Below are 72,089 nucleotides of genomic sequence, written 5' to 3'. Positions count from 1 at the left end.
AAGTGCACACGGATCTGAATGTAGCAGACCCGCTGACTAAACCTCTTCCACTGTCAAAGCATGATCAACACCAGAACTGTATGGGTGTTAGATTTATTACAATGTAATTCACATGATGATGTGAGGGCTGGATTATTGACTCTAGTGCAAGTGGGAGACTGTTGGAATTATGCCCTAGAGGCAATAATAAATATAGTTATTATTATAATTCCTGTGTCAAGATAATCGTTTATTATCCATGCTATAATTGTATTGAATGAAGACTCATTTACATGTGTGGATACATAGACAAAACACCGTCCCTAGCAAGCCTCTAGTTGGCTAGCCAGTTGATCAAAGATAGTCAGTGTCTTCTGATTATGAACAAGGTGTTGTTGCTTGATAACTGGATCACGTCATTAGGAGAATCATGTGATGGACTAGACCCAAACTAATAGACGTAGCATGTTGATCGTGTCATTTTGTAGCTACTGTTTTCTGCGTGTCAAGTATTTATTCCTATGACCATGAGATCATATAACTCACTGACACCGGAGGAATGCTTTGTGTGTATCAAACGTCGCAACGTAACTGGGTGACTATAAAGATGCTCTACAGGTATCTCCGAAGGTGTTAGTTGAGTTAGTATGGATCGAGACTGGGATTTGTCACTCCGTGTGACGGAGAGGTATCTCGGGGCCCACTCGGTAATACAACATCACACACAAGCCTTGCAAGCAATGTAACTTAGTGTAAGTTGCGGGATCTTGTATTACGGAACGAGTAAAGAGACTTACCGGTAAACGAGATTGAAATAGGTATACGGATACTGACGATCGAATCTCGGGCAAGTAACATACCGAAGGACAAAGGGAATGACATACGGGATTATATGAATCCTTGGCACTGAGGTTCAAACGATAAGATCTTCGTAGAATATGTAGGATCCAATATGGGCATCCAGGTCCCGCTATTGGATATTGATCGAGGAGTCTCTCGGGTCATGTCTACATAGTTCTCGAACCCGCAGGGTCTGCACACTTAAGGTTCGACGTTGTTTTATGCGTATTTGAGTTATATGGTTGGTTACCGAATGTTGTTCGGAGTCCCGGATGAGATCACGGACATCACGAGGGTTTCCGGAATGGTCCGGAAACGAAGATTGATATATAGGATGACCTCATTTGATTACTGGAAGGTTTTCGGAGTTACCGGGAATGTACCGGGAATGACGAATGGGTTCCGGGAGTTCACCGGGGGGGCAACCCACCCCGGTGAAGCCCATAGGCCTTGAGGGTGGCACACCAGCCCTTAGTGGGCTGGTGGGACAGTCCAAAAGGGCCCTATGCGCCAAGAAGAAAAAATCAAGAGAAAAGAAAAAAAAGAGGAGGTGGGAAGGAAGGGAAGGACTCCCTCCCACCAAACCAAGTCCAACTCGGTTTGGGGTGGGAGTCCTCCCCCCTTGGACTCGGCCGACCCCCTTGGGGCTCCTTGAGCCCCAAGGCAAGGTCCCCTCCCTCCCACCTATATATACGGAGGTTTTAGGGCTGATTTGAGACGACTTTTCCACGGCAGCCCGACCACATACCTCCACGGTTTTTCCTCTAGATCGCGTTTCTGCGGAGCTCGGGCGGAGCCCTGCTGAGACAAGGTCATCACCAACCTCCGGAGCGCCGTCACGCTGCCGGAGAACTCTTCTACCTCTCCGTCTCTCTTGCTGGATCAAGAAGGCCGAGATCATCGTCGAGCTGTACGTGTGCTGAACGCGGAGGTGCCGTCCGTTCGGTACTAGATCGTGGGACTGATCGCGGGATTGTTCGCGGGGCGGATCGAGGGACGTGAGGACGTTCCACTACATCAACCGCGTTCACTAACGCTTCTGCTGTACGATCTACAAGGGTACGTAGATCACTCATCCCCTCTCGTAGATGGACATCACCATGATAGGTCTTCGTGCGCGTAGGAAAATTTTTGTTTCCCATGCGACGTTCTCCAACACAAAGATGGTCAAGGTTTCCTGGCCATAGGCAAGTGTTGTCACTTGATAACGGGATCACATCATTAGGAGTATCATGTGATGGACAAGACCCAAATTATAAACATAGCATGTGATCGTGTTATTTTGTTGCTATTGTTTTCTGCGTGTCAAGTATTTATTCCTATGACCATGAGATCATATAACTCACTGTCACTGGAGGAATACCTTGTGTGTATCAAACGTTGCAACATAATTGGGTGACTATAAAGGTGCTCTACAGGTATCTCCAAAGGTGTCCGTTGAATTAGTATGGATCAAGACTGGGATTTGTAACTCCGTGTGACGGAGAGGTATCTCGGGGCCCACTCGGTAATACAACATGACAAACAAGCCTTGCAAGCAATGTGACTAAGTGTAAGTCACGGGATCTTGTATTACAGAACAAAGTAAAGAGACTTGCCGGTAATGAGATTGAAATAGGTATGCGGATACCAACGATCGAATCTCGGGCAAGTAACATACCGAAGGACAAAGGGAATGGCATACGGTATTATATGAATCCTTGGCACAGAGGTTCAACCGATAAGATCTTCGTAGAATATGTCGGATCCAATATGGGCATCCAGGTCCCGCTATTGGATATTGACCGAGAAGTCTCTCGGGTCATGTCTACATAGTTCTCGAACCCGCAGGGTCTGCACACTTAAGGTTCGATGATGTTTTAGTATAGTTGAGTTATATGTGTTGGTGACCGAAGGTAGTTCGGAGTCCCGGATGAGATTACGGAGATCACGAGGGTTTCCGGAATGGTCCGGAAACGAAGATTGATATATAGGAAGTTGGTGTTTGGATTCCGGAAAGTTTTCGGGCATTGCCGACAGTGTACGAGGAGTGACGAATGGGTTCAGGGGGGCACTGGGTGGGCCCACCATGCCCCAAGGGGTCCACATGGGTTTATTGGATGCACAATAAGTTATAATGGGCTGACAAAGTCATCCCAGGAAGCCCATGAGTGAAAGTGGAAAATCCAAAAGAGGTGGGAAAATAAGGAAGGAGTCCTAATCCAAGTGGGATTGGAGTAGGACCCCTCCCTCCCACTTCGGCCGACCCAAGGAAGGCCTCCTTTGGCCAGCGCCCTAGGGCTTTGCCCCACCCCTTGGCTCCTCCTATATATACTAGAGGTTTAGGGCTGTTTGAGACACAACTTTGCCACGTGCAACTCAAACCTACACCTCGTAGTTCTTCCTCTAGATTAGATTTCTGAGGAGCTCGGGAGGAGCCCTACAGGAATAGATCATCACCAACACCGGCGCACTGTCACGCTGCCGGAGAACTCATCTACTTCTCCGTCTCTCTTGCTGGATCAAGAAGGCCGAGATCGTCATCGAGTTGTACGTGTGCTGAACACGGAGGTGTCGTCCGTTCGGCGCTAGATCAGAACGGATCGTGGGACGACGGTTATTTGAATCACGAAGTTGTACCACTACATTAACCGCGTTTCTTAACGCTTCCCGCTGAGCGATCTACAAGGGTATGTGGATCAAATCTCCCTCTCATAGATGAATATCACCATGATAGGTCTTCGTGTGCGTAGGAATTTTTTTGTTTCCCATGCAACGTTCCCCAACACGAGACGCCTCTCCGATCAATAACCAATAGCGGGACCTGGATGCCCATATTGGTTCTCACATATTCCATGAAGATCTTTATCAGTCTAACCACGCTGCCAAAGATTCAATCAATCCCTAATGCAGTTCCCTTTGTCCAGCGGTATGTTACTTGCCCGAGATTCGATCGTCGGTATCTCCATACCTAGTTCAATCTCGTTACCGGCATGCCTCTTTACTCGTTTCATAATACAAGATCTCGTGACTAACTCCTTAGTCACATTTCTTGGAAGTTTCTTGTGATGTTGTATTACCTAGAGGTCCCAGGGATACCTATTCGTCAAACGAGTGACAAATCCCAGTCTCGATCCATGCCAACCCAATAGACACGCTTAGAGATACTTGTAGAGTACCTTTATGATCACCCAGTAACGAACAAGGCATTCCTCCGGTGTCAGGGAGTTGCATGATCTCATGGTCTTAGGAACAGATACTTGACATGAAGAAAGCAGTAGCAATAAACTAAGTGATACTATCGAATGTTATGGTTATGGTTGGGTCTTGTACATCACATCATTCTCCTAATGATGTGACCCAGTTATCAAATGACAACTCATGTCTATGGTTAGGAAACCTTAAGCATCATTGATCAATGAGCTAATCTAGTAGAGGCTCACTAGGGACATGGTCTATGTATCCACACATGTATCTGAGTTTCTGATCAATACAATTCTAGCATGGATAATAGACGTTTGCCATGATAAGGGAAATATGATAATAACCAATTTAGTATTGCCTCTAGGGCATATTTACAAGAGTCTCCCACTTGTAGTAGTGTCAATAATCTAGTTCACATCGCCATGTGGTTCACACCCAATGAGTTCTGGGGTTTGATCATGTTTTGCTTGTGAGAGATGTCTTTGTCAACGGGTCTGCAACATTCAGATCCATGTGTTGCAAATATATATGTCATATTGTAGATGTTGCTACCATGCTCCACTTGAAGCTATTCCAAATGACTACTCCACTATACGTAGCTGGTTTGCGACTCGGAGTCATACAGATCGGTGTCAAAGCTTGCATCGGCATAACCCTTTAAGACGAACTCTTTATCACCTCCTAATCGAGAAATATTTCATTAATCCTCTTTAGGTACATAAGGATAATTTTGACTATTGTCTAGTGATACACTCCTAGATCACTCTTGTACCCCCTTGCCAGACATGTGGCAAGGCACACAGCAGGTGCGGTACATAGCATGGCCCACAGTATAGAGCCTATGAGTAAGGCATAGTGCACGACCTTCGTCCTTTCTATTTCTTCTGCCGTGGTCAAGCTTTGAGTCTTACTGAACTTCATGCCTTACAAATTAGGCAAGAACTCCTTCTTTGATTGATCCATATTGATCTCCTTCAAAATCTTCTCAAAGTATGTGGTCTGTGAAAGTCTTACCATGCGTCTTGATATATCTCTATAGATCTTGATGCCCAATATTTAAGCAGCTTTATCTTGGTCTTCCTGTGAAAAACTACTTTCAAACAACCCTTTATGCTTTCCTGAAATTCTGCATCATTTCCGATCAACAATATGTCATCCACATATACTTATCGGAAATTCCATAGTGCTCACGCTCACTTTCTTGTAAATACAAGTTTCTTCATAAACTTTGTATAAACCCAAAAGTTGTGATCACTTCATCAAAGCATATATTCCAACTCCGAGATGCTCGCACAAGTCTTAGAAGGATCGCTGGAGTTTGCATACCTTTTAGCATCCTTAGGATCGGCAAAACCTTTCGGCTGTATCACATACAACCTTTCCTCACGGAAACCGTTAAAGAAATGTTGTTTTGACATCCATCTGCCATATTTCAGAATCGAAAAATGCAACAACTGCTAACATAATCCCAACAGACTTTAGCATCACTACGGGTGAGAAAGTCTCAGCGTAGTCAACTCCTTGAACTTGTCTAAAACCCCTTTTGCAACAAGTCGAGCTTTATAGATAGTGACATTACTACCAACGTCTGTCTTTGTAAAGATCCCTTTATCCTCAATGGCCTAGCGCTCACCGGACGAGTCTACCAAAGTCCATTCTTGGTTATCATCCATGGATCCTATCTCGGATTACATGGCCTCTAGCCATTTGTTGAAATCTGGGCCCATCATGGCTTCCTCATAGTTCGTAGGCTCATCGTTGTCTAACAACATGACTTCCAAGACAGGATCACCGTACCACTCGGGGCAGTATGTGCTCTTATCAACCTATGATGTTTTTTAGTAAGTTGATCCGAAGTTTCATGATCATCATCATTAGCTTCTTCTTTAATTGGTGTACGCATTACACGAACACCTTTCTGCATTGCACTACTTTCCAATTCAAGTGAAGGTTTGATAACCTTATCAAGTTCTACCTTCCTCCCACTCACTTCTTTCAAGAGAACCTCCTTCTCTCGAAATGGTCCATTCTTGGCAACAAACATCTTGCCTTCGGATCTGAGATAGAAGGTGTACCCAATTGTTGCCTTAGGGTATCATATGAAGATGCACTTCTCTTCATTGGGTTCAAGCTTATCACGCAGAAGACTTTTCACATAAGTGTCGTAGCCCCAAACCTTAAGAAACGACAACTTAGGTTTCTTGCCAAACCATAATTCATACAGTCTCGTCTCAATGAATTTAGATGGTGTAGTATTTAAAGTGAATGAAGCTGTCTCTAATGCATAACCCCAAAAAAAGTGGTAGATCAGTAAGAGAGATAATAGATCACACCATATCTAATAGAGTTCGATTACAATGCTCGGACACACCATTATGATGTGGTGTTTCAGGTGGCGTGAGCTATGAAACAATTCCACGCTGTCTCAAATGCATGCCAAACTCATAATTTAGATATTCTTCATCGTGGTCGTATCGTAGACTTTTTATTTTATTGTCACGATGATCTTCAACTTCACTCTGAAATTGTTCGAACTTCTCAAACATTTCAGACTTGTGTTTCATTGAGAAAATATCCCAATATCCACTCAAGTCATTCCTGGAGGTAAGAAAATAACGATATCCACCGCACGCTTCAACACTCATTGGACAACATACATCAGCATGTATTACGTCCAATAAGTCATTTGCCCACTCCATCGTACCAGAAAATGGGGTCTTAGTCATCTTGCCCATGAGGGATGGTCCGCATGTCTCAAGCAATTCAAAATCGAGTGAGTCCAAAGATCCATAAGCATGGAGTTTCTTCACGTGCTTTACACTAATATGACCTTAGCGGTAGTGCCACAAGTATGTGGTACTTTCATTATTAACTTTGCATCTTTTGGCATTAATATTATGAAAATGTGTACCACTACGGTCGAGGTCAAATAAACCATTCACATTAGTGCATGACCAAGGATGGTATTATTCATGTAAACAGAATAATCATTATTATCTTACTTAAATGAATAACCATATCATAGTAAAAAAGATCAATATAATGTTTATTCTCAAAGCAAGCACCAAATAACATTTATTTAGGTTCAACACTAATCTCAAAGGTAGAGGGAGCGTGCGATGCTGATAACATCAACCTTGGAAACACTTCCAACACACATCATCACCTTGCCCTTAGCTAGTTTTCGTTTATTCCACATCTTTTGTTTCGAGTTACCAATATTAGCAACTGAACCGGTATCTAATACCTAGGCGCTACTACGAGTACTAGTAAGGTACACATCAATAACATGTACGTATATCAAATATACTTTTGTTGATGTTGCGAGCCTTCTTATCTACTAAGTACTTGGGACACTTCTGCTTCGAGTGACCGTTTCCCTCATAATAGAAGCACTTAGTCTCGGATTTGGGTCCAACCTTGGGTTTCTTCACTGGAGCGACAACTGGCTTGCCATTCTTGAATTTCCCCTTCTTGCCTTGCCCTTCTTGAAACTAGTGGTTTTAGTAACCATAAACACTTGAGGCTCCTTCTTGTTTTCTACCTTTGTGGCGTAAAACATCACGAATATCTCAGGGGTCATCTTCTCCATCCCTTACATGTTATAGTTCATCACAAAGCTCTAGTACCTTGGTGGCAGTGACTTGGAGAACTCTTTCAATCACTATCGTATCTCGAAGATTAACTCCCACTTGATTCAAGCGATTGTAGCACCCACACAATCTGAGAACATGCTCACAGATTGAGCTATTCTCCTACATCTTGCATGCAAAGAACTTTTCGGAGGTCTCATACCTCTCAACACGGGCATGAGTCTGAAATTCCAATTCCACTGCTTGGAACATCTCATATGCTCCATGACATTCAAAACGTCTTTGGAGCCCCGATTCTAAGCTGTAAAGCATAGCGCATTGAACTATCAAGTAGTCATCAGAACGTGCCTATCAGATATTCACAACACCCACACACGATGCTTGAGGGGGTGGCGCATCGAGAGTGCATCAAGGACATAAGCCTTCTGTGCAACAATGAGGACAATCCTCAGATCACGGACCCAGTCCGAATAATTTATACCATTGTCTTTCAACTTAGTTTTCTCTTGGAATGTATCAAAAGTAGGGGAGCTACAACACGAGCTATTGATCTACAGCATAATTTGTAAAGACATTTTGACTATGTTCATGATAATGAGTTCAATTAATCATATTACTAAAGAGATCCCACTCAAATCAACACCCCTCAGGTTGTCTAAGTGCGACATGATCCAAATCCATCAACCCAAGTCTGATCATCACGTGAGATGAGGTGGTTTCAATGGTGAGCATCTCCATGTTGATCATATCTACTATAAGACTCATGTTGGACCTTTCGGTCTCCTGTGTTTAGAGGCCATGACTGTACATGTTAGGCTCATCAAGTTTAACCCAAGTATTCCGCATGTGTAAAACTGGCTTACACCCGTTGTATGAGAACGTAGAGTCTATCACTCCCGATCATCACGAGGTGCTTCAAAATGATGAACGTTCACAACTTTGCATACTTGGGGAGAACACAATTTTATCTTAAAATTATAGTGAGGGGTCATCTTATAATGCTACTGTCGTCCTAAGCAAAATAAGATGCATAAAAGGATAAACATCACATGCAAATCATATAAGTGACATGATATGACCATCACCATCTTGTGCTTTTGATCTCCATCTCCGAAGCACCGGCATGATCTCCATCGTCACCGACATGACACCATGATATCCATCATTGTGTCGTCATGTGGTTGTCGCACCAACTATTTCTTCTACAACTATTGCTAACTCATAGCAATAAAGTAAAGCAAATGGTACAATATAAATTAAAGAAAACCATGTGGCTCCTCCTGGTTGCCGTACTCAACGACATGCAAGTTGTGATAACTATACAAAATATGATCATCTCATACATAACATATGTCAAATCTTGTCTTGTCCATATCACATCACAACATGCCCTGCAAAAACAAGTTATACACCCTCTACTTTGTTGTTGCAAGTTTTATGTGGCTTCTATGGGAAACTAGCTAGAACCGTTCTTACCTATGCAAAGCCACAAGGGTGATAATAAATTTCCTTTTAACCTTCTACAAGGAATGCCTTTGTCGAATCCGATCGAAGTAAAGTGGGAGAGATAGACACTCGTCAGCCACCTTTATGCAAACAAGTTGCATGCGAGTCGGTGGAACCGATCTCTTGTACGTGGACAATTAAGGTTGGTCAGGGTTGCTTCATCCCACAATACCGCCGAATCAAAATAAGACTGAGCGCATCTACAGCCGTTGGAGCCCCCCCCAAGAGCACCACCGAACTAAAAAAGTTGGTGTCTTGAGGGGCCAAATGCCTCATCCAGCAATAATATGGGTGCATCCTCCCAGCCACACCCCCATCCCAATCAAAAGTTTGTGAAGGAAATGATGAAGTGGGCCCAAAAAAGGATACGTGGAAATATGTGAATCACTGAAACTTCCGTCGGCACCCCCAAGAGCCCCCCAGCGTGTCGGGTTTCGCCTGGGTATGCCGACGCTATTTTGACATCCTAGGGGTGCTCGGCTCGTGGTTGGGCCATTTTTCGGCCAAAAAACTCCCCCGAGCCTAATACCGAACCTAAAAAGGTGTCCCGGGGGTGTGGCTGGAGTTTCTCTAAGGAGGTAAGCAATTTGAACATCAATGCCCACAAACACTTTGTGTTCTACTTGTGCATATCATCTACACATAGACCTAACTCATGATGCCACTGTTGGGGAATGTTGCATGGGAAACAAAAAATTTCCTATGCACACGCAAGACCTATCGATGGTTATGCCTAGCTACGAGAGGAGGAGTATATATACATACCCTTGTAGATCGCTAAGCGTAAGCGTATATAATGTGGTTGATGTAGTCATACTCTTCATGATTCAATCGCGATCCAATCTGATCCAGCGTCGAACGAATGACACCTCCGCGTTCAGCACATGTGCGTCTCGGTGATGTCTCCGCCTCCTTGGTCCAACGAACGAGGGAGAAGTATAGTAGATGAGTTCTCAACGAGCACGACAATGTGATGGAGATGGTGATGGAGCTATCGCAGCACGGCTACACCGAGTGCTACCAAAACCGTGAACGGAGGAGAAAATGATCTAGGAAGAGAGAGGGGTGCAACGGCTTGGTATGTCCTCTTGGGGCGCCCCTCCCCTCTATATATATTTGGAGGGGTATGGGGAACAACTCCTCCAAGCCCTAGGGTGCACCCAAGGGGGGGAGGTGGAATCCTTGTCCTCCTCCTTCCCTTCCATACAAAGGTGGACTCTCCACCTTTCCCAATTGCATGGGCCTTGAAGAACTTGTGCGCCTAGCCCAATAAGGCTAGGGTGCCTCCCATCAGCCCATGCAAACCCATGGGATGTGGTGGAACCCTTGGTGGAGTTTCGTACTCCTCCAAAAGTTTCCATGACCTTCTATAAGCTTCCCGGTATAATATCAGAAAAACCCGAAACTTTTCCAGTAGCCAAAATATGACTACACATATATAAATCTTTACCTATGGAACATTCCGGACCTCCTCGTGACTTCTGGGATCTCATTCGGGACTCCGAACAACATTTGGTCACCAACATACATAAGCCAATAGTATTATATCGTCACCGAACGTAAGCGTGCGGACTCTACGGGTTTGATAATTATGTGGGCATGACCCACACCTCTCCAGTCTATAACCAATAGCGGGACCTGGATGCCCATATTGGTTCCCACATATTCCATGAAAATATTTATCGGTCAAACCACGATGCCAAGGATTCAATCAATCATGTATGAAGTTTCCTTTGTCCAGCGGTATGTTACTTGCCCGAGATTCGATCGTCGGTATCTCCATACCTATTTCAATATTGTTACCGACAAGTCTCTTTACTCGTTCCATATACAAGAACCTGTGACTAACTCCTTAGTCACATTGCTTGCAACCTTCGTGTGATGTAGTATTATCGAGAGGGCCGAAAGATACCTCTCCGTCAAACGGAGTGACAAATCCTAGTCTCGATCCATGCTAACCCAGCACACACCCTTGGAGATACCTGTAGAGTACCTTTATGATCATCCAGTTATTGTTACATTTGATATACACAAGGCATTCCTCTGGTGTGAGGGAGTTGCATGATCTCATGGTCATAGGAACATATACTTGACATGAAGAAAGCAATAGCAATAAACTAAGTGATACGATTAAAGGCTATGCTTACGGTTGGGTCTTGTCCATCACATAATTCCCCTAATGATGTGACCCCGTTATCAAATGACAACTCATGTCTATGGTTAGGAAACCTAAACCATATTTGATCAATGAGCTAGTCTAGTAGAGGCTCACTAAGGACACATTGTTGTCTATGTATCCACACATGTATCTGAGTTTCCGATCAATACAGTTCTAGCATGGATATAAACGTTTATCATGAACAGGGAAATATGATAATAACCAATTTATTATTGCCTCTAGGACATATTTACAAGACGATGATCCATAAGGAAGAACAATATTGGCAATCAAACTGTTGACTATGTATTTAACCCTTGAGGGTGCATTTGTTGCTCTATTTTCCCTACCACTATTGTATTCAACGACGTAGTTGCATCCGAGTAGCTTTACAAGAAATTTATGTTGGATGCCTTTAGTGATCTTTTCCTCCAGCATATATTTCAAACTCGCATGATCAATTCTCATTATGAGGGAAGAGGCTGCAAAATATTGTTTCCCCTTTTCTAATGCTTCTATAATCAGTGACGGAGACAGGGGGCTAGCAAGGGCCCTGCCCCCCTAACATCCTTGATTTAAGGCTAGTATCCATGTTAATTGTGCTTGGTTCATGTGTAAACTGATGTATTTTGATGGGTCGGCCCTCCACAACCAGACTTTCCAACACTCGGTGTTGGAAAGTTGAGCAATTTACCATAGGATTTTATTAACACAAAAGGTACATAAAACATGACTATCAAAATAGAGATGAAACAAGGCAGGTAATATAAAGATGAGACATCAAAAGGCATGTGTACATATGATCTAGAAGAGAACATATATAGAGTCATTCTATATATGCAAGAAGGCATCTGAAAAGATGAGCAGAAATGGAACATCTCTAGAAGAGAAACTAGAACAAGAAGTTGCGGCAGGAACTCAAACAAAAGGAATACGAGCACGTACTGAGTTGCAGCAGCATCAGGGTTGGTGTTGGCGTTGTCGTTGGCCATGTTACCTAAGAGGTAATCGACGTCGGGGAAGAAGTCGTCGTCCGGGAAGTGGTCGTCGGTGTCCGTGATGAAAGCGAGTAGTCACGCTGAGCGCTCCCAAAAAACCTTATCGCCCTTCTCCCGTACAGGACTCGAAGATACGGAGTTTCGGAGGCCTATTGTCCCGACCTACGGTGCACGCCGCAAGCCGGGATGGGGAAGAACATAACAGCAGCACAGCGAATGGAATCGATGGCGAGAGGAAGTTTTGATGCATCTCTCTGGAGAGGAGTGATGCTACTTCTCAAACAACAGCGCCAGAAATTGACTCGTTGACGGAGATTGGGCTTGCGTTGGTTTTTCCCTTGAAGAGGAAAGGGTGATGCAGCACAGGAGCAGTAAGTATTTCCCTCAGTTTGAGATCCAAGGTATCGATCCAGAAGGAGGGTCTCGTCAAGTCCAGAGTACCTGTGCAATCACAAACAAGCTTGCACCCAACGCTTCAAAGGGGTTGTTATCTATAATTTTTGATGATTTCATGCTATTATCTTGTCAAACTTTGGATGTTTTGCATGCCTTTTATATATTTTTTGGGACTAACTTATTAACTCAGTGTCAAGTGCCAGTTCCTGATTTTCCATGTTTTTTACCCCTTTCACAGGAGATTTTGAAACGGAGTCCAAATGGAAGAAAATGCCCAAAAAGATTTTTTCCGAAACGGAAGAAGATCGGGAAGCTTGAGGGCCAAGGCAGGGGAGCCTCAGGGGCCCCACAAACCCCCACCCCGTGGCCAGGGGGGTAGGCCGCGGCCCACAGGCTTGTGGGCCCCCTGAGCGCCCCCTGACCTAGGGGTTGCGCCTATAAATTCCCTAAAAATCCCAAAAAAATAAGGAGATCATCGAAATTACTTTTCCGCCGCCGCAAGCTTCTGTCTCCGCAAGATCCCATCTGGGGCACGTTCTGGTGCCCTGCCGGAGGGGGGATTCGGACACGAAGGGCTTCTTCATCAACACCATGACCTCTCCGATGATGCGTGGGTAGTTCACCACAGACCTACGGGTCCATAGCTAGTAGCTAGATGGCTTCTTCTCTCTCTTGGATCTTCAATACAAAGTTCTCCATGAACTTCATGGAGATCTATCCGATGTAATCTTCTTTTGCGGTGTGTTTGTCGAGATCCGATGAATTGTGGATTTATGATCAGATTATCTATGAATCATATTTGAGTTTCTTCTGATCTCTCTTATGCATGATTTCATATCCTTGTAATTCTCTTCGAGTTGTGGGTTTTTTCTGGCCAACTAGATCTATGATTCTTGCAATGGGAGAAGTGCTTGGTTTTGGGTTCATACCGTGCGGTGACCTCACCCAGTGACAGAAGGGGTAGCGAGGCATGCATCGTGTTGTTGCCATCAAGGGTAAAAAGATGGGGTTTTCATCATTGGTTTGAGATTATCCCTCTACATCATGTCATCTTGATTAAGACGTTACTCTGTTTGTCATGAACTCAATACACTAGATGCATGCTGGATAGCGGTCGATGTGTGGAGTAATAGTAGTAGATGCAGAAAGTATCGGCCTACTTGTCTCGGACGTGATGCCTATATGTATGATCATTGCCTTAGATATCGTCATGACTTTGCGCGGTTCTATCAATTGCTCGACAGTAATTTGTTCACCCACCGTGATATTTCCTATTTTGAGAGAAGCCTCTAGTGAACACTATGGCCCCCAGGGTCTACTCCACACCATATTTTCAGCCTTACACTTTTTACTTCGTTGCACTTTTCGCCTTTAGATCTCACTTTGCAAACAATCTTGAAGGGTTTGACAACCCCTTTGAAGCGTTGGGTGCAAGCTTGTTTGTGTTTGCGCAGGTACTCTGGACTTGACGAGGCCCTCCTTCTGGATCGATATCTTGGTTCTCAAACTGAGGGAAATACTTACTTCTCCTGTGGTGCATCACCCTTTCCTCTTCAAGGGAAAAACCGACGCAAACCAGAGAAGTAACAAGAAGAATTCCTAAGCGCCAGGGAAGGACTTTTGTTGCCATAGCAGAAGAATTTCTGGCGCCGTTCCCGGGGAGGAAGATCAAGTCAAGGACTCATCCAAGTAGGTGTCGCAAACTCATCTCTTGCATTTATTTTGTTTGCCAGTTTCCTCTCGTTTTCCTCTCCCCCACTTCACCAATTTGCCTTTTTCGTTTGCCTTTTGTTCGCCTTTTCGTTCACCCTTTTTCTCGCCTGCTCATTGTTCGCTTGTGTGCTTGCTTGCTTGCCGAAGTCACCATGAATGAAAACACCAAACTTTGTGACTTCTCGAATACTAATAATAATGATTTTATTAGTACTCCGATTGCTCCCGCCACTAGTGCGGAGTCATACGAAATCAATGCCACTTTGCTGAATCTTGTTATGAAAGAGCAATTCTCTGGCCTTCCTAGTGAAGATGCCGCATCCCATCTCAATACGTTCATTGAGCTTTGCGGTATGCAAAATAAAAATGATGTGGATAATGACGTGATTAAATTGAAGCTTTTTCCTTTCTCGTTGCGAGATCGCGCAAAAACTTGGTTTTCTTCTTTGCCCAAAAATAGTATCGATTATTGGGATAAGTGCAAAGATGCTTATATATCCAAGTATTTTCCGCCGGCTAAGATCATCTCTCTCGTAATGATATCATGAATTTCAAGCAACTTGATCATGAACATGTTGCACAATCTTGGGAGAGAATGAAATTAATGATTAGAAATTGTCCCGCTCATGGCTTGAGTCTTTGGATGATTATTCAAATCTTTTACGCTGGCTTGAATTTTGCTTCTAGAAATACCTTGGACTCCACCTCAGGTGGAACGTTCATGGAAATCACGTTCGGGGAAGCCACAAATCTCTTAGACAACATCATGACGAACTACTCTCAGTGGCACACTGAAAGGTCACCTACTAGTAAGAAGGTACACGCTATAGAAGAAATCAACTCGTAGCTTGCTAAGATGGACGAGTTAATGAATTTGGTTGCTAGTAGAATTGCTCCTTTGGATCCTAATGATATGCCCTTATCTTCTTTGATTGAGAGTAGCAACGCTAGCTTGGACGTTAATTTTTTTGGTAGGAATAACTTTGGCAACAACAATGCTTTTAGAGGAAACTATGTTCCTAGGCCTTTTCCTAGTAACTCCTCTAATAAATTTGGCAACTCCTACAACAATACTCATGGAAATTACAATAGATTACCCTCTCATCTAGAGAGTAATATCAAAGAGTTCATCAACTCTCAAAAGATTTTCAATGCGTCCATAGAGGAAAAACTACTCAAAATTGACGATTTGGCTAAGAGCGTTGATAGAATTTCTTGTGATGTTGATGCTTTGAAAGTTAGATGTGCTCCTCCCAAAATCAACATGGATGAAACTTTGAAAGCTATGCGTGTTTCCATGATTGAGAGCCAAGAAAGAACCGCCCAAATTCGTGCTAGACATGAATGGCTTAAAAAGGTGTGTTCTCGTGATGAGAATCACGAAGATCTTAAAGTTCTTGGTGTGACTCCCATTGAATCTTTGTTTTCTTGTGTCAAACCTAATGGTTATGGGGCTGGATATGAATCCACTTTGGTTGAAAAGTGCCCCAATGATTCGGAGTCCATCTATCTTGATGCTAAAAGCATTAAAAGTGGAGTAGAAGATGTTAAAACTTTGAGTACTAATGAAATTACTACCGTGGATTTCAAGGAATTCAATTATGATAGTTTCTCCTTGATTGAATGCATTTACTTGACGCAATCCATGTTGAACTCTCCACACGCTTATAGCCAAAACAAGGCCTTTACCGATCATATCGTCGAAGGTATGATAAAATCTCTTGAAGAGAAACTTGAATTGGAAGTCTCTATCCCTAGAAAGCTCCATGATGAGTGGGAATCTACCATAAAAATCAAAATCAAAAACTATGAGTGCAATGCTTTGTGTGATTTGGGTGCTAGTGTTTCTGCGATTCCAAAGTCTTTATTGATGTTCTGGGTTTTAATGAGATTGAAGAGTGTTGTCTTAATTTCATCTTGCTGATTCTACTGTCAAGAAACCCATGGGAAGGATCAATGATGTTCTTATTATTGCAAATAGGAACTATGTACCCGTGGATTTCACTGTGCTTGACATTGATTGCAATCCTACATGCCCTATTATTCTTGGTAGACCTTTCCTAAGGACTATTGGTGCTATCATCGATATGAAGGAAGGGAATATTAGATTTCAATTTCCTTTAAGGAAGGTCATGGAACACTTTCCTATAAATAAAATAAGATTGCCTTATGAATCCATGATGAGGGCCACTTATGGTTTGAGCACCAAAGACGACGATATGTGATTCTATCGCTTTTATGCCTAGCTAAGGGCGTTAAACAATAGCGCTTGTTGGGAGGCAACCCAACGAATTTCTCTTTTTCTTTCTGTTTTGTTGCGTCCACACTTTCATAATTCTGTTGTGATTGTGTTTTTTGTGTTTCTTTTTGTGTTTGATCCATGCAAAGCCTTTATGACTAGTCTTGGTAATGGTTGTTTGATCCTGCTGGAAAAAGACAGAAACTTTTCGCTCACGAGATGATTTTTCATTTTTATTCAGAAAGAGCTTTTGAGTTGATTCTTTTTTGCTTCTGGTTGATATGCATTTTGCCCAGGCCATCGTAATTTTTCAGATTTGTTGAGGTACCATAAGTATATGAAGTATACAGATTGCTACAGACTGGTCTGTTTTTGACAGATTCTGTTTTTGTTGAGTTGGTTGCTTGTTTTGATGAAACTATGGTGAGTATCGGGGGGTACTAGCCATGGAAAAGTGAGAATACAGTATCCCAACATCAATATAGATAGAATTCAAGTTTGCTACAGTACCAAAAGAAGGGGTAGTTTGTTTTCTTGTGCTAATGTTATCACGAGTATCTGTTTAAGTTTTGTGTTGTGAAGTTTTCAAGTTTTGGGTGATGTTCTCATGGACAAAGAGATAAGGAGTGGAAAGAGCTCAATCTTGGGGATGCCCAAGGAATCCCAAGCCAAATTCAAGGACACCAAAAAGCCTAAGCTTGGGGATACCCCGGGAAGGCATCCCCTCTTTTGTCTTCAATCCATCGGTAACATTACTTGGAGCTATAGTTTTATTCACCACATGATATGTGTTTTTGCTTGGAGCGTATTGTATCGTAGGAGTCTTTTCCTTTTGTTGTGTCACAATCATCCTTGTTGCACACCTTTTTTCAGAGAGAGAGAGACATGCACTCATCGTGATTTTGCTAGAATGCTCATAGTGCTACACTTATATCTTTTGAGCTAGATACTTTTGCTCTGTGTGCTTCACTTATATCTTTTAGAGCACGGCGGTGCGTGCTTTGGTAGTTGTCTTATGCTATGAAAATAGTCCCAAAAGTGATAGATACCCAAAGAGGATGCAAAAAACCTCCATCTTCATGTGCATTGAATAGAAAGAGAAGTTTTGATTCCTCTCAGATAGTTTTGAGACATGGATTTGGTAATATTAAGCGTTATGTTAGTAGTGTGTTGTGAATCTAGAAAAACTTGTGTTGAAGTTAGTGATTCCCGTAGCATGCACGTATGGTGAACCGCTATGTTAGGAAGTCGGAGCATAATTGATCTATTGATTGTCATCCTTTGTGTTGAGGTCGGGATTGCGTGATGGTTTACACCTACCAACCCTTCCCCTCGGGGTATGCGTTTAGCACTTTGTTTCGATTACTAATAAAAACTTTCGCAACAAGTATGTGAGTTCTTCATGACTAATGTGATCCCATGGTATAGATGCACTTTCACCTTCCACCATTGCTAGCCTCTCTAGTGCCGCGCAATTCTCGTCGGTGCACAAACACATCAAATTCCTTCCTCAAAACAGCCACCATATCTACCTACTATGGCATTTTCATAGCCATTCCGAGATATATTGCCATGCAACTCCCACCGCTCCGTCTCATGACTTGTGTCGTCACTCTCATATTTCCATTGCATGATCGTAAGATAGCTAGCGAGATGTTTCAACGTCATACGCCATGCTAGATCGTTGCACATCCCGGTACACTACCGGAGGCATTTCCTATGAAGTCATCATCATTGTGATCTTTGAGCTGTGAGTATATAAAAGTGTGATGATCGTCATTATTAGAGCATTGTCCCATGTGAGGAAATAAAAAAAAGAGCCCAAAGAGCCCAAAAACAAAACAGAAAAGGAGAAAAGGAAAAAAATAAAAAGAGGCCTAAGAGCCCAAATGAAAAAAAAGAGAAAAAGAGAGAAGGGACAATGCTACTATCTTTTTCCACACTTGTGCTTCATGATAGCACCATGTTCTTCATGATTGAAAGCTTCTTGCTTTGTCACTACCATATGCTAGTGGGAATCTTCATTATATAACTTGGCTTGTATATTCCAATGATGGCCTTCCTCAAAATTTCCCTAGGTCTTCGTGAGCAAGCAAGTTGGATGCACACCCACTAGTTCTCCTTTTGATCTTTCACATACTTATAGCTCTAGTGCATCTATTGTATGGCAATCCCTACTCATTCACATTGATATCTATTAATGGGCATCTCCATAGCCTATTGATACGCCGAGTCAATGTGACTATCTCCTCCTTTTTTTGTCTCACAACCACCACCACACTCTATTCCACCTATAGTGCTATATCCATGGCTCGCGCTCATGTATTGCATGATAGTTATAAAAATTTTGAGAAAGTAAGAGTGCAAAAACAATTACGTGGCCAATACCGGGGTTGTGCATTATTTACATTAGTTGTGTGAGGATGATGGAGCATATCCAGACTATATGACTTCGTAGGGATAACTTTCTTTGGCCTTGTTATTTTAAAAGTTCATGATTACTTTGCTAGTTTGCTTGAAGTATTACTGTTTTCATGTCAATAGCAAAGTATTGTTTTGAATCTTACGGATCTGAACATTCATGTCACGTGAAAGAAGTTGCAAAGGACAACTATGCTAGGTAGCATTCCACATCAAAAATTCATTCTTTATCACTTCCATACTCGAGGACGAGCAGGAGTTAAGCTTGGGGATGCTTGATACGTCTCCAACGTATCTATACTTTTGGTGGTTTCATGCTATTATCTTGTCAAACTTCGGATGTTTTGCATGCCTTTTATATATTTTTTGGGACTAACTTATTAACTCAGTGCCAAGTGCCAGTTCCTGTTTTTTCCATGTTTTTGACCCCTTTCACAGGAGATTTTGAAACGGAGTCCAAACGGAAGAAAATCCCCGAAAAGATTTTTTCCGGAACGGAATAAGATCGGGAAGCTTGAGGGCCAAGGTAGGGGAGCCTCAGGGGGCACACAAGCCCCCACCCCGCGGCCAGGGGGTAGGCCGCGGCCCACAGGCTTGTGGGCCCCCTTAGCGCCCCCTGACCTAGGGGTTGCGCCTATAAATTCCCTAAAAATCCCAAAAAAATCAGGAGATCATCGAAATTACTTTTCCGCCTCCGCAAGCTTCTATCTCCGCAAGATCCCATCTGGGGCACGTTCTGGTGCCCTGCCGGAGGGGGGTTTCAGAAACGGAGAGCTTCTTCATCAACACCATGACCTCTCCGATGATGCGTGAGTAGTTCACCATAGACCTACGGGTCCATAGCTAGTAGCTAGATGGCTTCTTCTCTCTCTTGGATCTTCAATACAAAGTTCTCCATGATCTTCATGGAGATCTATCCGATGTAATCTTCTTTTGCGGTGTGTTTGTCGAGATCCGGTGAATTGTGGATTTATGATCAGATTATCTATGAATCATATTTGAGTTTCTTCTGATCTCTCTTATGCATGATTTCATATCCTTGTAATTCTCTTCGAGTTGTGGGTTTTGTCTGGCCAACTAGATCTATGATTCTTGCAATGGGAGAAGTGCTTGGTTTTGGGTTCATACCGTGCGGTGACCTCACCTAGTGACAGAAGGGGTAGCGAGGTACGCATCATGTCGTTTCCATCAAGGGTAAAAAGATGGGGTTTTCATCATTGGTTTAAGATTATCCCTCTACATCATGTCATCTTGATTAAGCCGTTACTCTGTTTGTCATGAACTCAATACACTAGATGCATGCTAGATAGCGGTCGATGTGTGGAGTAATGGTAGTAGATGCAGAAAGTATCGGTCTACTTGTCTCTGACGTGATGCCTATATACTCCACACATCGACCGCTATCCAGCATGCATCTAGTGTATTGAGTTCATGACGAATAGAGTAACGCCTTAAGCAAGATGACATGATGTAGAGGGATAATCTCAAACCAATGATGAAAACGCCATCTTTTTACCCTTGATGGCAACAACACGATGCGTGCCTCGCTACCCCTTTTGTCACTGGGTGAGGTCACCGCACGGTATGAACCCAAAACTAGGCACTTTTCCCATTGCAAGAATCATAGATCTAGTTGGCCAGACAAAACCCACAACTCGAAGAGAATTATAAGGATATGAAATCATGCATAAGAGAGATCAGAAGAAACTCAAATAAGATTCATAGATAATCTGATCATAAATCCACAATTCATCGGATCTCGACAAACACACCGCAAAAGAAGATTACATCGGATAGATCTCCATGAAGATCGTGGAGAACTTTGTATTGAAGATCCAAGAGAGAGAAGAAGCCATCTAGTTACTAGCTATGGACCCGTAGGTCTATGGTGAACTACTCACGCATCATCGGAGAGGTCATGGTGTTGATGAAGAAGCCCTCCGTATCCGAATCCCCCCTCCAGCAGGGCACTAGAACGTGCCCCAGATGGGATCTTGCGGAGACAGAAGCTTGCGGCGGCGGAAAAGTACTTTCGATGATCTCCTAATTATTTTGGGATTTTTAGGGAATATATAGGCTCAACTCCTAGGGCAGAGGGCGTCCAGGGGGCCCACAAGCCTGTGGGCCGCGACCTCCCCCCCGACCGTAGGGTGAGGGCTTGTGGGGCCCCTGAGGCCCCCGTGCCTTGGCTCTCAAGTCTCCTGATCTTCTTCCGTTACGGAAAAATTCTTTTCGAGGATTTTATTCCGTTTGGACTCTGTTTCAAAATCTCCTCTGAAATGGGTAAAAAACATGGAAAAAAACAGGAACTGGCACTTGACACTGAGTTAATAAGTTAGTCCCAAAAAATATATAAAAAGCATGCAAAACATCCAAAGTTTGACAAGATAATAGCATGAAACCATCAAAAATTATAGATACGTTGGAGACGTATCAAGCGACCTCCCTTTTATAGGCGCAAGAGAAGGAGGCGAGAGGCCAGCGACGGGAGCCGAACAGAACGAGGGAGACGAAATGAACAGAAATCAGCTGAAGGTACCTGTCATGCGCGACCAAAATTTAGTTTAGCTCGGCTCATTCCTGCAACCCTCGGCGTGTCACCTAGTGACGACACAGACGGGCAGCGGAGTAGGAGGAGCGCACGTGTATGTCTCTCTTGTTCTCAAGCTCATACATGTTTGGAAACATCCTCCCTTATAAGGAGGTCCAACTCCCACTAAACTAGCAATTGGGACTAAACTTTTCCATCTCTTGTCTTGTACGAATGGGCTGCGTGGGCCTCTAGGATTTATTAGTAATTTCTGAAATTATTATTGGGCTGGCCCAAAATAGATAAAATTCCAGCAATCCCCCACCAGATCCTAGAGGCACACAAAATTTGCCTTTGGTTCCAAAACACTATTTTATATACCGATACCGCAATGCAGTCTGTTAAGTTGAACTTCCACCTAGAACTCTATTCTACACTAGTAAGCAACTTCAACAGTGGACTAGGCCTTGAACTACAAGTTTTCTGCGAATCTAGCTTCACATAGAGCCTTGACCGATACTAGGCTACCGTGGGACTTCCCCGCGGGAGGAGCTTATGCGTCATACTCCGAGACCTTTCATGAGTTTACTAGAGAGCACCCTACTCTCATAGATTGCAACGTTAACAATCAGACTCATATAGGTGTGTTCTTCAAAATATGTTCTGCGGGACAACATCTTTGCTTCAATAAGCCACTTAGAACATATTAAGATGTATATCAACCTGCCATGTAGTTTAGGAAAGTATTGCATCTTCATGGAGTGGTATTATCAATGATAAGGATACTTTCCTCTCAGTTGACCAACAGCTTGTCTTCCACATCTAATTCACGGGATCTCCGATCACAAAGAATAGGTTACCACTGTGAACAACTCATATTGTTGTCTCATACCCATCTCCTTCGATGCATTATCTATCACATTACATGATAGACCCTTAGTAAAAGGATCTACCAAATTTTTAGATGTTTGGATATAATCCAATGCAATAACTCCGGAGTTTCTCATTTTCGTGACAAATTTTAACCTTCTCTAAACGTGTCTTGACGACTTCATGTTATCCTTTGAGCTTCTCACTTTCGTGATCACAGTTTGATTGTCGAAGTTCATAAGGATACCCGGTACAGGTTTCTCAACAACCGGTAAGTCATTCAAGAGTCGGCGAAGCCAATCTGCTTTGATCGTAGCTGTATCTAGTGCTGTGAGTTATACTTCCATTGTTGACCTTGTTAAGATCGTTTGCTTGCAAGACTTCCAAGGAACAGCGCCACCTCCATGAGTGAATACATATCCGCTCGTGGCCTTTATGTCATTAGCATCAGAGATCCAGTTTGAATCACTATACCCTTCAAGCACCTTTGGGTGTCCAGTATAGTGAATTTCGTAATTTAGAGTACCTTTCAAATAACGCAAAACTCTCTCTAGAGCTTTCCAATGCACATCTCCTGGTTTTGATACAAACCAACTCAGTTTGCTAACTGCAAAAGAGATGTGAGGCCTTGTAGCACTGGCTAAATACATAAGCGATCCAATAATCTAAGAGTACGATTCTTTCGAAGCAGCACGCTGGCATCATATGGTGTTGGAGAGGGCTTGCAATCACTATATCCAAAGCGACTCAAGATCTTTACCACATAGTGAGATTAAAGCAATGTAATACCACCACCATCGTCTCTCAACAACTTGATGTTGAGAATGACATCAGCCACACCTAAATCCTTCATCTCAAAACAGTGAGATAGGAAATCCTTGACCTCCTTAATAACATTCAGATTTGTTCTGAAAATCAGTATGTCATCAACATATAAGCAAAGGATAACTCCCTCGACCCCACCATGGCAATAGTACACACATTTATCAGCTTCGTTTACAACAAAGCCTGCAACTATTAAAGTTCTTTCAAACTTCTCATGCCACTGCTTGGGTGCTTGCTTAAGTCCATATAAAGACTTCAGCAACTTGCACACTTTTCCTTCCTGACCATCTACTAAAAACCCATCTGGTTGTTCCATGTAAATTTCCTCATCCAGCTCTCCATTTAGGAAAGCAGTCTTAACATCCATTTGATGAACGAGAAGACCATGTGAGGCGGCTAGTGAAAGTAGTACTCAAATAGTGGTCAGTCGAGCCACAGGTGAGTAAGTATCAAAGAAGTCTTCACCTTCCTTTAGGGTATAACCCTTAGCCATGAGTCGTGCCTTGTACTTCTCGATAGTACCATCAGACCTAAGCTTCTTCTTGAATACCCATTTGCATCCTATAGGTTTGCACACATAAGTACGATTAGTGATCTCCCAAGTTTCATTTACCAAGATGGAATCCATCTCACTACGGACCGCTTCCTTCCAGTAGTCAACATCTTCAGATGCACAGGCATCTGAAATAGAACTGGGAGTGTCATTTATGAGATACACAAGAAAATCATCACCAAAGGACTTTGCAGTCCTCTGTCTCTTACACCTGGTAGGAACTTCATTGTTCTACTCCACAAAATTTTCAAATTGTTCCATCAAAATGGTAGGTTCAGTAATTGTAATGAATTCATGATTCAATGAATTAGGCATCTCTTGATTAGATGAGGTAGCCATATCCTTCATGGGAAAGATATCTATGAAGCAAGTCGCATCATTCAACTCCATGATTGTACTAACATGCATGTCAGATACCTCAGATTTTACAACCAAGAATCTATATCCGATGCTATGAAAAGCATATCCGAGGAAAACACAATCCACAGTTTTTGGTCCTAGCTTGCGCTTCTTCAGAATTGGCACATTGACTTTCGCCAAACAACCCCAGGTTCGTAGATAAGAGAATTTTAACCTTTTCTTCTCCCATTCCTCGAATGGAGTTATCTCTTTGTTCTTTGTGGGAAATTGGTTTAGGACATGACATGCAGTCAATATCGCCTCCCTCCACCATGCCTTGGAGAGACCCGATGTGCCTAACATGGCGTTAACCAAATCAGTTAGAGTATAGTTCTTTCTTTCGACTACCCCATTTGACTGAGGTGAATAGGGAGGCGGCCTCTCATGGATTATACCATGTTCCGCACAGAAAGAATCAAATTCATTTGAGAAATACTCTCCACCACGATCGGACCTAAGCCTCTTGATCGTTCGATCAAGTTGGTTTTCCGTGTCAGCTTTATAGATCTTGAAATAGTTCAAAGCATCATCCTTAGATTTCAGAAGATACACGTGGCAGTATCTAGTGGAGTCATCAATTAACGTCATGAAATATTTCTTTCCACCTTTTGTTAAAATGTCGTTCATTTCTCATAGATCTAAGTGTATGAGCTCTAGTGGTGCAAGGTTTCTCGTTTCGGCAGTCGTGTGAGACTTATGAGGTTGCTTGGCTTGCACACAAACTTGACACTTAGATCCCTTGACAGTGGTGAGTCTAGGGATTAAGTTCAATTTGGCTAGTCGCAACATGCAACCAAAATTGACATGACAGAGACGCGAATGCCACACATTTGATTCACTATTGTTGCAAACATGATTGACAACTTTATTGCAAACATCTGCCAAGGATAAACGGAATAGGGCTCCTGACTCATAGCCTTTACCAACAAAAGTTCCATACTTGGATATTACATATTTATTCGACTCAAAGACAAGCTTGTAGCCATCTCTACACAGAAGAGATCCGCTAACTAGATTTTTATTGACGGAGGGGACATAATGCACGTTCTTCAACCGCACGATCTTCCCCGAAGTAAACTTCAGATCGACCGTGCCAACACCACGAACATAAGCACTTGAACCGTTGCCCATCAGCACGGTGGACGTCCATGCGGTCTGATAAGACGAAAACATGGAAATATCACCGCATACATGCACATTAGCACCTGTGTCAATCAACCAATTGGGGAAATGACATATTGAAATAATAGTGGGAAATATACCATACCCAGCATCCTTCACGTCAATGTCACCAAGGACAACATTGGCGATCTTGCCGCCTTTCCCATGTTGAGCTTGTCATAACGGTTAGGGCAGCTGGGTGCCCAATGATCAGGATCTCCACAGACATGACAAACACCTTTCGTCTTGCTAGTCTTCTTCGTGAAGTTGGTGTGCTGCGAAGCCTTATTCTTCCCATCAAACTTTCCCTTACCATCAAACTTGCCCTTGTTCTTTAAATTGTGGGGCTGGAAGTTTTTCTTCTGTACCAGATTGGCACTAGATACTCCCTCAATACCTTGAGCACGTGTGTATTTTTCTCTCGCCTTTTCTTCCACACCAAGAGTACCAATGAGATCCAGAACGAAAAACTCCTGCCTCTTATGCTTCAGTAAGGTAGCAAAGTTCCTCCATCTTAGTGATGATGCCTCCGGCAACAAACTTGTCCGGTAGCATACAATTGGAGTGCTCAAGTTCTCTAGCAAATGACTATATCTCGTGAGCTTGCTCAACCACGGAGCGCTCTTCAGTCATCCTGTAGTCATAGAATTGTTCCATGATGTACAACTCAGTGCCAGCATCCGAGACCCCAAACTTGGCCTAGAGTGCATCCCACATATATTTTCCATTATCAATTGACGCATAAGCATCAACTATGTTCTCACCAAGAACACTCAAGAGAGAAGCCTTAAACAAGGTATCTATTTTCTGAAAAGCTTGTTCTTGTTGAGCATCATAATCTCCTTCAGGTTTGCCAAGAGTGGCATCATAGCAGCTCATGGTTTGAAACCATAGAACGTCTCTCATGCGCCACCTCTTATAGTGGATACCCTCAAACATAGGAGGTCTCATGGAAGCAGAAAAACCACTTGGAGTAAATTGCCTATTATAAGGTTTTTGGATTGTTGGAATATGAGCAATTTACCATAGGATTTTATTAATAGAAAAGGTAGATAAACATGACTATCAAAATAGATATGAAACAAGGCAGGTAATATAAAGATGAGACAATAAAAGGCATGTGCACATATGATCTAGAAGAGAACATATATAAAGCCATTTTATATATATGCAAGAAGGCATCTGAAAAGATGAGCAGAAACAGAACATTTCTCATGTTACCGAAGAGGTGGTCGACGTCGGGGAAGAAATGAGAATGGAATCGGTGGCGAGGCGGGCGGCAGAGGAGGAGGAGCGCGCCTGTATGTCTCTCTTGCTCTCAAGCTCATACATGTGTGGAAACATCCTCCCTTATAAGGAGGTTCAACTCCCACTAAACTAGCAATGTGGGACTAAACTTTTCCACCTCTCGCCTTGTACGAATGGGTTGCGTGGGCCTCTATGATTTATTAGGAATTTCTGAAATTATTATTGGGCTGACCCAAAATAGATAAAATTCTAGCACTCGGCCCCCTTATATGATTTCCTGGCTCCACCACTGTCTATAATTTCTAGTGCCTCTTCGTCATAAGTGATCAATCCTTATGCTTTAGGTCCAATGCTATTGCTCATGTACGAAATTGGCTTGCCCTCTTGCATTAGGACTACTCGTGTGCCATACCCACTTGCATCTGCTTCAATACAAGGGTTTGTGAAATCCTGGGAGAGCTACAACAAGAGCTGGGGTGAGCCTGCTCTTAAGTGTGGTAAATGTTGCTTGTTGTGTATCACACCATAGAAAGGAGTCCTTTTTCAAAGACTCAAATAAGGGTTTGCAAATTATGCTATGATTTTGTAGGAATCTTCTATAATAGCCAGTTAACCCAAGAAATAATCTTAGATGAGTGATATTTTTGGAAACATGCAAATCAACCATAAGTTGTATTTTAATAGGGTCAGTAGCAACTCCACCTCCTTGTATTATATGTCCCAAATACTCCACTTTTTCTGGTCAAAGGTGCACTTAGAGTGTTCTTCAAATAGTTGGTTAGCTTTGAGTGTACTAAACACTAGCTTGTAAACCAAAATATCATCAAAGAATACTAGCATATTCTTTCTTAAAAATGGCTCCAAGACTGAGTTCATGAGAGACTCAAAGGTTGTTGGGGGCATTAGTGGGACCAAATGTCATAACCATGTACTCATAATTTCCATGGTGTGTTGAAAAGTAGTCTTTAAATATCTTAAGGCTCCATTTTGATTTGATGGTAGCCATTCCTCAAATCAATTTTGAAAAAAAACACTGCTCCATGCAATTCATCCATGAGGTCCTTAATAACAAGGATACGATTTTCTTAATAGTCATGACATTGAGTTCTCTGTAATCAGTAGATAACCTCCAAGTCCCATCCCTTTTCTTGACTAGTATAGATGGTGAGGACTATGGGCTTGAGTTGGGCTGAAGTAATCCGGCTATATCGGTTGCTTGATAATTTGCTCAAGATCATCTTTTGGTGGTGAGGTAGGATGCAAGATCTGTGGCTTATCACTTTAACGTCCTTTGAGAGAGGAATGGCATGGTCATGGGAGTGATGTAGTAAGGTTATATAAAGTTGTCTACAAATTACCGAAGAAGGGACTGGATTCCGGAAGGACTTGGTATTGTAGTCTCTTCAGTGTCAGCGGCAGAAGCAGAAACCAAGACAAAAGCACCACAATCAGCCTAGAGTTCGAACTACTCCCTCCGTCACGGTTTAGAAGGCACAGTTAAACTTGCGTGTGTTTCCAAAATAGACAAGGTTTAAGGCACGAAAGCAATTACTCCTATTAATTAGTACTAGTACTACTCATGCATGCGCCCTCCTAATTTGCTACTCACGCATTAGTACTAGTATTTTCTCACTTGATTAGGCGCATTAGCATCTACACCTACTACATCTCACAACCAATCGGTAACTACCTTGGTCCCAGAGATTTACCAAACGTGTCTTTTAAACCGTGACGGAGGGAGTAATGAAAAAGGCTAAACAATTCACATATATACTTCAACAACTTGATCAGTTTAGAGGCCAAGCTCAAAGTTATCCTGGCCGCGACCCGATTATGGGCACACCTGTGATTGTAGAATGCTAACATGCATCAGAAGGTAATTCCATCCATACACTGACCGTGCTAAAGCTTGAAAGATTATGCATAGACTACACGAGAACTGTGTCCCACTACCCAATGCACATTGAATGCATCCAGCGTCGTAAGAGCAAGTACAATAGTAGAGCCGGCTGTAAGCTCATGCCATGTCACCTATAGCTTATCTTATAGCTAACATGTACAATAATTGGTTCGAAAAGTGTACTACTTATTTATTATATGGTTCACCTTTCATACTCACAAAGTGCCTAGGAGCACGTGCTAGAGCTGGCTCTTAGCTAAGAACCCGCTTACTTTCTCTCTCCTCTTCTCTCTCCTCCAACTAAACAAAAATATACTACTTTATTCCTTATAGCCAGCTGACTCAGCTCTACTGTACTTGCTCTAATGCAGAGTTGTCAGTATCGCGGGAATGGAAAATATATTACTCCCTTCATTCTTAAATATAAGTCTTTTAAAAGATTTTACTGCAGACTACATACGAATGTATATAGACAGACTTCAATTTAAAGTGTAAATTCATCCATTTTGCTTCGTATGTAGTCCGTAGTAAAATCTCTAAAAAGACTTGTATTTAGAAATGGAGGGAGTAAGTAGCAATGATGAAAATTATCTAGCCTGTTAAGCATTTCATATTCACTGTCCAGGAATCTACTAACGTCTCAAAATTCCTCACAGAACAATAGCCAGATTCAAGATTCCATTGTGCAGTTTGGAAAATTACAGGGAAACAAACTGCTGGAACTGAGACGAGAAGTTCACTACAGTATATCCATTGGACTGGATACCTAAGATCGGTTGCTATTCAGCCAAACTTGCATCCCCATGTAACATCATATATTGCAGATTCACAGTTGACATTCTATTGTTCCTGTTCTTCGTTTTCCTGGCTTGATTCCCCTGCTTTCTCTGGCTGCCTTTTTTCCTTGTGCTGCATCAATTATTGGGAGATTGGTTAAAGGAGGCAGTGCAGCATGAAATGAAGTTGATTGTCTTACGTTTCAAGAGCCCAAGACAGAAAAAATGGACTAAATAAGCGTTTCTTTATGGCCTCCGTTCATGAATGCATGAAACCATAAGTGGAGAAAGTAGGCTTTTCTTAGGAATCAGTGATTCTCTCTTGAAGTGTCAACGCACTTATGTGCAGATAGGTTTGAGATTAGCTCAGCTTTACATTTACAACGGCTTCTAAAAAATGCTAATTTTGCTTCAGCACGTGGTACAAAAGCTGCGTGAGAAAATGCTAGTTCAATCAGCATCTCTTTAACTAAAACATGAATGCCAAATTGTTTGAATAATAAAAAATGCAAACCCCAAAAATGACTGCTAGCAATTCAAGTTAAAAATTAATGTATCCTCAGTTATATCACTTAATATTCAGTAACAATTGGTTCTACTTCAGTAGACGAGCCATATTACCAAAGAATGCTATTCTACTAGTTATTTGTCCAACTTAAAATAAAAAGGCTTAATCAGTATAGAGAAACAAGTAAGGGTTACCATTTAGAAATACCAGGAAAGTCTTAGCAGTATGACAGGTTATTTACTCCTAAAATCAAATTCCTCATTGTCTTACGAATTTATCATTTATTTTCTGCACTGTATATTTCAGTTATTAGTAAATCTGAACTGTTGGCTGTATTTTACCGTATAAATATATAAAGTTGCAGTTGGTTGAATGGTAAACGTGATGCTAAGCTCATCAGCTCCAACGGTCTAAATTCAGAACAGCAGCATCAACAATGTACCTTTGGAAGAAGCCCTTTTGCAGACATCAGCTCATACAATTTGCGCATGATTGTTTCCTCTTCAACCTATATAAATGACAGCAACTGATTACTAAAGAAATACCCCTGAGATTCCTTCTTAACATAAAAGCTTAGTAGTATCTGAGGCTCACCTGTAGTTTATGCAACTCATGGGACATTGCTCGGTATGTTTCCATTAGGGCATGACTTTGCTTGTCCAAATGCCTGCAGATCATTTCTATGTTATATAAACAATTGAAATCGTTAGGGCTCATTTGTGGCCAAAGATTAGTCAACATGTTGCACCTGGACATTTCAGCAGAATGCTTTGGTTCCATTATCACCAAATAAATTTATACTGCTTCTGCTCTACTTGAGGAAATGAGAGAACACCTGCCCCTCTTGACAGAAGAAAAACTTTATACTGCTCCCTGCAAATTATTTGGCTGATTAGAAATTATTTCAAATCAAGCTAGAAGCTGTCCTTGCATACTGTATATTTACCAAAAGGGGAGGATCCAGAAATAGACGAGAACCAGTACTAAGTTTCGATAGCTAGTACTCCCTCCGTCCCAAAATAAGTGTCACAAATTTAGTACTAAGTTAGTACAAATTTAATACTAAAGCAGCGACACTTATTTTGGGACGGAGGGAGTACAATACTTGAGTCTCATGCTTATGATACATCAATAGAGACAGAAAAAAATGCATTGAGAACCCATACTAAGTTTCGATAGCTAGTACAATATTTGAGTCTCACGTGTATGATACATCAATATACACAGAAAAAAAAGCATGGAAATCATGTATGCTAGTAGAGATATATATTCCACACCCAATTAACTAGACTAGCCCCATTAGACAGTCAGTACTAAATATTTCCACAGCAATTAGCATTATTAGCACATGGGTACTCCGTACTCCTAGGTTTACCTGACTTAACTAACAAGAATCACCATAATGAAGTTAAGATTATCCAGTGCACGCTGTGTAAACCAATGTACAAGTGCGTAACACGGATGGAGCAAGTTTTGTTATGTAAAGAGTGCATTCAAACATGCCCCTAGTTCAAAGTGCCACCATGTGCAAAATTCCTCCATACCACTGCTGTTAAAAGGCTTTGACTCATGCTTGTTTTACAAATGTGGATGAAAAGGGATATTATTTTCCATCACAGCTAAAATCGAGTCTTGGAGATACCCACAAATATGATTTGAGATTGATAAACAGATACAAACACAAATATGTTGTAGACACTCGCTCAGTTGGGGTTTAGAAGAAAGCATGGCTACGCAAAGAAGATTGCCTTTTCGACTATCAAGTGGCTATACGGCCAATAAATTGATGCAGGGATTACAGCAATTGAACTGAACTACAATTTCACATGACAAACGATGTAAGGCAGCGGCGGAGCTAGCATTTGACAACAGGGTGGTCCACCCCAACTTTTTATTGATAAGCAATCTGATATGCGAAAGTTCTAACTAATTACCAATATCATATAGAACTAGATTAATATGATCTTACAAACACACTAAAATTCTCAATCAAATCTCAGTTTTGCATAAAACAGTTTACATAGTACATACTTCAACAATTCTGTAAGAAAAAACATTTTCTATCAATAAAGCTAATTGAGGTCGAAATAATGTGCAAAGTTATATTTGTGGTCGTGTACTGGATAAAACAGTGCAAAAAAGCAAACACTAAATAAGAAATTGGGGGTTTTCGGTTGCTCACTTGCTGCGAGACTGAGTGAGCAGCGGCGGCCTCCGCCGGATTTGCAGGGGGGCAGAGGGCCGGACCGCCTGAGCCAGGGGCGACAGGCGGCCGGGGTCAGGCCGTCAGGGGCGCACGCAGCGGGGGGCGGGGGGGATGGAGCCGAGGGCCGGACGGGCAGGGAAGGAGAGGCGGGCTGGGCTCCGGGCGGCGAGGCCGCGTGGCCGTGGCGTGGCGGCTATCTCTGATGCGGCGGCGGACACACCGACCTACTTTTTTTTTTTTTTTTTGAGAACTTACCGACCGATTGAGGACGGTGTGGCCCTGTACGCAAGAAAACAGCCTTTTATTTGCCTTAATGAGGTCGTAGCTGGGCCACGAGGCAACCGGCAATGAGTCGACTTCGGCCCGCCTTAAGAAGCCGATTAATATTTTTTTACTGATTCGCAAAAAAGAAAAACATTTTTTTACTGACCTTGACGCTCCAATAGTATTCTCTCATTTTATTTTTTTTGCGGGGAGCTCCTATAGTATTCCTAATGAAGAAAATACAGTCAGGGCCTTACTTGTTTAGTCAAACAGAGTTTTTTATAGCTCCGATTTTTTACTGTTTTGCTCGGAATACTAAGGATGTCATTTCTTTGCAAAACTTCACACATGACTAGAATGGTCGATCAAGTTCGATACCCAAAATATTCAAACATATATATTTTCTAAAAATAATATTTTACTGGTCTATATAATGGGTACGCGTGGAATCATGTTGAAAAATTCATTGTCCATTTGCACTACATTTTTTCTAGAAATATATTGATAATCAGGGAGATCACAACTTAAGAGTTGCAATATTCTTCAAATCATCAAACTTTATGAGGGACGTATGTGTCATACCAAATTTTAATCTAGGACACTTTGGCCATAAAATCCAAAATGAATGACCCTTTTTTTCCAGCACATTCGACAATATAATAGATTACCGAGCCATTATCTGGCTTTTTTTAAGCACGGTCTCTTAGGGCCAGATCAATTAAAAAGGTAGAAAATAGTTGTCCGGTTAATTAACGGAAAACCGGACGAAAACCGTTATAACACGTCCTCAATAGGGCACCAACAAACCAAGCCGACCCCAAGGCCGCGCACCAGGCGAACCGCCGGCTCCGTCACTCGAACAACCTGTAGCTGACACCCTACAACCAAACCCGAAGCCGCCGCTCCGGCATCCACGCCGACCCTGAGGTCGCGCATCATGCGAGTCGCCTGCCCCGCTGCCCAGTCAACCGAACCCGACACCCTACATCTAAATCCGGAGCTGCCGCTCCGACGTACAGACGGTGACCGCACACGCCGATATCGAGGCCGCGCACCAGGCTAGCCACCAGCTTCATCACTCGAGCAACCAAAGGTGGCAAAACACAACCAAATTCGGAGCCGCCGCTCCAACATCCACGCCGACCCTAAGGCCACGCACCAAGATGGCCAACGACATTGACACCCATGTGACCAATGCCAACACCCCTCCATGAAGACGAGGTCCGGAACCGTCGTTCCGACATCCACGTCGGCCAAGAGACCGCGCACCACCCGAGATGATGGCAAATGCAAGCCAAGACCACTCCAAAACGAATCCATCTAGGCTATTTTAGGTACTTCATCTTCTGAATAGACATATCTTCAACTTATGCATCTCTTGTCCACACAAAATCATGAAATTGACAACTTAAGTGCTAAAACTTTGAAATTTAGAGCATTTTTTTTCCTAATTATAGGGTAAATCGATTCAAATGAAAATGGTGTTGAATTGCTTTATGAGCGTATATTGATCATATTCAGTACATTTTTTTTACATACTCATAATGGTTTTGCTAGATCTCTCATAAGATATAATCTGATTAATTGAATTATAATTTATCACATCTTTTTGAAGATGTGCAATCTTACATGCCACATATTTGATAAATATCAAATTGATTACATATCATGTTTTTTTCCTCCCTTACATTTAGTAAATGAAAAATCAACCAACTATTTTCCATTTGTAATAGTTCGATGACATACCGATATCACCATTCTATCGTGCATCAGTGGACCCTCATATAAAACCTGCTATCTATTCTAGGATAGCTAATCTGACCCGACGGTCCCACTAATTCTTACATGACATGCACATGATAAATATCGAAGTCAAGCCAAGTCAACACAGGTCCAATCAAGAAGCCATGCTCAACGAGTCGACGAAGGAGGAAAACCCCAACATATTTTTAGGACCAACTTACTAATAAATTGGCATATGTCAGAGTTGCATGCTTTTATGTTGTTTGTTTTAGGAACATTCCCGAACTCTAGATTTTTTCAAAAAAATACCCTAAAGATCTCAAATTTCAAAAAGACAAAGATTGTGAAAGGAAAGGTTTAGGGGCCGGTGATGGGCCCACACGCTCTAGCGTCGGGGTGCACCACCTAGCCCCGCGAGCCGAACATAGCTTGTGTTGTCCTTCGGGCTTCCTCTATATATACCTCATCCAGTTCAAAACTATTTATCGAGTATATGCCTTCTCTATTCTCTCGATTGATCGTCATGCTTAAGATCATGCCTTTCTTCTTCTTGGACTTCATGTCTAATGTTTTTTTTTATTTTCTTTTCAAGGTAATTTATTTATCGCTTGGTGGAAACCTATCCGATTGTCACAATCAGGAGACAGGGATTACACCGAACATAAGGGGATCATCTAATAATTTAAGTGGTTCCTTTGCACAACGGTGATCAACACTACTGGCTTCCCCCTCTGGTATGTTGGAATTGAAATCCCTGAAAGGATGAGAGATAGGACTTCTTCTCTCTCAGAACATAGCAGCCTGTAGACCGAAAGAGTCATGGATGAACCCATGGGCATGTGAACCCATTTTGAAAAATCTATTTTTAAATGCCCAAAAATTCTGAAAAAAGTTATACGCATACATCTTCATATTTTATGTGCACATAGAAAATTTCATGGAAAAATAACTGTTTCTCTGGTCTGTGCAAAAAAGACAAAAAAAAATATGTCATGAAACGCTATTTAGAAGCATTGGAATTTTTTCTCACCGAGGCAAAATAAAAAGAGATTCTTTCACAAAACTTTGTGCCAGGCACGCTTGTTGAGAAGATGTATGTGTGAAATTTCGTTTTGAATTTTTTGACACTTTAAAACGCGTTTAAAATGCAATTTTAGAAAGCAGGTTCATATGTCCATGGGTTCAGTATATCCACGCTCCCTATAGACCTCACGTTTAATCATACATCATAAGTTACACCTATCTATTGAGAATTACTCTCTCCGATTCATAATATAAGAGCGTTTTGGACAGAGGTAGTAGTTAATATCGAGAAAACAAAGGAGAAACTATTGGTGTCCGTGGAAACATGATTCATCTCGAGGACAAAGGGTGAAACGGTAAGATATCGTTCAATTTGTATTATACTCCGTATATATGGCGTTCATCTGTTATTTTCTGACTGAAATAAAATCCAGGAAGGAATAATCTAAACACTTTATAATCATCGTGCACGAACGCACATATGAACTGCCGAGGAATTCGCTCGAGCCTCGTTGGCTCCAGAGCTGATCATTGTTGCGGTGGGGCGATCTTGAGGTCGAGGCCGACGTTGAACCCGTTGTAGGCGATCGGCGCGAACATCCACATGTCGTCCGAGCTCAAAAGCTGTGCAAAAACGGGAGTATTATTAATCTTCTGAGAACAAATTAAAGTGCAGTCCTGAAAAGGCATCCATAGATTTCTCATAAAAAGGGTAATCGTATATGGTTGGAATTTCGCCGGAACCGACCTTGATCTGGAGCTGCATGAACTTGATGTAGTGAACTGCTTCTTCCAGCATCGTGCTGATGTCTACCTGAAACCCAAATTAATCTCGCATGCATTAGAACTCAGAACCACATCATCGTTTCCCCAGATATTTGTATCTCAGTACAACAACTGTGTTGTCGTAGTTCGAATGATTAAGAAATCCTACCTTGGTTCCGTTAGGGATGAGGTGCTGCAGCACTTTCAGCCGCTCATTGATCTTTTCTCTACGTTTCTGCTAACGACAACACAAACATTTTTTCAGATTAATATTCAGACTTCATCACGACGTTGCGACCGACTGCGTTTTTTTTTCCCGCGCATTCGACCGACTGCGTTGGTACATCTAATGATTAGCTTACCCTGGCGTAGAGGCTCTGCGGGTCGGTGGCCGCTCCGCGCCCGGCCCTCGCCTTGGCGCCGCCGCCGTGGTCACCCCGCGACGACGACGTCTTCTTGGACGCAGAGCTCATGTTGCTGCAGGAGGTCATCTCCAGCGAGCCCTCCTCGTCGGAGAGGTAGTTGCTGGAGCTGGGCACGTTGTTGTTGTTGGCCTCGCCATTGCTCTCTTCGTGGGCGCCTCGGCTGCACGAGCCCTTGGGAGCCTTCTTGGGTTGCGCGCTGCTCTTGCCCTTCCTCTGCACCTGCATCGATCAGAAAGAGATTCATCGTAGTCAGGCACCCTGATCCTGTGACATATTATGTCAAGAGCAGTCAGGAACTCAGGACACGTTTTCACGTACCGGCGGTGCCGTGGAGCGCGCCTTCTTCTTCGGCGCGGCGACCGTGTCGCTCTGAGTGCCGTTCTGGTCGCCGAACTTCCTCTTGCACGCCGCCGCCGACGTGCCGGCGCCGTCGTCCTGGTCGTCAAACTGGAGGTTCAGGTCGACCATGAACCCAGCCGGATCGGCCATGATCTGCTCCTCCGGCGCCACGAAGAAGTCACCGGCCATGGCACCGCCGTCGTAGTAGCCGTGACTGTGGTAACCTGCGCCGGCCGAGGCGTGCTCCTGCATCTGCATGTAGTACGGCGCAGAGGTGTAGTACTGGTCAGCAGCCTCCTGGCCAGGCCAGTACATGGACGACGGCGGCACCGCGGCCGGATGCTGCTTCTGCTCGTTGCCGAAGAACTGCACCCCGAGCAGCCGCGCCATCTCCTCGGAGTCCTCCACGGCCACCGACGGGTCGAACGAGTGCCAGCTCGCCTCCGAGGACTCCATTGATCGATGATCGATCTCCTGGCACTATAGACGACCAGACGTACGCTGTTCGACGGCTGGATGAGTACGTGTGTATCTCTTGGAGTAGATGCCAAATTGCCAGTGCGCGTGTGCCGGCATTTATACTCGTGATCTTGGGGGGGTTCAGAAACGGAATGTTCCGCGCGCAGACAAGTCTGACCATTGCGCTTTCAACATCAGCGCAGCTTGCTGCCATTGTTTAACACACGCAGCATTCATTCCAGTTGGAGATGCCGGACAGCTACCGGAGACCGCTGAATTTCGCGCCACCGCGGAATAGAAAAACCGATGCAGATACAATATGCACGGCTTCGATCGATCGTCCGTGAGACCATTGAAAGGGTGCAATGAGTGAGAAACTGAGAACAGGAGTGCAGGATGATCATCATAAGAATAATGGTCCGAGTAAACAATTAGGATCATGATTAGGTGAGTACCAGTAGAGTAATGTGCCGGGGGTGGTCTCATATGAGTGATTTGATTTGAACCGGATGACGCACTCGGCGAAACGAGAAACACGGACGGTAGGACTGTAGTTGGGACTCGGGGATTAAACAAAGAAAGGCAATCGATGGTTGTGCAGGAGTTGGCAAAGATCGTGCTGAAGAGTTCCCTGTCATTATAATCTCCACGGGCATTTTTCTGTTTTTGCTGCTTTCAAATCATTGATTCTGATCTTTTGCCTCCTCCTGCAGGGAGTTCAGGACTTGCATTTTTCTTATTGATGTGTTTTACTAGTTTCTTGGCTAAAATTGGAGGCAAGAGAGAATAAATAAATCATTTGGTCGGCAATTCGTGATTAGTGCAAGCCTTGGATTAGTGTGGTTTCGTTCGTGTGTTTGTTTGATAATCTCTCCGTTCATGTATATGCATTATCTCTTCACTATGGCAAAGGAACAGCAGCTTTGAACCGCTGGTTCACTGTCTCGACAAACAACATTGTGCTGTGCTATCTTTGGGATTGTGATTTCTTTCTACCTAATGATGAATACATCCAACTCTCTTGCATGGTCTAAAAGACAGCTTGTGCATATTCCTCTTCTATGTATCTTTTGTTCTTCACCAAGATCTATTACCTTCGTCCCTAATTACTTGTCTTAGATTTGTCTAGATGCCGACAAATAATTCAGAACGGAGGAGTATTAACCAAACATGTAGTATAAAGAACCCTAAGAAATTAAAGAAATCCACGTCTTTGATGCCTCACCATCTTCTTCCTCTCGAACGGACCAATGGAGCTAACCTATTGTTGTTGATCAGGGTCGAAAAGTCATCAAGACCACAGTCGTGTTGGACCATCACCCTGGAAAATAAGCCGTCACAACCGAGTCACAAATCCAAGATCATGACCTCCATTAACTCTCTTAGGCCTCACACGGTCACAACGGCATCGGAGGGCAGATCAACGTAACAGAGATGGGGTCGGATGAACAGGCTGCAAACCGAAGCCACAACACCACCATTGTGTGACATACCATGTGAAGCCGAGCCTCGACATTTAGAATATATGGTAGGAATATGACCTCACAAACCAGTAACGTTGCCGCAAACAAGACCATTGGGATGTGAATGGTCAAGGAAATATTATTCCCCGGTCAGACGTCACCCCCAACTTCACCAAAGCACCACCAAATACATTTTTCTTATGCACTACTGCCACCGCTGTCGGTAGGGCCAAAGCTACGGACAACGGGCACCTATCTGAAACACGAAAATAGGGCCTTCCCACACTCCCGCAGCTGAAAGAATATGGTGCCCCATGTTTGGTTTTGGTAACTGATGACAATCCCTATGAACTAATGGTTGCCTTGAGTTATATTTGAAGGGTTTGTCTATAGGCAATGCTTGAAGACCATTTTTTGATTTCAAGGTTATTAGAAGAAGATTATGTGTTGACCAAGGTGTTATTCAAGGAGTTATCCAAATGATTGGTCATGTGAGTGTTGAGCCTATTGCAAGCATGTCTTGAAGAAGAAGGTTATGTGATAATTCATGTTTATCTTCAAGACATCATCTTAATGAAGAGTGTTGGAAAGATCCAAGGTTGATCAATACTAAGTCGAAGAATAAATCAAGTTGGTCAACACACAAAGTGTAGAAGTCGTTCCGAGTGGGATCAAGTGATCCCATGGTATGGTAAGCATTACCCATTACGCTTTGAGTACTAACCAATGGTCTTTGTGAGGTTTCTACGTTGGGTTAGGTATCTTTCCATGGGCTTGCATCGATATAAAATCTTATACAACCCGTGAAGGATGACATCATGTGGTGATCGTCATCAAGGTCGCGGTGTGCAAGCTCAAGTAGAGAATCACAAAGAGATCATGCATGAAGCTTGTCGTCCATTGTGTTGCAATGGACAAGTGAAGATGTGTTGAAGAGAGGATCACCAATAGTGGAGTATGGGGAGCTATCTACTAGTCTTCATCGAGCCAGCGCAATTAATAAAGGTGGTCCAACTTGAGGAGGACAATAACATCATCATCTAGCTCAAGTGGACTATGCCAAGGCAAAGGTTTGTCAGTGATATGTTTTATATTTAACCGGTCCAATGGTGTTAGTTGTGATACCTCGTTATAGGATTGATAGTCATACTATCAAGGGGGTCTCTCGAGTGAGTTTTTTGATCATATCGCTTGTAGAGATCTCAAAACTTTGCATCCTTGGCATACTCTTTCTTGGTTCTCGTTTGGCTTTTCTCTATATGAGTTTTTGAGCTTGTGGTCATCTTCATAACAAATTCAAGTTGATCGAAAACGGATTTCATATGAATCATCTATTATGTTTTTTATGTTGGAGTTTTTGCCAGTTCTTCATTCATAGAGATTTCACACCTATATGTTATTGGCATATTTCTCCTATCACTTGTGAAGATATCCCCATGTTTGGTCGTTGCTTGAAAGAGCATGCTACCCCCACGTTTGATTTTGCTAATTGATGATATTCCCTATGGTCTAATGGTTTCCTTGAGTTAGATTTGAAGGGTTTGTCCATAGGCATTGCTTGAGGACCATTTGTCGGTTTCAAGGTTATTAGAAGAAAATTATTTGTTGACCAAGGTGTTTTTCAAGGAGTTATCCAAAGATTGGTCATGCGAGTGTTGAGCCTATTAAAGCATGTCTTGAAGGAAAAGATTGTATGATCGATCATTCATGTTCACCTTCAAGACATCATGTTAATGAAGAGTGTTGGAAGGATTCAAGGTTGATTAAGACTAAGTCAAAGAGTGAATCAAGTTGATCAACACACAAAACGTAGAGGTCATACCGAGTGAGACCAGGTGATCCCATGGTATGGTAAGCATTGTCCATTACACTTTGTGTACTAACCAATGGTCTTTGTGAGGTTTCTATGTAGGGTTGGGTATATTTCCATGGTCTTGCATCGATGGAAAGATTTTATACAACACATGGAGGATGACATCAAGTGGTGATTGTCATCAAGATTGTTGTGTGGAAGTTCAAGTGGAACATGATACTTTGTAAATGTGTTGGGTTTTTCCCTCAAGAGGAAGGGATTGATGTAGTAAAGTAGTAACAAGTATTTTCCTCGGGGAGAACCAAGGTTTATCAAACCAATAGGAGAAGCACGCAATCAACCGTCGACAGTTATTGCATAAACAAGAGCAAATACTTGCACCCAACGCGGGCAAGAGGGTTGTCAATCCCCTTGTACTCGTTAATTGCAAGGATCAAATCTAGGAGTAATAGATAGATAAAATACAAAATAAATAAACGGTAAGTAAATTGCAGCAAGTAAATGAATATTAGTTAAATATTTGGAATAGACCTAGGGGCCATAGTTTTCACTAGAGGCATCTCTCTCAAGAACATAACATACGGTGGTTAAACAAATTACTATTGGGCAATTGATAGAAAAGCGCATAGTTATGATGCTATTCATGGCAATGATCATGCATATAGTCATCACGTCCGTGACAAGTAGACCGAGACAATTTTGCATCTACTGCTATTACTCCACTTCGAGAGCGCTTTTGTGCTTGCCTTTCTAGGTATTAAGTTCATAACAAAGAGAGTAATGCATTAAGTAATATGACATGATGTAGACAAAGTATGACATGCAATATGTTCATACCCCGTCGTTTTATCCTTAGTAGCATCAATACAAGTATGTGCCTTGCTACTCCTTCTATCACCAGGTGAGGACTCCGCAAGATTGAACCTACTACTATGCATCACTCCCTCTGAAGATCTAATCATGTAGTTGGCCAAAGAAGACTCATAGATCAGAAAAAGTACATAGCTATAATAATCATGCAAAGTAAGTCATGGTAAATTTTGGAGATGACTCACTTACTTTTAATGAATAATCTCATCATAAACTCACAATTCATTGGGTCCCAACAAACACACCACACAAATATTACATTAGATAGATATCCAAGAAGATCGAGGAGAACATGGTATTGAAGATCAAAGAGGGAGAGAGAGAGAGAGAGCCATATAGCTACTAGCTATGGACCCGTAGGTCTGTAGTGAACTGCACACACATCATCATGGAGAAAAGAAGGTTGAAGTAGATGGCCTACATGTTCGATTCCCCCTCCGACAAAGTACTTGAAAAGGCCTCCACATGTAATCATGGTGGAACGAAGACTTGTGGCGGCGGAAAAAGTATTTCGGGGCTCCCTGTGATGTTTTGGGAATATTTAAGAATATACATAGGTGGAATTAGGTAAAAACACATTACGGGGGGTCACGAGCTCAGGGCGCCCTACCCCCAGGGCGCGCCCTGTGGGCTCATGATGTCTACTACATTCTTGTAGACTGTGTTGGGACTCCAAGCGCAGAGTTTTATAGGACAGTGGCAATTTTCCCTCATATGGATGACCTAAGGTTTACCAATCTCTGGGAGGTGTATGATGAAGACGGTCTCTCTCAAACAACCCTGCAATCAAATACACGAAAATCTCTTGTACCCCCCAACAAACCCAGTACAATGGCATATTGTATAGGTGCACTAGTTTGGCGAAGAGATGGTGATACAATTGTAGTATGGATAGTAGTTATAGGTTTTTGTAACCTGAAAAAATAAAAACAAGGCAACAAGTAATAAAAGTGAGCATAAACGATATTGAAATGCTTTCAAATAAGGCCTAGGGTTCATACTTTCACTAGTGCAATCTCTCAACAATGCTAACATAATAAATTCATATGATCATCCCTTAACGTGCGACAAAGAATCACTCCAAAGTTCATATCTAGCGGAGAACATAATATGAAATTGTTGAACTTAGTAGAACCACGTCAAAGTTATCCTCTCTGATCAATCTATTGAGTTATTCCTATAAGTGTCACAAACAACCCTAGAGTTCATACTCAAATAACACCTATGATACACATCAACCGACTCTAGTGTCACATAGATACTCCAATGTTACCACAAGTATCCGTGAGTTGATTATTCGACATGCATGAAACAATTTCAGGTTGATCATATTCAATCCAACACAAAAAACTTCAAAGAGTACCCCGAGATTTCTATCAAAGAAAGTAGGACAAAAATGTACATCAACCCATATGCATAGATCCCCCAATGTCACCGGAATCCGCAAGTTGATGCCATAATGTATATCAAGTGAATCAATAGACCCCCCCCCCCCCGATTGTCACCACGGGTATCCACATGCAAGACATACATCAAGTGATCTCAAATCCAATATTCAATCCGGTATACCAAAACCTCAAAGGGAAAGACTCAATTATCACATCGAGATAGCAAGGGAAGAACACCATATGATTCAAATATATTAACAAAGCCCGTGATACATCAAGAACGTGCCATCTCAAGAACATGAGAGAGAGATAGATATCAAACACATAGCTACTAGTACATACCCTCAGCCTCAATGATGAACTACTCCCTCCTCGTCATGGAGACCACCAGGATGATGAAGATGACCTCCAGCAGGGTGCCGGAGCAGGGCTTCAGATGATATCTCTTTGGTATGGTTCCGACGGCGAAGCAGAAGTTATAGGTTAATTTCTAGGGGTTTCTTAATATATAGGATTTTCAACGTTGGAATCACGCGCGGAGCCACAGGAGGGCCACAAGGCATCAAGGCGCGCCCTAGGGGGTGGGCGCACCCTATTGACTTGTGGGAAACTGGTGGGCCCCCTCCGATGGTTCTTCACTCTTGTATTTCTTATATGGTCCAAAAAAATCATCAAAACGTTTTGGGTGATTCCGAAAACTTTTATTTTCTGCACATTAACAATACCATAGTAAATCTGCCGAAAACAACATCAGTCGGGGTTAGTTACAATTAACTCATATAAATTTCATCGAAACCATATAAAAATATTGTAAACATGGGTAAATATGGCTGAATACTTCATTAATTATCAATACATTGGAGATGTATCAGCATCCCCAAGCTTTTTACCTACTCGTCCTTGAGTAGGTAAATGATAACAAAAATAATTTATGAAGTTGAGTGCTAGCATGCTCCAAAAGTTTGATAAATTTCAATCACTTTTCTACCATTATAAACAACAACTCTTTCTCATAAAATTCATCATGATAAGTAGCAATCACTTCACATGTTATGGCTCAAACAATGCATTCTCTCGAAACTTAACAACCTATGTTCTTGGTCACCAAACAATTTCAATGCGTCTTATTTTCAGCAAAGTCTAAGTAAGGGCTCCACATACTCAATTATCATATAGTCTTCTATTATTTATAATACTTGAAGCATATTTTTAGAACAAACAACATCCATCGAACACATAAAATGATAGGGGCTTAATGTTTCGCCTCCCAACGTACTTATCATGAAGATAATTGTCAACAATAATGACTCATGATCAAATATATTTGACTGGATATATATGCGTGGATTTTCCCCCACCACATGATGCTTTCCAACCAATATATTGAGGTTAGAATAAGAAGTTGACTCAACATGAAAAGTAAATAACATAAAAGTAAATAGATTGTCCCTTTGTAGAGGGAAGCAGGGATTTGTAGAGGTGCCAGAGCTCTTTGTTTAAAACAGAGATGAATATATTTTGGGTTGTGTGAATTTCTTGTGAATGTTACGACAAGGGATTTCAGTATCTTCCATTCTAATCACATTATTGGTGGTTCCGAAATAGAATTGAAATTTTACCCCCCCCCCTCAACCATTCAGACACATTCCATAGCTAACCATATCCATGGGTTCCTACCAAACAATCAACTTTCTAGGGGGAGTTATTGTTTATCTATTTTTGTAATATGCAAGACTGGGTATCCTTTTGACAAACCTCTCTCGTGCAATCACAAGTGAATAAACACTCATCATGAGAATAACCCGCTTAGCATGGAAGGTACTGACCACCTGGATCGCTCGATGAGCGGTACGGGCACACAAAACAGATGTTTATTTGAAGGTTTTAGATGTGGAACATGCAAATTTATTTGGTATGGAAGTGAAATACCATATATATGTAGGTATGTTGGACTCTCATGGAAGAAACTTGGCTCAAGGATTTGGATGCACAAGTAGTATGTCTACTTAGTACTAAGTTTTGGCTAGCAAAAGGTTCTAAACAAGCACCACATGTTGGCGGATCCATAACAATATAATTCTATGCAAATTTACCCAAACATAACCATTACATTATCTTCCTTGTCCAATATCAGGCACTTGATAAAGTTTGAACATTATTAATGGGTATTCACAATCATAAAAGATGTCCAAGATAATATATGTGTATATGAAAGTTCTCTTACTTATACTAATCATTCAAGAATTGCCTGTATGACCAATATTGTGATTGTCAGACTTTGATAGTTTTTACATTCTAAACCTAATGTGAACCTACTACTAAGAATATAGTATATTCATAATTTCAGATTTATGATATTTCATTCATTCACAATTTACTCTTAGGATATAAGTGAAGCACACGAGTAAACATCAAACTACTCACAAAAGATATAAGTGAAGATCAATGAGTAGTCAAACAATTAAGTACCTATGTGAGGATTCTCTCTCAATAAAGATTTTCAGATCTTAGATTTATTTCAAACGACAAAGAAAACAAAAATACACTCCAAGAATATCACATATTGTGTTAATGAATAAAATCCTAGGATCAACATAGGCTAACCGAGATTTGCTGACAAAGAGAGGTGGGATGCGTAGCATCCCCAAGCATAGATGCTTCAAACTTCTTGTAATATTGACTTGGGGAGACTTTGGCATCCCAAAGCTTGAGCTTCTGTGTTTTGTTAATTCCTCTCATACCCCTGTTTCACCTAAGTCTCAAAAATCTCGTCCACACAAAATGATAGTGTTGAAGACGAAAGAGGGGATGCCTTATGGGGCATCCCCAAGCTTAGACGCTTGAGTATTCCTTGGATATTTCCTTAGGGGTGCCTTGGGCATCCCCAACCTTAGGGTCTTGCCACTCCTTATTCTCCTCATATCGGTATCTCACCCAAAACTTGAAAACTTCAATTGCACAAAACTTAATGAAACTTTGTGAGATGGGTTAGTGTAATAAACATTGATCATTCACTGAGGTACTCCCAAGACAAGATTCATAATTATTATCACATAATACATGTTGTATTCTATCGTTCCCATAATTTATGTCACTCAATGTAAGCTATGGAAACATTAAAATGAAAAAATTATGCACGCAAAATATAATGTGTCAAAAACAGAATAGTGTGTAAAGATGTGAACTAAAACCATACTTCCCTCTCTATGAAAATTCTCACAAATTAGGGCAATGTAGTAAATTTGCAGGGAAAAACTGTGTAGAAATTTTAGAATATTTGATGCTCCAGTAAAATCTGAGAATTTTTAGCGGACACAAAAGTTTTTGTTTTTGCGATAATTAAACTAAAAAGTATCCACACTATATCAAAGGCTTTACTTGGCACATTTTTGAAATAAAAAGCACAAAACATGATTACTACACTAGCTTAATCATGCTGATACACAAAAATTGAGAGGATAAGTGTTGGGTTGTCTCGCAACAAGCACTTTTCTTTAATGCCTTTTATCTAGGCATGATGATTTCAATGATGCTCACATAGAATGTAGTAATTGAAACATGCAAGAGAGCATCATGAATCACATGTCAAACACATTTAAGTTTAACCCACTTCATAGGCATAGGGATTTTGTAATCAAACAATTTATTGTAGTAAGAATCAACTTGCATAGGAATTCAAAATATGCATAACTTCAAAATTTTGAAAACATAGGGAGGAAACTTGATATTATTGCAATACCTACAAGCATATGTTCCTCCCTCATAATAATTTTCAGTAGCATCATGATGGAGTTCAACAATATAACTATCACATAAAGCATTCTTTTTTATAATCCACAAGCATAGAATTTTCATTACTCTTCACATAAACAAACTTATCATACATAATAGTGGGAGTATCATATGAAACTCGAATATTGTAAATTGTTTCCACGATAAAATAATAATGTTTAGGAAAAGGGTATTTATAATTATGACAAGTTTTGTAATAATAATAATCACTATTTTTATAATATAAGTATCATCACAATAATTATTATAAGTAGCAACTTTGTTCTCATTATAACCAATTGAATCCTCTTCCAAGATAGTGAAATCATTAATAAATAAAATCATGACCTCTATAAATCCGCTTTTATCATTATAATAAGATTCAACACCCTCCAAAGTAGTGTGATAATTATTATCTAAAGTTGACACTCTTCTAAACCCACTTGTATAAATATTACAATCATCATAAATAGGAGACATGCAATCATCATAACAAATTTTATCATTCTAAGTAGGGGCTTCATTCATTGTAGAAAATATATTCTCAAACATGCCATTCACATCAAGCATTGCATCATCAAGCTTGTGGGTGTGCACATCATTAGCATAATCACTCTTATCATCAATTGTATGAATAACATCAATAGTATAATAATTACTATCATAATAATTTTCTAAGTTGGTGCCAAAAATATTTTCAAGATTATAAGAAGTATAATTATCTTCCCAATCATAACAATCAATAAAAGTAATTGGCATAACAAAATCATCAAGTGTATCATCGTCCACAATACTATAGGATTCATTCTCAACAATGATAGGAGCAACATTATCTCAGAGAGATACCTTTGTACCTCTACTTTTTCTTCTTTTCTTCTTCATCACCACATCATGTGTTGGTTTAATCATTTTTTCGAACCTCTTATTGATGGGATTGGTTGGATAGGAAGCTCCTTTCCGTCACCTATTTCATTACGAGAAATAACAGGAAGGAAAGTGAAAATCTTTACCCTTTCATTAGTACTCCTTTTATATGTTATTTGTTTTCCTGTCTTCCTATAGTTGGCAATATAAGCATTATCATTGCAATTTACTATGCAAAACATATAGATTTCTTGTATAAGAATGCTTGAAACCAACTGATTTTTTCCTCACAATTCTTCACACCTAAAAAATAATCAAAGTCCATTATAAAGTTCAAGGGTGATCAAGTTATTACAATATTTGGTCACGATTTGATCATGAAAAAGTATGCATTGAAATTTAAGATGACCAACCCTATTGCAAAGTTCACAAGTAAGGTGATGAAGAGAGCATAATTTCGTAGAAAATTCATCTATCACTTTAATCCACCCATGGTTTTTATCATGTTTATACCACTTACAAAATCTATCATTCCTATAAGGCATGTCTTCACAGATTTTATTCACTCCACAAAAATTGACATGCTTATAGGAAATCTTTTTTATCATGACTAGTGCAATCATCATTAGTATCATGGATATCCAAGGAATTCATACTAACAACATTGCTATCATGCCCATCATTGAAAGATTTAATGCCAAACATTTTATTGAACTCTTTGTCTAACACTTTGGCACAATTTTCTAATCAATCATTTTCACGAAAGACATTATAAAGATGAAGCATTTGAGGCCACCTAAACTCCATCTTTTTTATAGTTTTTTATCAACCAAACTAAATCTCTTGTGTCCCCAACAAACCCAACACAATGGTAAATTGTGCAGATACACTAGTATGATGAAGAGATGGTGATACAAGTGTAGTATGGATAGTAGATATAGGTTTTGGTAATCTGAAAAAAATAAAAACAGCAAGCTAACAAGTAATAAAAGTGAGCATAAACGGTATTGTAATTCTTGGAAAAAGGCCTAGGGTTCATACTTTGACTAGTGCAATCTCTCAACAATTCTAACATAATAGAATCATATGATCATCCCTCAACGTGCGACAAAGAATCACTCCAAAGTTCGTATCCAACGGAGTACATCAGATGAAATTGTTGTAAGTAGTAGAATCACCTCAAAGGTATCCTTTTTGATCAATGTATTGAGCTATTCCTATAAGTGTCACAAACAACAATAGAGTTCGTACTAGAATAACACCTATGATAACGCATCAACTAACTCTAATGTCAGCTTGATACTCCAATGTCACCACAAGTATGCGTGAGTTGATTATTTGATATGCATCAAACAATTTAATATTCATCATATTCAATCCAGCACAAAAAACTTCAAAGAGTACCCCAAGATTTCTATCGGAGAAAGTAAGACAAAAACGTGCATCAACCCATATGCGTAGACCCCCCATGTCACTGAAATCCGCAAATTGATGCCATAACATATATCAAGTGATTCAATAAAATACCCAATTGTCACCACAGGTATCCACATGCAATACATACATCAAGTGATCTCAAATCCAATATTCAATCTGACATAAGCAAACCTCAAAGGGAAAGACTCCATTCATCACATCAAGATAGCAAGGGAAGAACACCATATGATTCAACTATATCAACAAAGTCTGTGATACATTAAGACCCCGAGGGTGTACTACTTCCTCCTCGTCATGGAGACCACCGGGATGATGAGGATGGCTTCCGTGATATTACCCCCTCCGACAAGGTGCCAAAACAGGGCTTCTGATGATGTCGTTTTGGTATAGAGGCTTGCGGCGGCAAAGTGGAAGTTCTAGGTTAGTTTCTTAGGGGTTCTGAGTATATCATAATTTTTAGTGTTGGAATAACACGAAATGGATCCATAGTGGGCCCACAAGGCTACATGGTGTGCCCTAGGGTGGGCATGTCCTGTTGCCTTGTGGGCAACTGGTGGCCCCCCTTCGGTGGTTCGTCGCTCGAGTATCTTGTATATGTTCCAGAAAAAATCATTTAAAATTTTCGAGCAATTCCGAGAACTTTTATTTTCTGCACAAAAATAACACCATAGTAAATGTGCTGAAAACAACGTTAGTCAGGGTTAATAGGTTTTCTGGAAAATTAAAAAACAAGCAAAAATAGGAAATGACACTGGGCACTGGGTTAATAGGTTTGTTTCCAAAAATGATATAAAATGACCTCTAGAATATATAAGATCTGTATAAAAGTAGCATAAAACAATAAAAAATATAGATACATTGGAGACGTATCAAAATATCACGAAGATATCATGCTTAAAGCTTGTCGTCCATTGTGGTGACAATGAACATGTGAAGATGTGCCGAAGAGAGGCTTGTCCATAGTGGAGTATGGAGCAATCCACTAGCCTTCATCGCGCAAGCACAATCAAGAAAGGTGGTCCAACTTGAGGAGATCAAGAACGTAATCATCTAGCTCAAGTGGACTATGCGCAAGGCAAATGTCTGACCTTGATAGGTTTTCTACTTTATCAGTCTCATGGTGTTAGTTGGAGACCGGGTTATAGGTTTAACTGCCATACTATCAATTGGGGATCTCGAGTGAGTAGCTTGATCGTATCATTCGTAGAGTGCTCAAACCATTGCATCATTGGCATGATCTTTCTTGGTTCTTGTTTGGCTTTTGTCTATATGAGTTTTGGAGCTTATTGTTTTCATCTTGACCAACTCAAGTTCATCAAAACGGATTTCATATGCATCATGACTGCATTTTTGGTGTTGGAGATTTTGTTGAATCATATTTGGGAAGGTTATCTTTCTTATCCTATTCGCATTTGTTCTCCATTTCCATTTCTTAATTCAGAGTCCGTACGAAAAAGCTATGACAGTTTCCGTCTTCTTGCATCCATCTGTTTTGCTTGGGCTTGCTCGAAGCACCCAAGCAGTAGTACCGCCCTCGGCAGCGGCAGTACCGCTCCAAGTGGTACTTCTGTCTTCAAGTGTCACGGGCACCACCACTTGTATTTGGGCTACCGGCAGTAGAGCGGCAGTAGGGCGGTAGTACCCTTAAGGCGGTACTGCCATTCCATACTACTGCACTCACTTCCGCCGGTCTAAATTGTGCTTCTATAATTTGTCACGATTTTCACAGTAGTAGAGTAGTAGTAGGGCGTGGTAGTGTTGTTTCGTGTGATACCACCGTCCTACCCACCTTCTACTACCAATCCAATGGTAGTACCATTCCTAAGAGTGGTAGTACCGCTTGAGCACAACTAGTGAGCATATCGGTTGTATTTTTTTTGGGGGGGGGGGGCTATTTAAGGGGGTCTTCTTACCGAATGTTTCTATCCTTTGAGCTCATGTTCTTCCCCCATTTTGACCCTCTTTGAGCTTTCTAACTCTCAATCCCTGGAGCAATTCTTTCTCCTTTTGAGGGAAAAGAGAAGGGAGATCTAGATCCACATTTCACCAATCACTTTCTTCTCTAAGTGAGAGGAACCCCTTGGATCTAGATCTTAGAGTTGTTTGTGTTCTCCTTGTTCTTCCTCTCATATTCTTCCATAACTTTTGTTGTTGTGGTGGGATTTGGGAGTGAGGAACTTGATTACTTCATGTATTCTTGTTATTGCATTAGTTGCATAATTTTGAGTTCTCCTTGTTGATACGTGGAAGTGAAAAGTTGAGAAGCTTTTTACTGCCTTAAAGCTTGTGCCTCTTGGGTGCTTGGGCGCCCTAATGTGCCAGTGGTGCCAGAGAGCTCAATCATTGTGGTGCAAAGATCCGGCCAAGTATCGGGGTATCCAATTAAGTTGTGGAGATTGCCCCAGGCAATTTATACGGGTATCTGTGACCGCTTCAAGGGTTATCAATTATACGGGTTCGGTGACCGCTCCAAGGGTTGCCACTTGTATGGGTTCGATGACCTCCCTCAAGGGTCCTCTAATGGAATCACGACATCTTGCAATGTGTGAGGGCGTGAGGAGATTATTACGGCCCTAGTGGTATTTTGAGAAGCATTGTGCCTCTACACCGCTGCAAACAAAGTTTAACGTCTGCAAGGGTGTGAACCTCGGGATACATCACCGTCTCGATTATTTCTTACCTGAACCCTTTACTTATGCACTTTACTTTGTGATAGCTATAATGTGTCATGTTATATATCTTGTTATCACTTAGTTGTTTATCTTGCTTAGCATAAATTATGATGCACATAGGTGAGCCTAACTATTTTAGTTTTTTGCTTGATAAATCAAACATTAATTTTATTCCATATTTGGTCAAGTCTAAATCATAATTATTTTAAAGCGCCTATTTACCCCTTCTCTAGGCGACATTCACTTCCTTTCACTGCTATCACTACGGACGTCGTCATCCGCGAGTGTATATGCTCTTATCACTTCTGTTAGGATTCACTTTGGGACTTTGGTACTAGCAATCGATCTAGACATATACTATTTTTTACGTGATATATTACATGTCTAGATGTTTAGTACTTCCGTTGGTCTGATTATCTTGTCTAGTACGCTCAACATGTTCTAGTGTATTTCTGAATTAAAATATATGGAGGATGGCTCATATTCTCCATAATTTCGTGTTATAAGAAACAACATTGTAACATCTTGTGAGTATATTCCTTTCCTGTATTTCTGGATATTAATGGCTCACAGTATATAGTTGTCCCAGACTGAACTTAAAGTTGAATTAGTTGGAGCTTAGTCGAGTTGCCATTGCAACAGCTAAGAAGAAGAAAACAAGCGAATGTTTCTACTTGTTTACATCTTTATTAATTAGCTCTAAAATCCAAATGCGATCACATACATATTTATTTTTTGAAATATTTGTACTTGCATAGCTTTCTCGTTGGGAAAATAGTATAAGAAACTTGTCGTTTCTTTCATTCTTTTCGAGCTGGCAAATCTGTACTTCGGCGACATTACTGTACTTTATCCTCTGAATATTTTCCTAGAGTTCTCGGTAGGGTTCGGAGCCAATTGGCGATCGACAGCTGCATGCCTTGGCACTGCGTCCTTGGTCTTCGCATAGTTAATTTGTTAGCGTATACGATCGACAAGACCGCAACCAGATATGAAAATAGAGCCACGTTATAACCACGTCCAGCAACCATAAGAAAAAGAAGTGGGAAGAAAACTGGGGTCACATATATTTTGTGTACTCCCGATGAGATTCTTGGCATCTTGCGCGATGCAGAGAATTGCCCGCCGCGTATGTGCATCGGAAGCGTAGATACGTGGGTTTCAGACTTCGTGCATTTAAGCCGTACGTCTTTTTTTTTCGTTCATCACAAGAGCAAATGTTTTTTTTTTTTGGCGCGAGAGAAAATAAGGCCGACACAAAAATCAACGAAACACAACGAAACCCATCGCAAGAAAAATGCAACGAAGCAACGGAACGCCCTTCACGGAGAAGCTATGACACTCCAATTAGTGTCCAAGTAGTTGTTCACCTCCAACGACAGTTTGCGACCTATTAAATTTGGAAACCACTTGTTATCTATAGTCTGATACAAGTCCAGCATCAGACCATTCCAACACTATCCATTCAATTAAAATCCAACGCCACAAACTGTGTTGCTTTTATTAAAAAAAAACATCAACAGGGAATTGACTGCATGTAGCCCCGTTCTAATCTCTCCTTTAATGTATCCTATATTCCACTTGCAAACGCACCAGCTCGAGCTCGTCCAGCTCGCCGCCCGGAGCGCCTCGCCCAGATTTCCTTCTACCCCGCCTCGCATGCAGCTGCTTCCTGCTCTCCCCAATGTTGAGCAGCACGGATGCCCCGCTGGCCAGCTCCGCCCGCTGCTTCTCCAAACGGCATCGTCTGGTACACCGATGCGACCCCCGGGTAATAACGCTGGTACTCCATCCTGGCATGGATCGATCCTCATCCGCATCTACGATTCGGGCTTTGCCATGTCAAATGAGGTGTGCCATCTTCTGAATCCGCTGCCGGACTAGCATCAGTTGGTCGAAGAACCTGCAGCGGAGCAGCCCCCCCCCCCCCCCCCCCACACACACACACACAATTGCAAGCGCCTTGTCTTGAAATCGAAGGTATTGCAGTTCTTGAGTTCTTTCTTCTCCATCTCTTGGATTTGTTCATCAGAGTTTTCTAACTCCATTACATGCTTATGTACTCTGGTTGCAGGAAGCACATAGGAAGTTAGGAAGAAGCATCACATAAGTCTGCATGGTAACACTGCAAGGGACAAGGTCCTCAAACTTTTGATTCCAGTGCGTGTCAGCGCAGTAGCTAATGGTGTGGAGCTTACTTACCATCACAGAAGGAAATTCTATGTTTAGCGAAGACACGTGATCATCAACATGGAAGCACTCCAAATGTTATTTGATATAGTTTTTATTTTTATTTTTAACAGAAACAAATCTATATTTGTATGGAAGCAATTCTTCTAGTCTATGGAAATAGTATCATAATGATTTGGAAGCAGTATATATCATTATATCTCTCGAAGCAAGGCATCATTTTTGTTGCGAGAAAGCAAATTCTGAATTCTTTCTATTCATATTCCAAATCCTATCAATGCAAATACTCATTTCTTTGGATGCAAAATCCAAATTCTTTGGAAACATATTCCTATTTATTGGGTTTCAGATACCAGATTCTTTAGAAAATAAGTTCCCATTTAATTTGTTTGTAAGAGTCTGTAATAATGGTAGAAAATATGTTTCAGATAACAAATTCTAAGGATGCAAATACTCATTTCTTTGGATGCAAATTCCAAATATGGTGGATGAGAATTCCAAATTTGGTGGAGGCAAATTCCTATTTATTTGGATGCATATACAAGATTTAGAGGACAAGTTTCAATTTAATTTGTTTGAAAGAGTATGTAATAATGATAAAAAAGATGTTTGAAGGAAGCGTGCATTTGTTGGAAGGAAGGTGTCGGCATTGAGCTTAGACGATGCAAAATAAATTTTCATGTTGGACAAATTGAAATAATATATAGTTGATACGGAAGCAAAATTGCTAGCCGGTCGATAGAAGAAAAATGAATCGATATGCTTCGACTATTAATAGAACATGAATTGCATCAGATGCATCCGGTTTGCCACATGCACCGTTTCAAATACTGCAGATTTTGAAGTATGGAGAAAACAATCCAAAAAATACCGATTTATGTATAGGAAGCATTGATTTATATGGAAGCAAGCTACATATACCATACGTTAAAAAGGCTAGTAAACAACCTGCTGAAATCCAACACCGGAATCAAGGGTAATCAACATTAATTAGTTTCAGTTTTGGGTTCACTCAGCGGAAGGTGCCTTGCTTATCCAACGAGTGCATGAGATCCAATCCGACGCCTCTCTAGTGGTCTGATAGAATGCTAGGCATCAGTAGTCTGATGCCTAGCGGTATAAATTTTCCTTTTAGAATATGTGATGTATTGACCTGTGCGTCTCTTAATCCTACTGAATGGAAAAGCAACAGCCACAACCTTGACAAACGACAACCCTCCCGGCTCCCGTCATCCGTAACCGTATCTACAACCGGACATAGCAAATATGTTCGGTTAGTGACCGAACGTGTTCCTTATTTATTCATTTGCGCAGTCATATCCTTTGGTATTGCTCTTATATGTTCGGTCACTTGCACGTGATTGATGAAGAGAAAGAAAGAGAAAAAATGAATAAAGAAAAATAAAAGTAGTCTGGGATGGGGTCGCATCCTAGGTGGCGGACTGACAGGGCACGCACGGATGCGTCCGCAAGCCCCAATAGTAGAAAACGGGGCTATAGTCCCAGGTGGTAAGGGCCTATAGTCCCGGTTCACCAACCGGGACTATTAACTTGGGACTAAAGACCCCTCCTATTTAGTCCCGGTTTGCCACGAACCGAGACTAATACCCTTCCACGTGGCTGGCAGCGTGCGTGGCGTGGCGGGGACCTTTAGTCCCGGTTGATTTATTTTCATTTAAAACATATCTTACACACGTTATGCATATATAAAAATAGAATTTCTCGTAGAACCGATCATATATATATCATCGAATTTCTCGCACGACCATGCACACATACACATATATATACAATTTCTCCTACAATTTGCATATCATTACATGGAGGCATTACAACTTGTAATGGTATTCTCCTTTGGGATTCTGATCGAGGAAAAATCCCGCTATTTCCTCTTGAATTGCTTGTACGTGATCTGTTGGTAGGAGTCGATCCCGCATGCCTTTCATCTTTCTTAAAAAAGAAGATCAATACGAATATATTAGTTGTGTGTATATATATTAGATCATGATAAATAGAATTGTGAATAGTGTTCTACAGTCGTACCCAAAGTTGTCTATCACTTTTGGACCTTCGGGACGTCATCATGCGAATGTTCTTGCAAACGTAGTATGCACATAAATTATTCTCGCAAACAAGTTCTATGCAAATTTAACATTTTTTAAATGCTTGGATTATGATTTCTTATATACGAGGAACCTTTAGTCCCTGGCTAGGAACATGATTCAGAATCATAACTGATTCTCTTAACCTTTAAGTGGATTTAACAACATGGCACCATTCTGAATGTGCATAAAATGGTCCATATTTTTTCTGATGTCATCTACCCTTTTATATGTCACGTTGTCTAGTGTCAAAAGATTCAAGAAAACAATGGCTTCATCATTAATCGGAAGTAACAGACGCATGATGGTACGAAGATCTCCAAAGTTGTTTTGGAACGAAGTCCCGGATATAATAATTAGATTTGTTGTACGAAGTTCAGCAAGAGCCTTCTGAATATCTCTACTTGAAATGCCTTTGCTTAACTACGTACCAAAAAGTGAATTACCCTTTCAGGAACTCCATTCCAAAACAACTTTGGAGAGCTTCGTACCATCATGCACGTGTTACTTCCGGCTAAGGATGAAGCCATGAATTTCTTCAATAATTTGGCATAAGACAACGTGACATATAGAAGATAGCTAGGGGGAGAATATCATAGGAAAGCCAACATTCAATGAGAACTTTGTGAAAACCATATTTTAAAGTTCCAAAAAATTCTGAAAAATATAGAATATTAAGATGTTGATGTTTTATTGCCACACAAAATTTCAAGTTCAAACACATTACGAGATGTGAGGTACGTAAAAGAAAAAATTCAGCCCTCAATAGTGACATTACTATTTGGCATTATTCAAAGGTGATTTTCTCTTTTTCATAGCTCACAGCTCGTAATTTGTTTCAATTTGAAATTTTGTGTGACAATAAAACATCATACTCTTAACATCCAGTATTTGTTTTAGTTTTTTTTTTGAAACTTCAAAACATATTTTTCTTGTGGTTTTCACCGGTTTTCACCGAGTGTTGGTTTCCGTATGATATTGTCTCCTAGCTAAGGTACGTAGATGAGATCATAAAAAATTTGGATCAACTTGTGCACATCCATAATGGGGGCATTCTTGATAAATCCCTTATTAAAGGACTAAGAGAATCTATTTTATACATACATATACTAATTAATTACAAATTCATAACAAACTTTTGCAAATGTCAAAATTCATCAACATTTTTCTATACCTTGTATTCATACATATATATATATATATAGTAATTTCTATACATAATTGATCAGAATGTAAAAATTTCTCAAATTTCAAAATTCCTTAAGTTTTTCTATACATCTAATCATCTAGTGAAAAAAATGTCAAAATTCTTCTGAAAAATGTCAACTAATTTTGTGTTCTTTCATTTATATAGAAATTGTCTACTGGTATTTACTTCTCTTAAATAATATTACAGGTGTATTAAGTTTATGTGATAAAATAAAATGTTTTAAAATATTCCTAACGTATGATCACTGTGGCCTTTATTTTTTTCATCAACTTTGAGATTTTATCATTCTATACAAAAAATACATATAATTCATCTAACTTAAGAAAATATGTGTGTGTGTGTGGGTGTGTGTTCATGCATATGTGTGTGTAGGGGAGGGGCTTGGGGAGGGGCGGCCATGGCGGCACAGGGGGAGGGAGAGGGGGGAGAGGGGGAGCTCACAGCGGGGCGACGGGGTGACGACGAGGGGAGGCGAGTCGTGGGCGGCGACGGCCTCGGCAGCGCGACGAGGAGCTTGAGTGGAGCCGGAGAAGCGGGCGCGGGCCGCAGCGTCCCGAGCGGTGTCAGGCCGGGCTAGGCGAGGAGCTGGTGCGAGAGGCGTCGGGGATCAGCGCGAGGAGGCACGGGCGGCCCCCGTCGGGAGCGGGGACGAGCTCCGGCGTCGGGGAGAGGCGAGACGGCGACGGCGCGGGGAGAGGTCGAAGGAAAGCAGAAAACAAAAATGCAGGATCAAGTGGGTGAGTATATATATGAATAGACCCTTAGTCCCGGTTGGAGCCACCAACCGGGACGAAAGGTCACTTTTGGCCAGGCGAAGCGACGGGAAGCGCATGCCTTTAGTCCCGGTTGATGACTCCAACCGGGACTAAAGGTCTATTTTTGGTGGCCCAAATTCCGCGCGGAAAGGGACCTTTAGTCCCACTTGGTGGCTGCAGCCGGGACTAAAGGTCTATTTTCTCTTTTTATAGTTTTTGCCTTTCTAAATAGGACAGTTTCTGTTTTTAAATTTGAAATAATTGTTAGACTATTTATAGTTTTTGAATGAATCTTTTTGGTTTAGGTAAAAAAATGAAAAATTTCTATTAGTGCTAGTAATTTTCAAATTTACATAGTTTAAATTTGATTTTTTTTAAACTTGTGTGAATCACTAGTTTGTGAATAACTTTACTTTAAAATATATTTTTTTAGTAATTATTTTTTCTGATGTTTAATATTAGTGTGTTTTATCATTTTTTTTATTTTTAGGTTAAAAATGAAATTCTTTTGTAAGAGATGAGTATTCGTCGGGAACCCTGATACTTCGAAAGAGATAGTCCAGTTTGTACACGAAGTGCATCCTGTTTTGTGGTAACCCTTCCACTTTTTAGCACATCCTATGTGGGTGAAATGATGATGCCATGCCAAATTTTAGCCTTCTCAGAGTTCATTTGTAGCGCTTTTCAATTTCAGGTTCATTAGCTCAGAAAAAACATTAAATGCATGGAAATAGCAAATGAGCTGAGAAAGGGTTGGAAATTTATGAGGTATCTTTGAATGATGCATATTGAGGGCACAAAAAGTCTGGAGTTGAAATAAGATTAAAAAAATGAAATGGCTTTGTAAGAGATGAGTATTCGTCCGGAACCCTGATACTTCGAAAGAGATAGTCCAGTTTGTACGCGAAGTGCATCCAATTTTTGTCGTGACCCTTCCAACTTTTTAGCACATGCTATGTGGGTGAAATGATGATACCATGCCATGTTTCAGCCTTTTCAGAGTTCATTTGTAGCGCTTTTCAATTTCAGGGTCATTTAGCTCAAAAACATTAAATGCATGGAAAATAGCAAATGAGGTGAGAAAGGGTTAAAAATTTATGAGGCGACTTTGAATGATGCATATTGAGGGCAAAAAAAGTCTGGAGTTGAAGTAAGATTAAAAAATTTGAAATGCCTTTGTTAGATATGAGTATTCGTCTGGAACCCTAATACTTCGAAATAGATAGTCCAGTTTGTACACGAAGTGCATCCAGTTTTTGCCGTAACCCTTCCAACTTTTTAGCACATGCTATGTGGGTGAAATGATGATACCATGCCAAGTTTCAGCCTTTTAAGAGTTCATTTGTAGCGCTTTTCAATTTCAGAGCCATTTAGCTCCAAAAAAACATTAAATACATGGAAAATAGCAAATGAGGTGAGAAAGGATTGAAAATTTATGAGGTGGGTTTGAATGATGCATATTGAGGGCACAAAAAGTCTGGAGTTCAAATAAGGTTAAAAAAAATGAAATGCCTTTGTAAGAGATGAGTATTCGTCCGGAACCGTGATTCTTTGAAAGATATAGTCGAGTTATCTACCTAATATTTCTTCACGATCCAAATGCCAAAACACACACATATATACCCGGTAACTCACTAAGAAGAAAGTAATGACAGTGAAAGCCGGTGACATCCGAGATTGGGATGTTGGGGTATATAACTTTTTCTTCGCGTGTGTCCCTTTGTGCCGTAACCATGGACAATCTTCATCATTTAACAGGATGTTTAGGTGAGTCTTCACTCTGAAGGGAGGAATTTCGTGAAATTTTTCATAATCTTGGGACATGTCTGTCTTGTCCTCCACTCCCACGATGTTTCTTTTCCCTGAAAGAACTATGTGGCGCTTTGGCTCATTGTATGATGTATCCGCTTCCTTATCTTTTCTTTTTCTCGACTTGGTAGACATGTCCTTCACATGGAAAACCTGCGCCACATCATTGGCTAGGACGAATGGTTCATTTGTGTACCCAAGATTGTTGATATCCACTATTGTCATTCCGTACCGCGGGTCTTCCTTTACCCCGCCTCCTTTCAGATTGACCCATTTGCACCGAAATAAAGGGAGCTTCAAATTGTTTCCATAGTCAAGTTCCCATATCTCCTCTATGTAACCATAATATGTGTCCTTTGACCTATTGTTGGTGTTTGCTGCATCAAAGCGGACACCACTATTTTGGTTGGTGCTCTTTTTATCTTGGGGCGATCGTGTAAAATGTATTCCCATTTATCTCGTACCCTTTGAAAGTCGATATAGTCGAAGATGGTGACTTGGCCAGCAAGTACACGTCATCTCCAACTTCAGGGTCATGCATGAGACGTTTTTGCAACCAACTATCGAATGACACCATATGTGTACGTTTGATCCAGGGATCAGACTACTCCGGGTTCTTGGAGCGTTCAATATCCATATGTTCCTCGATATACAGAGACACCAAGGTGGAATTTTGTAGAACTGTGTAGTGTGCTTGCGCCCAAGAATGCTCGTCCGTACATATTACTGAATCCTTTCCTAGCGTGCCTTTTCCACCCAGTCTGCCCTCATGCCACGATTCAGGAAGACCAATCGACTTAATATCAGGAATAAAGTCAACACAAAACTAAATGACCTCCTCTGTTTCATGGCCCTTGGAGATGCTTCATTCTAGCCTATAACGGTTGTGAACATCTTCCTTTAAGACTCCCATGAACCTCTTGAAGGGAAACATATTGTGTAGAAATACAGGTCCCAGAATGGCAATCTCTTCGACTAGGTGAACTAGGATGTGCGTCATGATATTGAAGAAGGATGGTGGGAACACCAACTCGAAACTGACAAGACATTGCACTAAATCATTATGTAACCTTGGTAGGATTTCTGGATTGATTACCTTCTAAGATATTGCATTGAGGAATGCACATAGATTCACAAAGGCTAATCGGAAGTTTTCCGGTAGAAGCCCCCTCAATGCAACCGGAAGCAATTGCGTCATAATCACGTGGTAGTCATGAGACTTTAGGTTCTGGATTTTTTTCTCTGTCATATTTATTATTCCCTTTATATTCGATGAGTAGCCAGACGAGACCTTCATACTGAGCAGGCATTCAAAGAAGATTTCCTTCTCTTCTTTGGTAAGAGCGTAGCTTGTAGGCCCTTCATACTACTTTGGATGCATGCTGTCTTTTTTGAACATACGTTGCTGGTCCTACCGTGCCTCCGGTGTAACTTTTGTGTTCCCATACACGTCCAAGAAGCCTCGTAGGTTCACGGAAATATTCTTCGTCACGTGCATCACGTCTATTGCAGAGCGGACCTCTAGGACTTTCCAATAAGGTAGGTCCCAAAATATAGATTTATTCTTCCACATGGGTGCGTGTCCGTCAACGTCCTTTGGAACCGATTGTCTGCGAGGACCCTTTGCAAAAATTACTTTTAAATCCTTGACCATATGAAGTATATGATCACCAGTACGGTGGTCAGGATTCTTGCGGTGATCTGCCTCACCTTTGAAATGCGTGCCTTCTTTTCTTAAGAGATGCTTGATCGGAAGAAATCGACGATGTCCTAGGTACACATTATTCTTACATTTATCAAAGTATATACTTTTGGTATCATCTAAATAGTGTGTGCATGCGTGGTATCCCTTGTTTGTCTATCCTGAAAGGTTACTAAGAGGAGGCCAATCATTGATGGTTACAAACAGCAACGCTCGTAGGTCAAATTCATGTTGTTTGTGCTCATCCCACACACGTACACCTTTGGTATCCCATAACTATAGAAGTTCTTCAACTAATGGCCTCACGTACAGATCAATGTCGTTGCCGGGTTGCTTGGGGCCTTGGATGAGCACTGGCATCATAATCAACTTCCGCTTCATGCAGAACCAAGGAGGAAGGTTATAGATACATAAAGTAACGGGCCAGGTACTATGATTGTTGATCTTCTCCCCAAAAGGATTAATGCCATCTCCACTTTAACCAAACCAACAGTTCCTTGGGTCATCTGCAAAGTCTGGCCACTCTCTCTCGATTTTCCTCCACTTCGACCCGTCTTCTGGTACTCTCAACTTCCCGTCTTTCTTACGCTCGCTTTTGTGCCATCGCATCAACTTGGCATGCTCTTTGTTTTGGAACAAACGTTTCAACAGTGGTATTATACGAGCATACCACATCACCTTGGTAGGAGTCCTCTTCCTGGGGCGCTCGACGTCAACATCGTCACCAGAGTCATCGTGGTCGATCTTATAGCTCTCGGCACTGCATACCGGGCATGCATTCAAATTGTCATACTCCTCACCGCAGTACAAGAAGCAGTCGTGAGGGCATGCTTGTATCTTCTGCACCTCTAATCCTACATGGCAGATAGCCTTCTTTGCTTAGTACATACTGTCGGACAATTCATTGTCCCTTGGAAGCATCTTCTTTAAAATTTCCAGCAACTTTTCAAAACCCTTGTCACATACACCATTCTTTGCCTTCCATTGCAACAATTCCAGTGTGGTACCCAACTTCTTCTTGTCATCTTCGCAATTTGGGTACAACAATTTCTTGTGATCTTGTAACATGCGCTACAAATTCAGCTTCTCTTTTTCACTTGCCCAGTTTCTCTATGCATCAGCAATGGCCCGACCAAGATCATCAGCGGGCTCATTCGTTGCCTCTACTTCAGCTTCTTCCCCCATTGTAGTACCATCGTATTCAGGGAACAAAGGATAGCCGTCATCATCCTCTTCTTCTTCATTCTCTTCCATTAGAACCCCTCTTTCTCCATGCTTGGTCTAACAGATATAGCCGGACATGAAACTAGACGTAAACAGGTGGACGTGAATGACTCTTGACTTAGATTAAGTTTTATCATTCTTACACACATCACATGGACAACACATAAAACCTTCCTGCTGGTTTGCCTCAGCCGTACGCAGAAAACTCTGCAAGCCATTAATGAACTGGGAAGAGCGTCAGTCATCGTACATCCATTGCAGGTTCATCTTCATTACAGAAGACCAAAAAGACCAAATCAATACAAGTTCACACATAAGGTTCTGTTGGGGAACATTGCATGGGAAACAAAAAATTTCCTACGCACACGAAGACCTATCATGGTGATGTTCATCTACGAGAGGGAGATCGGATCCACATACCCTTGTAGATCACTAAGCGGGAAGCGTTAAGAAACGCGGTTGATGTAGTGGAGTAGCTTCGTGATTCAAATCACCATCGTCCCACGACCCGTCCCGATCTAGCACCGAACGGACGGCACCTCCGCATTCAGCACACGTACAGCTCGATGACGATCTCCTCCTTCTTGATCCAGCAAGAGAGACGGGGAAGTAGATGAGTTCTCCGGCAGCGTGACAACGCGCCGGTGATGGTGATGATCTATTCCTGCAGGGCTCCGCCCGAGCTCCGCAGAAACCCGATCTAGAGGAAGAACTACGAAGTAGAGGTTTAGGGTTGCACGTGGCAAAGTAGTGTCTCAAAAACCCTAAAACCTCTAGTACATATAGGAGGAGGGGAGGGTCTAGCCTTGGGGCTCAAGAGAGCCTCTAGGGCGTCGGCCGAGTGGAGGAGGAGGGACTCCTACTCCAATTCGATTTGGGAAGGAGGAGTCCCTTCCTTCCTTCCCACCTCCCTCTTTTTTTTCTCCTTTGATTTTTCCCTTAGCCAAAATAGCCCTATTGGGCTGGCCTCACCAGCCCACCAAGGGCTGGTGCGCCACCCATGGGCTATATGGTTCTCTCCCGGGTGGGTGGGACCCTCCCGGTAAAAACCCGGAACCCATTCGTCACTCCCGGTACACTGCCGGCAATGCCCGAAATCTTTCCGGAGGCCAAATGAAACAATTCTATATATCAATCTTCGTTTCTGGACCATTCCGGAAACCCTCGTGACGTCCTTGATCTCATTCAGGAGTCGGAACAAACCTTCAGTCACCAACACCTATAACTCAACTATACCGAAACGTCACCGAACCTTAAGTGTGCAGACCCTGCGGGTTCGAGAACTATGCAGACATGACCTGGGACACTCCCCGGTCAATATCCAACAGCGGAACCTGGATGTCCATATTGGATCCTACATATTCTACGAAGATCTTATCGGTTGAACCTCTGTGCCAAGGATTCATATAATCCCGTATACCATTCCCTTTGTCCTTCGGTATGTTACTTGCACGAGATTTGATCGTCGGTATCCCTATACCTATTTCAATCTCGTTACCGGCAAGTCTCTTTACTCGTTCCGTAATACAAGATCCCGTGAATAACACTTTAGTCACATTGCTTGCAAGGATTATATGTGATGTTGTATTACCGAGTGGGCCCCGAGGTACCTCTCCGTCACACGGAGTGACAAATCCCAGTCTTCATCCATGCTAACTCAATGGACACCTTCAGAGATACCTGCAGAGCACCTTTATAGTCACCCAGTAACGTTGCAATTTTTGATACACACAAGGTATTCCTCCGGTGTCAGTGAGTTACATGATCTCATGGTCATAGGAATGAATACTTGACATACAGAAAACAATAGCAACAAAATGACACAATCACATGCTACGTTTATAGTTTGGATCTTGTCCATCACATCATTCTCCCAATGATGTGATCCAGTCATCAAGTGACAACACTTGCATATGGTCAGAAAACCTTAACCATCCTTGATCAACTAGCTAGTCAACTAGAGGCTTACTAGGGACATAGTTTTGTCTATATATCCACACATGTATTTATGTTTTCATTCAATACAATATAGCATGGATAATAAACGATTATCTTGAAACAGGAAATAAAATAATAACTATTTTATCATTGCCTCTAGGGCATATTTCCAACAGTCTCCCACTTGCACTAGAGTCAATAATCTAGTCCCACATCACTATGTGATTTACATTGTAATGAATCTAACACCCATACAGTTCTGGTGTTGATCATGCTTTGCTCGTGGAAGAGGTTTAGTCACTGGATCTGCAACATTCAGATCCGTGTGCACTTTGCACATATTTACGTCCTCTCCTTCAACATAGTCGCGGATGAGGTTGAAGCGTCGTTTGATGTGTCTGGTCTTCTTGTGAAACCTTGGTTCCTTGGCTAGAGCAATGGCACCAGTGTTGTCACAAAACAGAGTTATTGGATTTAGTGCGCTCGGCACAACTCCGAGATCCGTCATGAACTGCTTCATCTAGACACCCTCCTTAGCCGCCTCCGAGGCAGCCATGTACTCCGCTTCACATGTAGAATCTACTACGACTCTTTGCTTGGAACTGCACCAGCTTACCGCACCCCCATTGAGAATAAATACGTATCCGGTTTGACACTTAGAGTCATCCGGATCAGTGTCAAAGCTTGCATGGACGTAACCCTTTACGACGAGCTCTTCGCCACCTCCATAAACGAGAAACATTTTCTTAGTGCTTTTCAGGTACTTCAGAATATTCTTGACCGCCGCCCAGTGTTCCACTCCTGGATCACTTTGAAACCTGCCTGCCATACTTATGGCTAGGCTGACGTCTGGTCTTGTGCACATCATTGCATACATGATAGACCCTATGGCCGAAGCCTAGGAGATGGTACTCATATTTTCTCTATCTTCTGCAATTATTGGACATTGAGTCTTACTCAACTTTATACCTTGTAACACTGGCAAGAACCCCTTCTTGGATTGCTCCATTTTGAACTTCTTCAAAACTTTATCAAGGTATGTGCTTTGTGAAAGTCCTATCAGGCGCCTCGATCTATCTCTATAAATCTTAATGCCTAATATGTAAGCAGCTTCTCCTAGGTCTTTCATTGAAAAACATTTGTTCAAGTAATCCTTTACGCTCTTTGAAAACTCCACATTGTTTCCAATCAGCAATATGTCATCCACATATAATATTAGAAACGCTACAGAGCTCCCACTCACTTTCTTGTATATACAAGATACTCCAACAACTTGTATAAACCCAAACGCCTTGATCACCTCATCAAAGAGCTTATTCCAACTCCGTGATGCTTCCACCACTCCATAAATGGATCGCTGGAGCTTGCATACTTTGTTAGCATTCTTTGGATCGACAAAATCTTCGGTTTGCATCATATACAACTCTTCCATAAGAAAACCATTAAAGAACACCGTTTTGACATCCATCTGTCAGATTTCATAATCGAAAAATGCAGCTATTGCTAACATGATTCGGACTTACTTAAGCATCACTACCGGTGAGAATGTCTCATCGTAGTCAACTCCTTGAACTTGTGAAAACCCTTTGCCAAAATTTAAGCTTTATAAACTGTCACATTACCGTCCGCGTCCGTCTTCTTCTTAAACATCCATTTGTTCTGAATAGCCTTACGACCTTCAGGTAATACTTACAAAGTCCACACTTTGTTTTCATACATAGATCCTATCTCGGACTTCATGGCATCTAACCATTTGTTGGAATCCGGGCCCACCATTGCTTCTTCATAATTCGCAGGCTCATTGTTGTCTAACAACATGATAAATAGGACATGATTCCCGTACCACTCAGGAGCAGTACGTGATCTTGTCGACCTGCGAGGTCCAATAGTAACTTGATCCGAAGCTTCATGATCATCATGATTAGCTTCCTCCTCAATCGGTGTTGCCTCGACAGAGATTTCCCTCTGCCCTGCGCCACCATCTAGAGGGAGCATAGGTTCCAAAACCTCATCAAGTTCTATCTTCCTCCCACTCAATTCTTTCGAGAGAAACTCTTTCTCAAGAAAAGCTCCGTTCTTAGCAACAAACACTTTGCCCTCGGATCTGATATAGAAGGTATACCCAACTGTCTCTTTTGGGTAACCTATGAAGACGCACTTTTCCGCTTTGGGTTCCAGCTTTTCAGGCTGAAGCTTTTTGACATAAGCATCACATCCCCAAACTTTAAGAAACGAAAATTTTGGGCTTTTGCCATACCATAGTTCGTATGGTGTCGTCTCAACGGATTTTGATGGTGCCCTATTTAAAGTGAATGCAACTGTCTCTAATGCATAACCCCAAAACGATAATGGCAAATCGGTAAGAGAAATCATAGATCGCACCATTTCTAACAAAGTACGATTACGACATTCAGACACATCATTACGCTGTGGTGTTCGAGGCGGTGTCAAATGTGAAACAATTCCACATTGTCTTAAGTGAGCACCAAACTCGAAACTCAGATATTCGCCCCCTCGATCAGATCGTAGGAACTTAATCTTCTTGCTACGACGATTTTCAACTTCACTCTGAAAATTTTAAACTTTTCAAATGTTTCAGACTTGTGCTTCATCAAGTAGATATATCCATACCTACTCAAATCATCAGTGAAGGTGAGAAAATAACGATATCCGCCGCGCGCCTTGCTACTTCTCAAAGAACAACGCCCGAAATTGACACGTTGACGGAGACTTGCTTTCGTCATTTTTTCCCTTGAAGAGGAAAGGGTGATGCAGCACAGGAGCAGTAAGTATTTCCCTCAGTTTGAGAACCAAGGTATCAATCCAGTAGGAGAATCTCGACAAGTCCAGAGTACCTGCGCAAACACAAAAGAGCTTGCACCCAACGCTATAAAGGGGTTGTCAATCCCTTCAAGATTGATTGCAAAGTGAGATCTGAAGGCGGAAAGTGCAACGAAGTAAAAGAGTAAGGCTAAAAATATGGTGTGAAGTGGACCCGGGGGTCATAGTGTTCACTAGAGGCTTCTCTCAAAATAGCAAATATTACGGTGGGTGAACAAATTACTGTCGAGCAATTGATAGAACCGCACAAAGTCATGACGACATCTAAGGCAATGATCATACATATAGGCATCACGTCCGAGACAAGTAGACCAATACTTTCTACATCTACTACTATTACTCCACACATCGACCGCTATCCAGCATGCATCTAGTGTATTGAGTTCATGACGAACAGAGTAACGCCTTAAGCAAGATGACATGATGTAGAGGGATAAACTCAAACCAATGATAAAACTCCCATCTTTTTACCCTTGATGGCAACAACATGATGCGTGCCTCGCTACCCCTTCTGTCACTGGGTGAGGTCACCGCACGGTATGAACTCAAAACCAAGCACTTCTCCCATTGCAAGAATCATAGATCAAGTTGGTCAAACAAAACCCACAACTCGAAGAGAATTACAAGGATAAGAAATCATGCATATAAGAGATCAGAAGAAACCCAAATAAGATTCATAGATGATCTGATCATAAATCCACAATTCATCGAATCTCGAAAAACACACCGCAAAAGAAGATTACATCAGATAGATCTCCATGAAGATCATGAAGAACTTTGTATTGAAGATCCAAGAGAGAGAAGAAGCCATCTAGCTACTAGCTATGGACCCGTAGGTCTATGGTGACCTAATCACGCATCATCGGAGAGGTCATGGTATTGATGAAGAAGCCCTCCGTATCCGAACCCCCCCTCCGGCAGGGCACCAGAACGTGCCCCAGATGGGATCTTACGGAGACAGAAGCTTGTGGCGGTGGAAAAGTACTTTCGATGATCTCTTGATTTTTCTAGAACTTTTGGGAATATATAGGCGAAAGACCTAGGGCAGAGGAGGCCCAGGGGGCCCACAAGCCTGGGAGGCGCCCCCTGGCCACGGCTAGGGGGCTTGTGGGGTCCCTCGTGGCCCCTTGCCTTGGTTCTCAAGTTCCCCGATCGTCTTCTGTTTCGGAAAAAAATCTTTTTGGAAGTTTCGTTCCGTTTGGACTCCGTTTATAATCCTCCTCTGAAAAGGGTCAAAAACACGGAAAAACAGGAACTCGCACTTGGCACCGAGTTAATAAGTTAGTCCCAAAAAAGATATAAAAGGCATACAAAACATCCAAAGTTTGACAAGATAATAGCATGAAACCATCAAAAATTATAGATACGTTGGAGACATATCAAGCATCCCCAAGCTTAACTCCTGCTCATCCTCGAGTAGGGAAGTGATAAAGACTGAATTTTTGATGTCAAATGCTACCTAGCATAGTTGTCCTTTGTAACTTCTTTCATGTGACATGAATGTTCAGATCCGTAAGATACAAAACAATAGTTTTCTATTGACATGAAAACAATAATACTTCAAGCAAACTAGCAAGGTAATCATGAACTTTCAAAATAACAAGGCCAAGGAAAGTTATCCCTACAAAATCATATAGTCTGGCTATGCTCCATCATCCTCACACAACTAATTTAAATCATGCACAACCCCGTTATTGGCCAAGTAATTGTTTTCACACTCTTATTTTCTCAAACTTTTTATAACTATCACGCAATACATAAGTGTGAGCCATGGATATAGCACTGTAGTTGAGGCTTTGGATTATCTCAGAGTTGAGGCTTTCCACTAAGGAATCCGAGGAGATCACGAGTTTCATGATCGAGGCTTCCTATGCAGCTTGTGGTAAATTTTTGATGAACTAGTTGGAGCACCCTTGGAGGGTTAAATCTTTTAAAAAGCCGTGCCCGCGATTATGTGATAACCTGGAAACTTTGTTTAACATCCTGTTCTAGATAACTTGAAGTAAGCTTATTTAAAATATGCCAACTTTGTACGTAACCGTGACTGTATCTTTCGTGAGCTCCTTCTCCAATTGAGGACACGGTGGGGTTATGTCTAACGTAAGAGGTGTTCAGGATCATTCATATGATCATCATTAGTTGATGTCCACTACACGTAGATCACCACCCTCTTTTATTCTTATACTCGTAAGTTAGTCACCTCAAATAAATGCTTAGTCGCGTGTTGCAGCCTCACCACTTAACCATACCTCACCCATTAAGCTTTGCTAGTCTTGATACCTTTGAAAATGAGATTGTTGAGTCTATGTGGCTCACAGATTATGTTGACGTGAGCGTGATGATTGTGCGATTTGGAGTTTCTTCTTCTTCATCATCATCATCGATCTCGGATGGGTTCCAGGCTGACAACGTGGGATAGCAAGGATGGACGCCGTTCTTTCATTGTTTGTTTATGTCCGTAGTCAGACCATGCTCTTCTACATGATGACTGTATGTTATTGTAGTGATGTGATCTTGATGTAGCTTGTGGCGAGTGTAAACCAATTGCATATACTCAAATCTTGAGTACATGTAATTGTAACGATATCCGTTTCTTGCAAAACGACGAGATGCGCTTCTATCCCTGTCGAGACCCTCATGTCAAAATAAGGATATGATCGTATCTTGAATGTTACAGCGACAAATTAAAAATAATAATTAATGTGATTGAGGTAAGATTAATTAATCTAGATTTGATGTTTAAATATTGATTAGAGATTGACCATGATTGATTCTTTCTATAAAGACATTACAAAATAACTTGTGCCCACATGAAAAATTCTGATACATTCAGATTTTTGCAAATTATAAAAATCGGTATGACAAACGGAAGGTGGGGTTCAGTTGACAAAAAAAAAATCAACGGATACACGCAAGGAATAAAAAACCAGCATGAAAAAAATGATGGAAGGTGAGGCGAAAATAAACCAGCGAGACAAAAATATACTACACGTAATGGCCTATTAATTGTCCCTTTAGAAGTAGAGATTTCGTAACGTATGATAAGTTTAATTGATATTATTTGGGTGACGTGTAGACAGATTAATTAGTACAATTGACCGGGGCGTATGACCAGGTTAATTAATTTAATTTTGGTCTTTAAAGATTGATTAAAGATTGACCCTCGTTGATTATTTTGCATAATTACATTATTAAATAATTTGCATCCACCTAAAAAGTTATGATACATTCAGATTACGAGTTTTCTTAGTTACAATCGATTAATATGACAACAAAAAGGGTAAGAAAAAACAAGATTGAGATGGGATTGCATTGAAAATTAGGAGATGGGAGTGGATACAAGACGAACGACGTATGAACTCCCCCTTTAGGAGTAGAGATTTTTAATTACGACAAAGAAAATATAGAGCACGGCAATTTTATTATAATATCATAAAAAATCTATTATCTTGATCATAGTACTTCTAATCTTACTCGTATTGCAATTTCATTATCCGATGATGAAAATTTTCTGAGGGAGTTTGTTGGTATTACAAAAAAATTATACAACATGGGCATTTTATTGTTAAGAGCACACCAGTTTTATTTTTAATATCATGGTAATTTTATTATTTCCATCATCGCAATTCTTGTTGTTTGCATAACATTTCAATCTTTGCGTCATTATCTTTGAAAACTAAAAACTTGTCGGCATGGCAACTTAATTTGTGTTGTGACGACAACTTAAATTGTACAACCACAACAACTTAAACTACATTTTTTCCTTTTTGTACGTTTTTAGTGTATCATGGCAAATTCTCATATATTGTTTTTTAATTAATTTGTCCATGTAGGATTTTCATTTTTTTTCTTTCGTTGACCATGACAACTTTTTGTGTGCATTTTCTTTATTATATATATGCAAAACATTTACGATTTTATGTTATACAAAATTATATATTTTTGAGCACACAATTTCTATTTTACTGTATGGAAAATTATATTATATTGTTTGAGAAACGGTAAATTATGTTTTTTTTACAAGAAGGAATCTTTTTATTTGTTTGAGAATTCGCAAATTATAATTTATAGCATGGCATTTGTTCGGCCTGCATCAGGACGTATAACTTGGGCCTGGCCCGTGCCGCTCTGCTGCCAGGCGCCCAACAGCGCCGCATACGGGGGGGGGGGGGGGGGGGGCTACTGGGCCTGCCCAGTTTTATTTCCTTTTTCTGTTACCTTTTTCCTTCACTGTTATTGTTTTATTTGTTTTGTTATTTCTTTTTTCCTTTGTTTTGTAGTTAATTGAAAAACATTTTTCGAATTTAAAGAAAATAATTTTCAAAAAACTTTAATAAATTTGGAAGCGTGAGCATTTTTTGAATCTTGAGAACAAAATTTTGAAAAGAAGAACAATTTCGAAAAATCTCAAACAATTTTGAAAGCGCAAACACATTATCAAGCACAAACATTTTTTGAATTATAAGAACAATTTTTATAAACAGGAACATTTTTATAAAAATGTGCAAAATCGTTTTTCAAATTCTGGAACCATTTTTGAAATTACCGAAAAGTTTCAAATTCTGAAACACTTTTTCAAATTCCGGATCATTTGTTTAAATTCCGGAACGTTTTTCGAATTCCTGAACATTTTTTAAATTATGGAGCATTTTTCCAAATTCCGGAACATTTTTAAAATTCCGAAACATTTCTCTTTTTCCAGAAGTTCTTTTAAAATTCCGGAACATGTTTTGAAATTCCGGAACATTTATAAATTAAGGGACATTTTTTCAAATTCCAGATCATTTTTCAAATTTTGGAACATCTTTTCAAATTTCAGAATATTTTTACAAATTTCGGAACATTTTTTCAAATTCCGAAACATTTTTTCAGTTTCCAGAATATTTTTACAAATACGAAACATTTTTTCAAATTCCGGAACATTTTTTCAGATTCCGGAATATTTTTCCAAATTCCAAAACATTTTTTCAAACTCCAAAACATTTTTTTTACATTCTGATTTTTTTTTCAAATTCCGAAC

At 41.2% G+C, this 72,089-nt stretch overlaps 2 protein-coding genes across 2 annotated transcripts; both read right to left on the bottom strand.

Moving 5' to 3' along the window:
* Positions 1 to 29,090: 29,090 nt before the first annotated feature.
* LOC123446868 lies at positions 29,091 to 32,204 on the bottom strand. The gene is made up of 5 exons (XM_045123407.1): positions 31,979 to 32,204; positions 30,545 to 30,669; positions 30,391 to 30,463; positions 30,239 to 30,304; positions 29,091 to 29,421 (listed from the first exon to the last, which is right to left on the bottom strand). Exons 2-5 carry the CDS (start codon positions 30,574 to 30,576, stop codon positions 29,353 to 29,355), a joined length of 240 nt encoding a protein of 79 aa, XP_044979342.1. The 5' UTR covers positions 30,577 to 30,669; positions 31,979 to 32,204; the 3' UTR covers positions 29,091 to 29,352.
* Positions 32,205 to 35,342: 3,138 nt separating this feature from the next.
* On the bottom strand, positions 35,343 to 37,088 carry LOC123446866 (transcription factor RSL2-like). The gene is made up of 5 exons (XM_045123406.1): positions 36,541 to 37,088; positions 36,160 to 36,441; positions 35,967 to 36,032; positions 35,781 to 35,846; positions 35,343 to 35,656 (listed from the first exon to the last, which is right to left on the bottom strand). The coding sequence occupies exons 1-5, from the start codon at positions 37,015 to 37,017 to the stop codon at positions 35,561 to 35,563; spliced, it is 987 nt and encodes a 328-aa protein (XP_044979341.1). The 5' UTR covers positions 37,018 to 37,088; the 3' UTR covers positions 35,343 to 35,560.
* Between the last annotated feature and the right edge of the window lie 35,001 nt (positions 37,089 to 72,089).

The sequence above is a fragment of the Hordeum vulgare genome, chromosome 4H (assembly GCF_904849725.1).
Source record: "Hordeum vulgare subsp. vulgare chromosome 4H, MorexV3_pseudomolecules_assembly, whole genome shotgun sequence".
Lineage (NCBI taxonomy): Eukaryota > Viridiplantae > Streptophyta > Magnoliopsida > Poales > Poaceae > Hordeum > Hordeum vulgare.
Note: the sequence above shows the minus strand (reverse complement) of the source record. Positions and strands in the feature narration are given on the sequence as shown.

What these genes read in the sequence shown, in the direction of transcription:
- LOC123446868 (XM_045123407.1), bottom strand. Translation starts at nt 30,576, where the DNA reads ATGGAACCAAAGCATTCTGCTGAAATGTCCAG. An exon ending in CATTCTGCTGAAATGTCCAG is followed by an intron (nt 30,464 to 30,544) that starts GTGCAACATGTT and finishes AATGATCTGCAG; the next exon opens with GCATTTGGACAAGCAAAGTC. An exon ending in CAAAAGGGCTTCTTCCAAAG is followed by an intron (nt 29,422 to 30,238) that starts GTACATTGTTGA and finishes TAATTGATGCAG; the next exon opens with CACAAGGAAAAAAGGCAGCC.
- LOC123446866 (XM_045123406.1), bottom strand. Translation starts at nt 37,017, where the DNA reads ATGGAGTCCTCGGAGGCGAGCTGGCACTCGTTCGACCCGTCGGTGGCC. An exon ending in CGCGCTCCACGGCACCGCCG is followed by an intron (nt 36,442 to 36,540) that starts GTACGTGAAAAC and finishes TGATCGATGCAG; the next exon opens with GTGCAGAGGAAGGGCAAGAG. An exon ending in CGCAGAGCCTCTACGCCAGG is followed by an intron (nt 36,033 to 36,159) that starts GTAAGCTAATCA and finishes TGTCGTTAGCAG; the next exon opens with AAACGTAGAGAAAAGATCAA.